This window comes from Colossoma macropomum, unplaced genomic scaffold (genome assembly GCF_904425465.1).
Source record: "Colossoma macropomum unplaced genomic scaffold, Colossoma_macropomum, whole genome shotgun sequence".
In the NCBI taxonomy this organism is placed as follows: Eukaryota; Metazoa; Chordata; class Actinopteri; order Characiformes; family Serrasalmidae; genus Colossoma; species Colossoma macropomum.
This window is the reverse complement of record NW_023494810.1, coordinates 6924004-6984951: the sequence shown is the minus strand read 5'-3', so window position 1 is coordinate 6984951 and position 60948 is coordinate 6924004. Positions and strand designations below refer to the sequence as shown.

Here is a 60948-nt window from a genome sequence, read left to right as displayed (position 1 = left end):
GTTTACTCATAAAATCTAGAACTTGGTGGCACGTGCTTACAGTGATCATGACCGTATGATCGACCATTAACCTTGAACATTAGGCAGGTCACCACTTTCCCAGATTCACCCAGTCCCTCTCCATCACCCCCACCCCTCCACCTGCTCCCCTGAGACACAGACATTGTCCCTGGTTAAAAGATCTGAGCATGTGGCAGCTCCACACTCCTCATTGTCTGCCCGAGCGCTCCCATTGGCTACAAACTGTGAGAACCTCCAACAAGCCCAAGACCCACACATTCATATGGAGATGTGGGAGTATAAATAGAGGAGACTCAGCCAGTGTAGATCAGACTCACTCTACACAGAGAGATCTACAGCACTGAGATACAGCCATGACTCCTGCAGTCACTTCAGCAATGACCATCTCAAAGGAGCACCTACCTCTCAACAACAAGGTAAACTGAGAACCTGCTAAAATAAGAAATAAATTATACTGTCTTACTTAATTATCAGCAATGCTTTTGGTTCAGTTCACTAACCATTGCTCTCTTTTTGTATCTGCAGTTGAGAAAGCCAGTGGTGGAGAAGATGCGCAGAGATCGTATCAACAGCAGCATTGAGCAGATCAAGACTCTCCTGGCTCCAGAGTTCCTCAACCAGCAGCCCGACTCCAAGCTGGAGAAAGCAGACATCCTGGAGATGACGGTCAGCTTCCTGAGACGACAGCAGAAGCAGCAACAGCCTGCATTCTCCACCGACTCAGCAGCTATCAGTCAAGGCTTCTCTAGATGTGTCCATGACGTTGTGCACTTCCTGTCCAAAGAAGAAGTGAAGACACAGTCTCAGAGAAAACTGCTGAACCACTTCCAGAACCTGCAGCCATCAACAGAAGAGAAATGGAGGGAAAGTGTTCAGCCTATGCTGAGCTCTGCAGACCAACTGACCATCAGCAAAGAGAAGAGTTCAGTTCAGAGCGCCCTCTGGAGGCCCTGGTAGAAGTCTCAAAACTAGAGAGACCATGTATGGACTTTGCTTCAACTTCTGCATGAGCAGAACCATAACTCGGTTGTTGAAACGTAATGTTTTATTATTGCCTTATGGCAATAAGCTTATACCTTTCAGTTTTGAGAAAGTTCAGGAAAAATTTAAGACTTTCTTTTTTTAAAGACTTTCTAACCATGAATAATATAAATGCTTTATTGTTTGAAAGCAATTTACATTTCTGTTTTAGGAAATTATGCCATCCTTCTCATTTCTGGGAATCCCCTTTATATGCAAAAAGTACTTGTACTTTATGCTGGAATCATTTACTCCACGAGTCAAGATTCTTTTACTTAATTTGACCTTCAGTATGAAGGTGCTTGTAATATCTTCCACTATGTGGTTCTTCTTTTTGATGCCCATTCACACTGAATAATCTGTAAAGAGGAAATATGTAATCTTCTATGAAGTTAAATACAGGAAATATACAAATGAAATCAATTGACTTCAAATGTTATAGATGACATTGCATCAGTGTCTTTATGTGTACTGCATTGTTTGCACTGCTGTTCAGTTTATATTAACTCAAATTGAGTTTTCAAGTACTAGATGACATTGTGTCAGTGTTCTGGTGTGTGTTGCATTGTCTGCACTGATGTTCTGTAAAACAATGCTTAATGTCTCACATTTGAGACACAATAAATCATTTATCTCGACTCATTTGTAAAGCCTTTTACTGGACTCTGCATTGCAAAAACACCAATTAGATAAGGCATCCAAACATAATATTAATATTATGAATAGAGAAATAGTGCCATGTTGTCATGTAGATGAGACTTTAAGATACAGCAAAACATCTCAAGGCAGATTTTAGACATAAATACAGGGAATGTTTAATACGTGAGTCAGTTGCAACAGAGCACAAATAAAGATAAATGCTTAAATTCAATGGGGTTTGCATCATACACATTATACACACCTTTACAAAAGGCAGCTACTAAAAACTTTACAATTTGCCATACATTGTGCACACTAAATAAACTAGATCAAATCCAGTACACATGCAAATGTTGCACAAAAAATACAGAGCAGCAAACCATGAAAAAGAAACCGTTAATAAGGAATTACACCAATTATGCAACATTTCTGCACAATTCAATAATTCAGTCACTGAGTAGTTAACAGTATCATTCAGAGCAGTTTGGTGTGAAATGGTTTACTGTACTTGAGAAACTTACCGACTTTCTTCAAAATGTTTGTGATAGGAACCAGGGGTGGTGATATCTACAATATAGTTATTATATTTTATTCACTATCCAAAATGATCAACTAATCTACATATCACTGGTGTCCAAAAAAAAAAAACATTGCATCTCCAAAATGGTAACTTTACAGGAGAAGGAAAAAACACACCTTACTTTTAGTACAAGTCAATGGAACCAGACTTTTTTCCAAGTAATTTTTGGCCATTTCTTTTGGTCCATTCATCATGAAATGTACATGCAATGTAAAGGACAACAGGTATTTTCAAATTATGTCAAAAACTGAAAATCGTCAAAAATGGAGATACAAGGTTTTCTTCCGACAACAGCGATATGCATTCTGAGTTTGTACGTGGAATGTTGATAATGGTAAATTAGTAAGAAATCTCAAAAAATTCTTAGGGGACTACTTTGTCTTAGAACATGTGCATGTACCTCTCCACCACAGTTGCATTAGAAAAAATACTTTCAGCCTTCTCAAAATGATCATAAAACAATGCCTCAGGCATCAGACAACGCAATCACAACGTTTTAGGAGTACTGGTTAAGGGGGGCCCTGATTATTCAAATTTTCTGCATAATTCAGTTGCTGAGATGTAAACAAGGTCATTCATTCAGAGTGGTTTGACATGAAATGTTTTACTGTAGAGAAACTACAAAAAAAAAAAATGTAGATTTCTTTCTATTGGTAGTGATAGCAACCAGGAGTCGCAACAACTGCCATTTTATCTACTATCCAGAACCAGTGAACCTACACGTCGTCTGATTTTTTTCTATGCGTCGTTAATCATAGTAAAATAGCAGTAAATATAGAAAAATACATTTTCTTTGGGGACTATGTTGCCTCACAATGCATACATGCCTACAAGTACCACTCCGCCATGAATGACTTTTAAAAAAGGAACGTTTTAGGCCAAATGTTTACGCAAAACTTTAATAAAACAACGTCTCTGACATCAGGCAACATATTCATAACCATATAATGTAGTACCTTTCTGTGAGGGAGTTTTTAGAGGCATTATACGCCTCTAAAAGTCATCTTTTTCCTATCACCACAACTGTGAATAATTCTGACTTATATAGAAACTTATAACGGAGCATTTCACACCAGATCACTCTGAATGTCTTTTACATCTTAACCACTGCATGTTTAAAATATGCACATTAAATGCATATTTAATAAAAATTAAATTAAATTTAAAAAAAAAATCATTGGATTCCCCCTTTAATCCTTCAGCCCTCTGGTTCCCATCAGCACTAATCAATTCTGACTCAGTTTTTCTAGAACGAAACCTCTTTGAATAATTTTAAGTCTTAATGATCTACTAATGCAGAAATTTGGGGGTAAACGTGGAATTCCCCTTTAAAAGACATACTTAGATAAACACGCAGAACAGTCCCAGAAGCCTCAGTTGTTCGTCCAGGGCCTCCACAGTGCAGCTGTGGACCTCGAGGCGGACGGTTTTGTTGATCTGTGGTTCAGCTGACCGTGCGGCGCTGTCAGTCTTGACCTCTGGCGGACGTAGAAACGCTGGACGGCCTCCGTGGCTTTGGGCTGAAGGCGCGCGTGCAGAGTCACGTGGCGCAGGGTTTCTTGTAAACAGTGGGAGAAGCCGCGCGCGTAGTTTGAATTTGCGCGGGAAAACGCCTTGTGCCTCAGAAAACTCACCGCTATCTCTAAAATGGCGGCTTTGTCGAGTCTGAAGTCGCTGTTTTCCTCACACGTTTGTACGGCTTGGTGGAAAAGAGCCCTCATCTGCTCGATGCTGCCGTTAATTCGGTCTCTCCGGCTTTTCTCCACGAGGACTTTGCGAAACTGAGAGGGGAAATGAAAGAAATGTCGTTATATTTAGTTAAAATATGCTAATTTGCCCGTTCCACCTTAAAGCCCCGGAGTGTAACTGCTGCACCATTTAAGGTGGAACGGGAAAATTCCAAGAAGCAGGCAAATACGTAGGAAGCCAACTTCAACCTCGTAGCTAAAATGAGCAAAGAAACTGTTGTTAATGTACTTACTTTGCTATTTTCCGTGGTTAAGCTCATGTTTTCTCCGACTGGAGCCATTTCGCTCTGTTTTTTAACATGTACGAAGGAAACTAACAGCCTTGCTACCAAAAACAACGATGTGAAGAGGTGGGCAAACTGCCGCTAGTCTATTTATACCTGAGGTAACAGCTCAAACAGACGACTCTGAGCCCTTTCCCACGCTGACTGACGGATGGGGCTAATTAAAGGGGGAACAAAAACAGCGCTCTGCACTTCAGTTTGTCTTCAAACATGGGGCTACTTCCTCTCCCACTGTGGGAAAACAGCGACACGGGCCACTAAAAGTGTGCCCAACACCTGCTCAGACGTCCTGTTGTGCTGACAAGACTGTCAAGTTTGTGGGAGGCCATAAAGTCCAGTAGCCACGCTTCAGAGACGCTCTTTGATCCTAAAGAAAGCCGTAATGCTGTGGCCGAGGCTTTGAAAACTGACCTGCGCTGTTTCCCAGACTCAAGTGTCTCCCTCAGTCTGTCGTGGATTTTACTATCACTGAAGTCCAGCGTGGCACATGCCATGTCCTAATGGTATTTGAGTATCTAACACGCTTAAAAAGGATTGTTCTTCACGGGGTCTTTAGTAAAGACAATGGTTCTATATGGAACCACGACTTCTACATATAATTTCATGCTTGTTTCTTTGGTGAAATCATGAATTCAGATACATGGAGAATATCTTGTAAATGGTACTATAGAATCTTTTTAAAATGGCTCAGTTTACCACTTTCACCATAGAACCATTCACAATACATTCTCCATCAATCCGAAGAACCGTTCACTCTTAAAAATATGGTTCTTCAAGGGTTGTTGAGTAAAGACAGTGGTTCTGTATAGAACCATGAACACTCAAAGAACTGTTTGCATGCTTAGTGTTGTATGCATCATAAAATGTTACTTCAGATTAATGAATATGGTTCTATAGCTATATTTTTAAAAGAGTTCTAAATAGCACCATAAGAGGTTCTACTGTTAATGTAAAGCTTTTAACAATGAACGAACCTTTTTCAGTGCTATATAGAAACCTAAACAAAACATTCTGGGCCAGCTGGTAAAAAATTTGCCTTTAAAAAATTCTCAAAGATGTAGTGAACAGTGTGAAAACAAGAACACTGGCCAGGCATTTGTCATTTGTTTTTTGGTGACCAAAAGAAATGTGATGCATAAAACAAGTCTCTTTCCTGCTCAACCCTATATATTAAAAGCACAACTTTAATTAAACTCAGAAAATTGATAGACGCTGACACATATGATCTAACAGATAAACTGATCGGCTTGGCGCCACAGAAATAACAGAGTATTGAATTTCTAGCAGAAAGGTGAATGGTTTGATTTGATTTGTAGAGGACGCCTCACCCCCCTGGCCCCGGAGTGTGGGAAACCTAATCCTGCCTGGGACTCATGCCTTTTGTAATGCTAATGAGCTCCTATAAATACTGGAGAGGGATCCTCACTCTAGACCACATCTGACTGACTCTCCTCAGTGAAGCACAGCCTGTCTCTCCTGAAAGAATGGCTCCTACTTGCCTACCAACTTCTGACTACTCAAATCTTACAAACAAGGAAAAACATAGAGTAAGTATCTGCTTCATATTCCGATGCTGTATATCACTGCTTTGTTTATTTGTTTTCCCATATATAAGCATTTTATTCTTGATGAATCTGAATGGATTGCTAACAGACGTTCTCTTTTCTTCATCAGCTAAGGAAACCAGTTGTGGAGAAAATGCGGCGAGATCGCATCAACAACTGCATTGAGCAGCTCAAGGTGATGCTGGAGAAGGAATTCCACCAGCAAGACCCCAACACCAAGCTGGAGAAAGCTGACATTCTGGAGATGACCGTGGTCTTCCTGAAGCAGCAGCTGCAGCCCCAGATCTCAGCACCTCCGAAAGCCCATCATGACGGCTACTCTCAGTACTGGAGCGAGACCATGAACTTCCTTTCAGCCAACTCCAAGCTGGACGTTACACCTCAGCATTTCAACCACAACCAAGAAGCACAGAGAGCGACGAAAGATCTCCACGTGTCTCCAGTTGCCTTCCAGCCCAGCCAGGTTTCAGTCAAGCAAGAAACCAGCACCAACGGAGCTGTGTGGAGGCCTTGGTAGAGACCCTGAACCCAGAGACTTTCTCATGTTTACCAGATGGTAGTTGTACCATCGCTGAGTAGGAAGCGCATTTTCCATTCCAATCGTTCTGATTTTTTCTCATGTTGAGTTTCAGAATCAGAATCAGTGTTTTAATGTGTGCCCCATGGGCAAAGTTTATCTACTAAGAGATTGAAATCTTCAGTATGAAGAGCTAAAGGTCTTGTGATCTGTTATTGAACTCTAGTAGAGTTTATGGTAAAACAGTTTAGTTTTATTTTTTTATTAAATTATCTTTAAGCTTATTTGTTACCTTTTATAAAGGATTGTACTGTGATTTCTTATAATATTAACTCCCGAATATAAATAAATACTATGAATTTAAATATACTCACTGTGCTTTGTTGATCTCATTCTGAATCTTCACTAACTTTTATTGTACTTTGACGGTTGCTCCATAGTGGTTCTCACATGAAACAAATGCAGTTAAAAGCAGTCAAGTTGTAAATTGTACATTTACACTCACATTTGTAGCAGGTTCTTTGAGGTGATTCTTGCCACATTTCAGGCAGGATTAACACATTAAATCTTTAAATTAATCCAATTATGTCACTGTTTTCATGAGAAATTTCAATGTCAGCTACACCCTTAAAAAGAGGTTCTTCATAGGTTCTGTAGTAAAGGGAACCGTTATGCATAGAATAAAAAAAAACATTCGAACATTTAAATGATTCTTTTATTAAATTGTTTTAAAGTAATACAATGATTCCACTCTTGCAACAAGTCAACCTTTTTGGTACCATATAGAAGGCTTTTTGCTAAGTGTGTATGGCCAATGACTGCTCCCACTTCTAAAGAACACTTTTAAGGCCTTAAAGAAGAGTTATTTTGGTGTGATGCCTTAGAAGAATCACTTGATTCCCTAAAGAACAGTTCAACAGATGGTTCTTTAAAGAATCATTTCTGTCAGTGACATGTATGAGACTCTGTTTAAAGTTTAACGAACCTCTACATAATGCAGGTTCTGTGTCTTTACCATGAAGTAAACATTCTATACATACATTTAAAAAATACTAGAACCATACACCCAAGCCAAGAACCATTCAGGAACCTTATTTTTAAGTGTGTGTTGAGGGGTGCATATTTTACAGGACCATGATAAAAAAGGATGCATTTATTTAATTATTTACTTATTTATCTAACAACTAATGCCATCTTGTTCCATTTTCCTTTTGGCAAGAGCTCACAGATCCCAAAATAAAAGTAGTAAATAAAAAAAATCAAATAAAAGCAGTAAAACTCCACCCCCTTGTTTCTCTCCTCCCCCCAGTCTACACAAATTCATACGTGTGCTCCTGTCTGTCACTGCACGAGACCAAAGCACACACGTGAAGGAAGCATGAGCCCGTGTGAGAAAGTGTGTGGAGGTTTTGGGGGGGTTGGAGGGGGGGTTAATGTCCCTGTTTGTACGCCAAACCCCTGATAATAGGCACTGTGTGCTGTCAGCTCTGGTTTCATCAGACAGCTGGTGAGCTGGATGGAAGCAGGGCCGTGCTGTTGGTCACATGTGTGGGTCCAGCTTCTCGCAGGATTTCCCACACTCCTCACCGAGTCTCCCCTTTCAGCGCACACACAAAGGAAGTGTGCCGCGCTAAATTATCCATTAGGCATGGTGGTGTGAATTCTGACCCTTCTCCTCCACTGCCCCCCATTCACGGCTATCCCCCGGGAGTGAGCTATATGCTTGTTAAAATCAACTTGTTGAAGAACTGTGTTAATGTGGATCGAGTAGTGTGGGGTAGTGAGTAGTGTGGTCAGGTCTGGGTCCACTGAAACTGTTTTGGCAGTGTGAGAGTAAAAGAATATTGCACAGGTTCAAGGATTCTGCATGTGTAACAAGTATATCGAAAACCTCATATCTCCAAAATGGTAACTTTACAGGAGAAGGAAAAAACCTACTTTACTTTTAATGTAAGTCAATGTAATCAGACTTTTTTCCAAGTCATTTTGGGTGATTTCTTTCTTTACATACAATGCAAAGGACAACAGGTAGTTTCAAATTATGTTTCTTCCGACAAGAGCGATATTCATAATATGTTATACTGCACTATTCTAAAAAAAAGTAGCTGTAGATGGCAGTAGAAAGCAGTAGATGGTCACAGTCCTAAGTCGTAAATCTATCTATCTATCTATCTATGTGTGTATATATATGTGTGTGTGTGTGTGTGTGTGTGTGTGTGTATATATGTGTGTGTGTGTGTGTGTGTGTGTGTGTGTGTGTGTGTGTGTATATATATATATATATATATATATATATATATATATATCACACACACACAACAATGATAAATGGAGCAATATAAATTATTCAAAATTACTTGGAAATAAATATTGTATATGTACAGTTAAGTTAAGAATTACAAGGTAGAAGGTTTTATTAGGACAGCAATGTTATACTGGACAATATAAGGTACATTAAGAACAATATTTGAGTAGGCAGAGTTTGTAGTACTTATAAATGTCTTTAATCTCCACTATCATGGCCTATATGTGTTTTATATTCATGCTTTACAGTGATCTGGTGGTGTCATATTTCAGTATCTCAGCCTGAGAGTTTATTCCTAGTGTTGCCTGTTGGTGTGATAGGTGGTAAATGGTGGGACACTGAAAGCACCGGCACACTTTTCACACTGTCACACATCTGTGGGGGTTTTACGACAATCAGTCTTTGGTCTCACAGGACGTCAGCCAGCAGGATTAGAGCGTAGACACCAACCACACAGTGAGAAGGGGTGTATTTAGTGATTCTGGGAATCTAGGCAAAAGACAGGAATAGGGCCCCATACTTTGCTGTCTACTCAGCAAAGTGAAATCATTTCAAATCCAGTCATTATATCTAATACTGAGACGAGACCAGCCTTTTATTTATTTAATTTCCAGTCAAACACAGAGTTACACAGAGGCGTCAATATCAAACATTTCAGAGATCTCTTATACCATTCATTTTAGGAGACTCAAATTTAAATTTTTTTTTAAAGAAACCTGCAGGGATGTTTTTCCACACCTCCACAGTCTTAGAAGTTGGTTGCATTTTCTACTCCTCACAATCTAAGTAATCCCAAACACATTCAGTGATGATGAAGTCTGGACTCTGGGGTGGTCAGTCCATTGTTCTGAGAACACCAGCAGCTTTTTTGTTTGCTTTTTCCTTTCTCATCAACAACCTTCAATCATTTTTTGAACTCCAGTTTTGTAGACTCCTGTTTTTATACTTACGTTCCTCATTTTTATGCTCGTGGAAAAATGAACAACTTGTACAATATGGTTATTCTTAACTATCGTTTCTACTCGTATCTCCATTTTTCAGTTTTTGGCATCGTTTGAAAATGCCTGTTGCCCTTTATGTTGTGTGTAAATTTCATGAAGAATGGACCAATAGAAATGACCCAAAATGATTTAGAAAAATGTCTGGTTCCATTGATTCAAATTAAAAGTAAAGTATGTTTTTTTTCCTTTTCCTGTAAAGTTACCATTTTGGAGATACAAGGTTTTCTTCCAACAACAGTGATATATATAGGAACAAAACAAAGGCTTGCAGCCCCATTATAAGCAACATAACTTTCCTACATACATCCTCTCTCGAGTCAAAGCACTGACACACTTTTCTCACTGTCACACATTTAGGTGTGAACACTTTTACACAACCGCATTTACAGTATACGGCATGTGCCTGTGCTGTATTTACTACTGTGGGAAGCCTTTGGTCTCACTGGGTGTCAGGCTGTCAGGTAGTTGCAGTAGGAGATGGCACACCTCTCTCTCTCTCTCCCACACACACACCCTCCCACCGACCCCCACTGGGAGACACACTCCCCTTCCTGGAATCCCCCTCCTCCTCTGCTCCAGCTCAGGTTTGCCCCCAGGCTCGATCCATTGATGTTATCAAGTGTTACAGGCAGGCCTGTGATTGGATGAGGAGTGTGGGAAAGCAGCGAGCGCCTCAGCCCCATGCTGTTAGAAGCAGACAAATGCATTGTAAACGGAGCATCGTCTGGGTGCGCAATCAGTCTTTATTGTCAAAAGATGTTTACAGGTACGGGGCTTATAGCTTAGCACTAAATAACAGTTGTCTACATTAACGCTAGACTGGAAAGGGGCAAACAGCCCACACATGCAATTTAATTACATCAAACATGAGATTAAGCATTACTGTAATTAAGTGGCCTAACTGGGGGTGGAACTTTAAAACACCAAATTAATTGAATGTCAGTGCTAAGCATGTTATGCATGATATGTTAAAAACAAATACTGACCATTTTTAATGTACGCAGTTTTGTGATCCATTCTTGTTTGTTACCGTGTGTCTAGTTTTTGGTTAAAAAAACATGTTGTATTATTGGGTATTATCCCTGAGCTACTTTAAAGGATACGCTGAATTAATCTGTAAGTGAGCACCATTTAAAAGTTATGATATTATAAGTTAATATCATACTCAGCAACTGAATGTTCTCATGCAACCCATGTTATTACATAATATAAGAGCTAATGTGTGTGTTTATGCAAGATAGTCTCTCTTTCAGAGTGTCTCAGTCATATCTGAAGATCTGAAACATGCATTCTGTAGATGGCAGTGAAAAGCATTGCTTATTATGAGATACTTGTGACAGACTTAACACAGAAGTCATTCATTCATTTTCACAATCAGTGATTTTTATTAATCAACAATGAGAGACACACAGTGTCCACTATTCATTTTGTTCCACAAACATATCAAGATGAGAACATGTCTCAAATGCCAAAATCAATGATTTCATTAACATATTCCAGCACATCAAAATGCTTAGATTCTAAGCAGAATCAGAACCGAGGTTCTATAAAGCAAACCTTACTTGACAAAGCAAGCAATGTTTGAGCTAATGTAAACTTTTATCTTCTAATTCTTCTTCAATATGAAGAATCTGCCCTTTAGGAGCTTCACAAATAGAAGCGTAGTTCTTTCACATTCCGTATCGAAAGTCTTTGGAAATAATACATTTCCTACATCATAAGAGATGGTACAACTACCATCTGGTAAACATGAGAAAGTCTCTGGGTTCAGGGTCTCTACCAAGGCCTCCACACAGCTCTATTGGTGCTGGTTTCTTGCTTGACTGAAACCTGGCTGGGCTGGAAGGCAACCGGAGACACGTGGAGCTCTTTCGTCGCTCTCTGGGCTTCTTGGCCGCGGTTGAGATGCTGAAGCGCCACGTCCAGCTTGGAGTTGGCTGAAAGGAAGTTCATGGTCTCACTCCAGCACTGAGAGTAGCCGTCATGGTGGGCTTTCAGAGGTGCTGAGATCTGAGGCTGCAGCTGCTGCTTCAGGAAGACCACAGTCATCTCCAGAATGTCAGCTTTCTCCAGCTTGGTGTTGGGGTCTTGCTGGTGGAATTCCTTCTCCAGCATCACCTTGAGCTGCTCAATGCAGTTGTTGATGCGATCCCGACGCATTTTCTCCACAACTGGTTTCCTTAGCTGATGAAGAAAAGAGAAAGTCTGTTAGAAATGCCTTCAGGTTGATCATGCAATTCGAAAGAAGCAAAGCAGTGATTAAAAAAGTGGAATATGAAGCAGAAGAGATACTTACTTTATGTTTTTCCTTGTTGGAAAGCTTGGAGTAGTCAGAAGCAGGAAGGTAAGTAGGAGCCATTCTTTCAGGAGAGAGAGGCTGTGCTTCACTGAGGAGAGTCAGTCAGATGTGGTCTAGAGTGAGGATCCCTCTCCAGTATTTATAGGAGCTCATTAGCATTACAAAAGGCATGAGTCCCAGGCAGGATTAGGTTTCCCACACTCTGGGGCCAGGGGGGTGAGGCGTCCTCCACAATAGAAGAAGCATCAATTATTTCATGGTTAACTGGCCTCATGGCCCCAGCAGAGGGAATGGTCTTCCAGCTATCAATGGCACTGGCTGAACACAGGGCAGGTTGTTAGACTTTTATTACCTGGGAACCTTGCCTCTGGCTGATAAACCGTCTGCAGATGGGGACCATGAGGGTTTGATAATTTCCCTAAAGGCCACAGACATAAAGATAAAACTGTACGCCCCTTATCTGGTACAAACACATTTTCAAATTTCACAGCTGTCTTAGTTAGGCGAGTGATAATTATCAGCTTTAAACGATAAGCGACACCTTTTTATTTTATTATGCACGAGGATAGCCAACAAATTTAAATATATTTAAAACCTGCTGTAGTGATAAGGCCTTGTCTCCAAAATCATAAATGTATGTCAATGTAGACAGATTTCCCAAGTAATTTCAGACTTGGTGAATTTATCCCAAAATGTTAACACAATATAAAGAACTGGCAGTTTCAAATATAAAAAAGCAAAAATGCATAAAATGACAACAAAAACTACTCTTCCGCTGCTAGTTTCTCATACCGTCACACACTAAGAGGAATGCGTTCACTGTGAATGTCAATTAAGCACAATTATCCCGTGCCCTCGAGGACGGCACACTTCTATTGTTCTGGGCAGCCTCCCTCCGCCAGGGAATTTTGGGTTATAAATGGACAGACAGTGTGGGAAAGCCAGGCAGGATCCTGCTCACACGTCCTCAAGTCAATAGAGCAGAGCCCCTCCTCTGTTCCCTCTACAAACACCCTTTGAACCCTCTGCTCAGATCAGAGGCACCGCTGGGCCGTGGGACGCGTGCACGTTCTCACCGGACTTCTCCCACATCACCTGCTCCCTGCCGCCAAATCTACTAACCCCCATCAACCCCCCTCCACTTATTCCACTAAGTAGACATGTGCTCCAACATCTGCAGCGCTGACGAGGTGAACATGAACTTCTTTTTGATGTCAAAGTTGCAGGTTCTCACAGTTCCCAAAGGTTCTCCATATGTTAAAGCATAACTGTTTTCATGATGATCTATTAAGCACAGTGTATCGACATATATTTGCTTTCTATATACATAATATATGCATAATATATATAATATGTATTTTTGTTTGTTTTTTGTTTTTTTTCCCTTATTGTCAAATAAGACATCTAAATGCACAACATTTGTGCTAAACAACACTGACCACTGGTCAGGAGGCTAAGTATAGCATATTTAGCGTATTGTTAGAATGCCGAAGCCCATAAACACCATATGTTCCATATGTTCTGTGTCGTTTTGGAGGGAAAACTTGGCCACTTTCTTTCGCTCTTCTCAAGCAAGACATTTCTAAGCAGTGAGTCATAAATGACAGACGACGCTGGTAAAAGAATGAGCGCATTCCACTGCAGACCTTCTCTCCATTCAGAAAAGAAAAGAAAAGCCAAGGCCTCATAATACACCAGGCATGCACAGATATATAGTGTCTCCATGGCTGTGTGCCCAGCTGCCCGAGTATCTAAGCATGGCCAAAGCGGCCCTCTCCAGCGAGGAATGTGTGAGAGTTTCGTCCTGAGTGTGTTTCCCACACTTCGGCCCCATTCAACGGCCGGCCCCACCCTGCTGCCACTGATCCAGCGGGGCCTCATTATGCCTCGGCCTCAATAGACCATCTGGACCTCTAGTTGAACACAAAAAAAAGCCTCGCTCTCTCCCACACACCTTAGGGGGGGCTACAGGTAGACTCCTGTTGACAGATCCCACCATCCAGGTGCAGGAACGCATGACCACACACACAAACACCTGGAGGCATGTATACCAGCCAGCCTTACTGCACCTGCCTATGTAAATGACCGTACAGGTAACTAAATGAGCTGCAGACCTTTAATTCACCTGCTGTTTACAACTCCATACAAAACAGTAACACATTGAAAATGTATTACAATAAGTTCTACTTATGTTTAGACATATACTGACAATATATAACAATACAGTTAATTTTCATAATAATAGAGAGAATAGCAATCTATTTAAGGTATATTAAGTCCATAATGTGATGTAGGTTCAACATATTTTTTTGATTTTTTTTTAATATTTCTGTTTATTTATATACATTTAAATATGCTGCTTCTGTAACATCACAAGTCTGTTTCACTTGTTGAAACAGCTGTAGAACCTCTCACAAGTCATATATTAAAATTACATTAATATAATACAAAATATTTTACAGTGTATTTGAGAATGTGCTGATAACATATGACAATATTCCATTTTCACAGGTAATAACAGTATATTTCACTCTAAAAGCCATGATGTGAGAACCATGATGTGATGTCGTTCAACATACCCTTCTAACAGATTTTTTTGTTTTCTTTATCTATATAAACCACACATGTTGAGCAAAAAGACTGTACAAGAAGTAATATATTGAAAATATGTATAGTTTGGAATATATATATACATCATATAAGCTAAGAATATATTTCACTTTCATACAGAATAGCAAATTGATGTAATGTAAAGTATCTTATTGATAGAGTTATCATTATGTACCTGGTTCTACGTAGATTTCTCTGTAAATCTGTAAGTCACCCTTCAAAAAATTCTACATAATTAAATGGTTGAGATGTAAACAAAGTCATTCGAGCAGTCTGGTGTAAAATGCTCTGTTGTAGAAAAACCAGATGTCCACCTCTAAAAGCTCCCTCACATAAAGTTATTACATGAAATGTTCAGATGTATGCTGCCTCATGTCTGATACATTGTTTTATGATAGTTTTATGATTAATTTTAGTTTAAAATGTATTTTAATCCAGTTATTTTAACCGATTCATGGCGGAGGGATTTGTGCAGGGCACAGTGAGACAAAATAGTCCCCAAAGAGGACTTTTTTGCCATCATCAACATTACATATAAAAATCAGTTTTTGACTTAATTTAAACATACCTGTTGGCCTTTACATTGTGTGTAAATTTCATTATGAATGGACCAAAAGAAACAGCCCAAAATGACTTGGAAAAAAGTCTGGTTCCATTGAGTTACATTAAAAGTAAAGCGTTTTTTTTTCCTTCTCCTGTAAAGTTACCATTTTGGAGATATGAGGTTTTGTTCTGACAGCAGCGATATATTTTATAAAATATACACAACACATACCAATCTTTTAAAATGTGAAAACCCATCATGCGTAGCTTGTGGATAGTCAGTGTAACAGACACTCCTCAATATATTCTTTCATTCAGACGTTTCTCTCTTTTTGTAGAACCTGTAACACACCTTTTCAGTGTCACATCAAGTTGTAAAAACAGCTTTAGAACTTTAATCTGTTGTAATGTGAAGCCCTAAGATGATGTACCTTGTAGGTAGAGTTCGCATAATGTAGATTCATCAACACATTTATTTCAACAGATTCTTTTTTCTAGGCTTTTCTTTCAGGTCTTCGGGCCTTTTTCCCTCCACTTTCTGTCAGTGGCCACCAATGTGCCGGCAAGTGCCGACACACAGGGGGCGGGTTACTAATGGGGCAGGAGGTATGCAACAATGCCACAGTTTCGTGCTCTAAGTGGCTTTTCATGGCTCGCCTGAATGCCAGGTCATGTGGTCCAGGAATGCCATTGAGTGTCCCCTCAGATTCCCCTCCAGCGGCAGGAGGTCAGGGGTTTCCCAGGTCCACCGCTGATGGAGTGTGCAGGGCCAGTTCACACTGAGCATGACGCCCAGCATCTGCCCCTCTCTCTCTCCCTCTCTCTGTGTGGGTGAGAGAGCGTGAGGCCAGTAAAAGTCTGTTTTGCAGTGAGGCAGCAGTGTATTGTGCCTTTACAAGTTACTTTTGGCGGGAGCTGGAAGTAAGTGTGGGAAAGGATTTGGGGTTAAACCCCTCCAAACCTACCCGCTCACACACACACACACACACATACACACATGCTGTGTAGTTTCATTAAATGATGCAACAAAAAAGATATGGAGTTATTTTTTTTGCTGAAGTGATTTTTTGCTCTAGTTAATAAATTCTAAATATCAGGTTCGTCAGTTGTTGCCTTCACAGTTTGAATGATGACTGGTGATGCATTCTTTTTAAATGGAACCAGAAATCATTGTTTCAATTGGCTGCTTTTAGAGAAAATGCATTAAATCTGAAGCTATTTTGCTAGGGGTCTAATAGGCTGTTCATAAGTCTAAAGATGAAGATAAATAGGTTATATTTATCTTCAACAGTCTATATAAATAAGAGAAAAACCTTTTAAAAATAACAGCCTGATAGGATATCCTATAACGCTGTAAGATATATTGTCTATTCTCATATACCACAACACTGACACAGTGTGATATTGCTCAGTTTAGATTTTACATATATGCTTATACTGCCAACATATTTGATAGATAACCAGCATTACATCTGAAATATAATGCCCATAAGACAATATAATGCCATTTTAATAGATTTTTTAATCTATATTTGTGGACTTTACTTGGTGCTTCAAGAAAATTTACATACGTTCATGCACATTCTGTGTGTTTAGCATTTACAAAACTGTGTATAGTTCCTTTTGGTGTCATTTTAAGAGAAGAAAACAGAACAATTTGATCAAAACAAGTAACAGGTTTGTATTTTTTTTATTGAGTAGTGACATTCAGCAAGTATGGGTTCATTAGCTTTGTTAATGCTGACTTCATCTTAAAATTACATTTTCTTAATTTCTTATATATACTTAAATACTCAAAGATTGTTGTATGAACTTAATTCAATAACACCACACATTTCCATTCAATCACATTGAGTAGAGTCAGTGTGTCTTTGTCACATCAACATAAAGTTCAACTGTTGATGGAATAAACAAACATTTTCAGTACAATTTATTTGGGTTTCTATTTGAATCAACACAAACAGTTTTCATTAACTGAAATGTACTATCATTGATTTTGTCCATTTTACATGATCTAAACACAACACAGTTCATTTGTTTATAGTCAACATGTTTTCAATTAGTCAAACAGCCCCGTTGGTTCATTTTTTGAGTGTATATTCTTATTACATTTCTATATTTTTAGTTTTTAATTGCAAATAAAAAGCAGACCCCATCTCCCACCCTTTGTCCTTTTTTACTGATTTGCTGACAGCAGTTTTCCCGCGCACAGGAGCCAGCTGTGCTTTTGAGCTGTGGTTCATCATCTTCAAACACAAAAACACAAAGCCTGGAGTCTGTGTTTCCCCAACTTTCCCACCGCAGCACTTCAATAGAAGGCCAATAGAAGCGTGCCGCTCTCATTACCACATTAGTGCAGTCCACTTCCCCTCAGGGTCCATTCAATAATGATTAACAGCATGATTCACCCAAAGGGCTGTACTTCCCTGCCCCTAAATCTCTCACACATCTGCTACTGTACGGATTACAAGAAGGACTCACAGTGTGACATACAGCATCATGTACAGTCTGATATAATACATTGTACTGCAAGCGCAATACAACAGTGCCGTACTAATTATCACGATATCTATTTGAGATCCGAGTTGACACCATAAATCAGTCTTACTGTGTAGACTAGATATTCCCAGTGTTCACCTAAACTATTATATAATAATTAGGCTAAATAAACATCTTTAAGTTTCGTTTCGTTTAGTTAATTATAGCGAAACACACTATAGATCCACTGTCCCGCCGTTTTCGGAAGACAAAAAGTCTTGAAATGATGTCGGGGGTCATAATGCAGTCAACTATTTCACGGATTTGTCTTCATTTGTCCAAAACAGTGGTCGCGCTCCAATATGTGCCCTTGTGTTCTAACTAGAACGCTTGGCTAGGGCGTAGAATAGGGGCCGCGGCGCACTAGCTAAGCATCCTAGTTAGGACGCAAGAATACAAATTGGAACGAAGCCAGCGACAAAGCGCTGCCCCAATCGAAGCGCTGTATTGTCACCGCGGCGTCCCTGATTGGCTGCCGGGTGTGAGAAAGTCACGCGCGAAGCAGCGGTCCCGCGAAAACGGGGTGTTTAAAAGGGAGACGTTGAGCGCGTGAGGCACAACAACAACAACAAGCAGACGAGAAACGTCAACGGTCGCAGAAATGGCATCCAGCGAGTTTCAGCAGAGGAATGAGAAAATCAAAGTGAGTATTTCGGTTGTTGAAAACGTTTCTGACTCTACGAGGCTGAAGTCAGTTTCTTGTTCGAATTAATCTGCTGTACCATTTAAGGTGGAACGGGAAAATTCGGACAAGAAGCTAATTTCAGCCGCGTTTTGTCCGTTTTAAGTATCGTTAGCTTTCAGTTTCGTCGCTGTTGTTGGCGTTTCTGACTTAAGTGTCATCTTTTGCTGTCTTTTCTTCAGTTAAGGAAACCAGCGGTGGAGAAAATGCGCAGGGACCGCATCAACAACAGCATCGAGCAGCTCAAGACGCTTCTGAAAGACGAGCTGAAGGCCAGGCAGCCAAGCTCCAAGCTCGAAAAGGCTGATGTCCTGGAGATGGCCGTGACCTACCTGAGAAGCAAGACCGCTGAACAGAGCTACGCCGACGGGTTCGCCCGGTGTTTGGAGGAGACTGCCCGTTTCCTCTCGGCTCAAAACCAGCTCACAACAGACAAACCGGCTGTAAAGAAGCATTTTGATCGAGCACAGAAGCCCAAAGCAAGAGTGAAGAGTGTCTCTGGCGGTCAGAAGTCCATCTCCAGTGTACCCAAATGCACAGGGACCACCAGCACACCGCTTTGGAGACCCTGGTGATGCTCCTCACCTTTTGGAGAGTCCTCTTTTTAAAGACTGTTCTTATTTAAAAAGAGAGAATGTACTGGCTCTTTAGCCATGGTGGTGTTCTCTTGTGCAGTAGAGCATTTATGTTCCTTTATGTAATGTATAAATGTAGACAGCAGCTGTTTTCCACAAAGACTGGACTACCCCATATCTGAACTCCAACACGCACATGATTACTGCACTTCACCTGTGTGAAGATTTTCTTTACATATTGTGAAAATGAGGCGTGTCGCCTCTTTATTTTATATTTCTATGAAACTTCTTTGTAACCTTTAGAGGAATTTGATCTATCATGTTGATAGGATGGTTGAAGTATGTCTTGTTAGACAAATAAAAGAAATGTACACTTAATTTTTACTGATGACTTTTTTTTATTATCCATCACATTGGCATAACTATATGAATATGAGGGATGTGACGACTCTTGGTCATCCAAGATATTTCATAAAATGACCATCTCAGCATGATCAATTTAATGATGCAAAAACTGCCATTTTATTAACTATCTAAAACCTCCAGTGAACCAACATATGTGGTGTTGATAACGGTATAAAGTGGTTTTCTCTCTGGGGCCAATTTTACCCCACAATGCCATACATGGACCAGCCCCCCATGAATGGCTTTTAAAAACACATTTTAGGCCAAATCTTTGCAACAAAACATTCGTAAAACAATGTCTGGCATCATTCAGCACATTCACAGTCATATAATGTAGCCACTTTCTGTTCGGGAGCTTTCAGAGGCATTGAACTCTTCAGACGTCTGGTTCCTATCACCACCACTGTAAACAGTTCTGACTAACGGAGCATTTCACACCAAACCGCTTTGAATGACTGTTTGCATTTTAAACATTAATTATGCAGAGATTTTGAAAAATCAATGGAAATTCCCTTTAAGTCTTTCCATTCTGAACAATTTCCATAACACATTCCGTTTCAAAAACAACGCTCAAATCCATGACCTCACATTTCTCACATTCCTCAGTTGCTCTTTATTATGAGAGTGAATTATTCACGCTTGGATTGTTTTCAGTTATGGCCTGTCTTGCACTAAGGCCCTATTGAGAGGTCTGTGTTCCCACAGTGACGCACTGAACAGCTGATCCAGTCCCAGGCTTTGAACCCTAAACGCGTGCGAGGGACTCTCCGACAGTGTGCTTTCCCAGGCCAGCACACAGAGCAATGCTGTCTGGATTTACAGTGTGTTAAAGAGCATCTCAAAAGCATGAGGTGTGTTACTGGCCTGCGCTGTGGCTACTTTGATCTGAGTCATTTCGAGACACTCAAAGGTGGCTGAGAGCTTATATGACCGTCTGCTTTGTACTGGCAGTGTGATGGTGTGACGTCACAACTGAAATAAGCCAGGCTGCGTAATAAAAACAGTCCTACCATGCACATTTACTGAAATTTACTGAAAACATTTTTAAAAATTGGCCTGTGCAAATGTTATGGCACGTTTTATATTCAGCTTTATTTTTTTCCAATATGTTAAACTCTGACAAAAGTAATTGTGCACTAAAATTTGCAGAAAACTATCACAATTGTGTTCTCAGCAGAGGATGTGCTCACTCATCTTCACTTAGAAAATATCCAAACTTTTGCGTACGACTGCTTGAATAATTCAAGGAGCAAAAACAATGACAGAAAACAGTGCTGTGCGGTGGGAATGTGTCGTCTCTGCTAAAGCGTAAGTTAATGATGGGCCGTAAGCTGTTAGAATGGCCGTGGCAAAGGAGACGGGGTTTAAGTTTGCTCCCAGGGCTATTTCAGACCATAAACGCTCACTCTTACAGAGTGAGAGGAAGTGTGCCTACAAACAACGGCACTAAAGTGCTGAGAAAGTGTGCTGCCACTTCTGATCTGACTCTAGCAGTGAATTGTGACGTGAGCAGGGTGGACAGCAATGACCAGCAGGTGGTGGATCACCATCTGTCTAATCTAAACTGTCACCTGTTAATTAGAAATGCTGTCTAACTGTTACTAGCCTGTCAATACTAATACTAATACTACAACTAATAATAATAATAACAATTTTTCATACATAAAAATGCAGTTCGAAGTGTTTTACAATGAAACAAAACAGCAAAATCATGTATGTAAAACAGTAAATAGCAAATAAAAACAATTGAAAAGAGTGATAATATTGGTAATATTAAACAAACAAACAAATAAATATAAATATGAGCTATTAAACTTTGAAATATAAAGAAATTAGAGATAAACTAATGAGTGATTTTTAGCTGTTTTTTTAAAGCAAGTAACAGATGAAGCTGGAGGAAGATTAGCTGGTAAAGAGTTCCACATTTTAGGCGCTTAAAAATTGACGCTGCCAGTCTTTTTGTGCTTCACCCTGTGAATATTTAATAAAGCAGCACTTTAGGAACAGAAACTAATTAACAAATTAATCTGAAGAGCTCTCTAATGAGTTGTACATGAGACTAAATAGGCCTCAATCTATCTAAGTAGGCCCATCACATGATGCATTGTTATGAGGGGCTAATATACAACAGCATAATAAAACAGCATGCTTTGAGTAGTGAATGCTGGGAAAGTGTGCCCTTATCCTAATAGACCAGCTGTCTCCTGTAGGAAAGCAGCTGCACTATATTATGTCCAAAAGTTTGTGGACACCTGCTCGTCCAACGTTTCTTCTGAAATCAAGTGTATTAATAGGGAGTTTGTCCTGCTTTGCTGCAGTAACAGTGTCTTCTGTGAAGACTTTACACTAGATGTTGAAGCTGTAAGGATTTGATTGCATTCAACCCCAAGAGCATTAGTGAGGTCAAGTACTGATGTTGGATGATAAACTCTGGATCACTCAAACTCATCCCAAAGGTACTGGGTGGAGCTCCATCCCTCCGGAGAACACAGTAGTCACTGCGCCACAGCCTAATGCTGGGGATGACCTTAGGCTCACGTGTGTCTGCTCCATAGTATCCTATTTAATTATCAATGCTTTTCTATTGATATATTTTAATACCACTTTAACTGTACACGTAAGTTTCACACTCTCATAACTATATAGCTTACACATTAGTGTCATAGTAGTAACTAGATAATATATATTAGGTACTGAATATAAATCATTACTTGTCTTTATTGGAAATCACCTCAGCCTAATGCTTGCTGTAGCTGCTGATCAGTACTGTGTAAAAAATCATGATACTGCAGCATTTAAATGACTTTGCCTGTCTAAAATATTGAATTTCTTCATTTCTTTAGCTGGTCTGTTGTTGAAATGCTCTTGTTTTATATTATTCTCATGTTGCTTGACCCAAACTCCCCTGGCATTCTACCGTAGAATTTCTTGATGTAGCTTGGATATCATTGCTCCCTCAAAGACTGGAAGCCTTTGAGGCCCTGAGGCAGTAAAGCAACCCCCAAAAGACTGTGGAGTCACTCATGTTCCTAGTTATCACCATATCTATGAACCTGAAGTGGGAGAAGAACCCAGTCTCCACAGTCAAGATAGTGCAGCGATCTACTGTCTTATTCTTCATTATATTTTTATTTTATATGTCCCTTATTTTATCTGTAACCCTACAGTCCATATAGTAGAGCCAGCTGTTTAGATATTAAACCTGTTATGCACTAGTGAGTCCACCAGGTGGCAGCATCTGACATGTAAAGTGGTACCTGAAGTGCCAGAAATGCACCAATTGTTTTGTCATGCACTGTAAAATGTGGCTCGTCAGATCTACCTACAAAAACTACTTCACGTGGTAACAAGTAGTTTTATTCAACCTAAATAAATACTTTGAATGAACAATTCTTTCAATCAGTGTAGTTTTTTTTAAGTTGAATAAACTACTTGTTACTACAAGAAGTAATTTTTTAGGTAGATCCGATGAGCAGCTTTCTTCAGTGTGTGTGATTAATGTCAGAGACAAACTACCGTTTAACCCCATCTCTTTATTCAGGCACAACAGAACTCCAAATTGCACTGTTTCTAAGGTTTTTTGCACTTACAACCTTATGATTGATACTGCATTGAGATGTATGTTTCAGGAGATGAAAGTTCATTCAGAAAATCATGAAAACAATGTAATTTCAAGTTACTTGTCATATACTTGAGACTATTATTGCCAGTCTATGCAGCAGCAAAGTTTAAAAAACACAGTCTGACAAATGTCCACACGACAGTGAATTAACCGGGTCAACCAAACCAAACAAGATGAAGTAAACAAGTTAAACATTAAAAATATCAAAAACAAGGGCTACTGTTTACTGTTTTAGACATCTGACATTATATGCATGCCATAATCGTACGTTCTGTACTATTTATTAATGAATTATTGATTTATTTATTGATATATTTAGTTAATATTTATTTATCTATCGTTGAGTGCAGTAGGTAATACAGACCTGAGGCAAAAATATAGATCATTTCATAATGTAGTAACTGCCACTATATGAGTATCACTGTAACAAATACACTGATAGATACTGTTATCTGAAGTATTGATGTAGTCAGGTAGGCAGAAAACACCTCCAGACAGAAAGCAAATTTGAAAGAATGCTTCACGTGATCCAATAAAGGACGAAATGTCAGAAATGTTCAGTGCAAATCCAATCCTCAATCTTCCTCTTGATTTAATCACCTCTGTTTTAGTCCTTCTACCTCCTGGATGGTCTAATGTCTTTTGTGTAGGCTGATCAACCACTGGAGGTAATGAAGGTCTGCTAACACATTCACATATTAAAGAGCTGTAGTCATGTAGTTGCTGTCAGTAGTTTTCCGAGGCACAGTCGCTTTACATGTTTGCCTATTCAGCCTCAGGCATCGCCACAAGGGGGCACTGTTTCACCAGCCATGGTTTTGTGAACATTCCAGGAGAAGTCTTGATAGCTTTCTTTAGAAGACCACTTAAGATAAATGTTAAATCAAGTAGGAACAAAAACGATTCTGGGTTTCAGTCTTGACTGAGGGATCAGGAGAGGGAGAGTCATTATTAGTACACAGAATAGGATTCAGGGCTGTGCTGTGGACGTAACAGAGTTTTCTCAACCCATGTAGGGATATTTCCAATCTGTGAGTGGGACATGGGTCTCCTTGACGACCTGTGGTGATGTCCATCTGAGGACGTAGTGTGGTCCTCCAGGCTTGTCATTGGTACCTGAACAGATATCAAAATACTGACACAAAGCGATGGTGCAGGCAGCAAACAAATGTAAACTTAAATCCACCAGTCAGCATCGTGCAAGTTGGAAACCACTTAAGCAAGGCTTTTCATATTACTCAGCGACTCTATGCAGTTTGGGGTAAGTCTGTGATGGTTTGAGCATGCAGTTTGCATGATGCTAATTGGAGGCCATAGGCTTCCATTACATGATAGCTGCATTACCCTTTCAGCTACACTGTTAAACAAACAAAACTACTAGCTGATCGACTACATTTGGGTCAAAATGTTGCTAAGAAAACATCAAATGTGTTGAGGACATGGTTAGAAATACTCACCTGATGCTCTGGCACCTCCAAACGGCTGCTGGGCCACAATGGAGCCTGTCGATTTGTCATTGACATAATAATTTCCTGCTGCATTTCTCAACACTTTTGCCGCCTCAGCCACGACGGCCCTGAAACAAGTCATTCTAGTGGTTGGCAACTCATACAATGATTCCCACAAACATGCATATTAGCAAAGGTAACACTGGCAGTAAAGGTTAATGTGAGGTTTTTAAACGTGGAATTTGTTTACTCACTTATCTTGAGCAAAGACAGCCCCAGTCAGAGCATATGGAGATGTGCTGTCAATCAGCTCCAGTACTTTCTTGTAGTCGTTCTCAGGATATACATAAACTGTCAGAACGGGTCCAAAGATCTCCTGAAAAAGGGACACATATCTGTGTAAGACAGAACATGCCCACTTACCTGGATTGGTTTTAACTTGCAATGTCCACAATATGGTTCATACCAAAACAATGAATGTACAATGATTACCAACTTAAAAAAAAATAAAATAAAAAACAGAACACTGAGAAAATATTCAGAAACACGTCAGCAGTATCAACGCAAAATTAATGGGAGAAGTTACCACAGAATGTCTAAAATGTAGATTTATTTTGTTGATGTTTGACTGATTCACATGGGATAAGATATCTCTGCACAAACAACAGAGACGGGACTGTCTACTCGATTTGCACATCATCATTGCACCAAAAATGTAATAGCTTTAGCTGTTCAGAAGTAAAAAATGAGTTAGTCAACATGACTTCTCTTATCCTAACCACCTACCTCACTAGCTGTCTTAGTGAATGCAATAATAATAATAATAATAATAATAGTAATAATAATAATATTAATAATAAGTTACATTTATATAGCGCCTTTCACAAACCCAAGGTCGCAATGTGTTATCGGTGCGGTCACTAACTGGGGAGTTCACAGTCCACCATCAAAATGGTCACGTTTTGGTGGGTATTTTTCTAATAATATTCTGGATTTGAAATGTTTGGCATCACACTCTTGAGGTAAAGCAATAATTATCGGCTTGAATTAATCCAAAGAAAACACAAGTAAATGCTTCTTCGGGTGCTTGAAGGTTAATTTCCACAAAATCTAATCTTTGATATGTGCACAAAATCATTCAGAGTGGTTTGATGGGAAATCTGCTGTTCCAAAGAGATTTACAAAGTCTGTAAAATTATTTACAATAGTGAATAGAAGTACATGCCACATGTAAGAGGCACATGAAGGGTGTAGTAAGAAAAAAATAGCACCCAAAAAGAACATATTTTATCTCACATTTTATCACTATTCTACCATTATCAATATCAACGCAAGCTTAGGTTCACTGACTGATTTGGACAGTAAATAAGACGTGTATATATATTTTGGTTGAAGATATCACAAACCCCGGTTCCCATCACCACCACTGTAAAGAAATTAAAGTTTCTATACAATGCATCAATTCACATCAAACCACTCTGAATGAATTAGTTTACATCACAATAATTAAATTATGTGGACACAGGTTCACCTTAATCTCTGACTAAAGTCTGTCCTGTACAGCTGACAGAGGGAAAGGAGGATGAGCAGAGATCATGGAGTTGTGAAGCCAAGTGTAAAATGCAGTTCAATGGGTGAGATTGGCTTGTACTAACAAACCAAAGTCCACCCGCGCGCTCGTCTGTTAATGTTTGTGGGTGCACTCACTGAAAATTTTTAAGACTTAATAATTCTTTAAGCCTCTGAACTCTAGACTTATTATTTAGTTGTCAATCTTAAGAGTTATTATTCATCAACTACCATAAAACTAATATGTTGAAGTAAAGGGCCCATTTGCAGTTAAAGAAGTTAAAATAAAACAAACAGTACAGTTATAGTATAGTTCAGTACAGAATAATAACCACAAAATAACTTTACCTCGTTCATTATTTTATCCTGTGGATCTTTGGTTTCAATAATCGTGGGCTCCACATAGTATCCCTTTTTATCATCACAATTTCCACCAGCGATTACAGTCAGATTGGGGGAAGTCTTGGCGTGGTGAAGCCAGCCCTTTATCCTGGCAAAAGACTTGGAGAACAGAAGAAACAACAAAATTAGCCCAACTTTTATGAAAGGGACCAGTAATCAGATCAAATATTAAAGCATTAGCAGTCGTCTTTTCTCACCTTGTCATCAATAACCGCTGAGAAGAACGTCCCAAAATCCTCAACCGGCTGTAAGATGAAACAAAAATGTTGCACTTGCTTGTACTAAATTACCACAGAACATCTGGCCCTGATCTGCTGTATTAGAAGGCAGCAGAAAACAAGAAACAAAAGTAAAGTAGCTTCACTCACGTCTCCCAGTTTAATCTGTTTGTGTATAGCCAGCAGGTCCTGTTTGATCTGAGGCCAGAGTGAGTCCGGGACGTACATCCTGGAGCAGGCCGAGCACTTCTGCCCACCGTACTCAAACGCTGAGCGGATCGTGCCCGTCACCACACTGTGAACGTCTGCAGACTTGTGCACAAAATGGAAGTTCTTGCCACCACATTCTGAAAAGGTACACAATAAAAACAAAGCAGGTTAACCTTTTAAACTGCCATGGTCTGCAGTTTAACCCCTAAAATTCCCAGGCTTAATGTAAGGTTTTTTATTAGGTATGCAGGATTGGCAACTGTCCAATTAATTACTTTCACTTTGTGCAATCTGTGTTGTAATTTTAAGATGTAAATACTGTGAAGCCGGTAAGTGAACTCATACTGTACTGAATGTTGCCCTAAAATGTCACAGCATAATTATATGCATGCTATTATATGCATATAAAATTACTTATAGCATATTCATAATGACTCTTTGTGCTAATAGCCAGTTGCTTCCTACTTTTGATGCATAACTTTATTTGATAATGTATATTAAAAAGGTAACAAATCTTTCTGTTTAATGATTTAAAATGATGATTTGGCCCAATAAAGAGCATATTATGTTATTTATGTTGTAACTTCAGATTTGGAATCAGCCATAAAAATTCAGGATTGTTGCCTCCCTACTTATTATTCAGCAATTACAAGAAAAATAACGCAAACAGGCTGAGATATTCTTAAGTTATAGTGTTGTGTAATAAAGTAGGGTTTAAAGGGTTCAAAAATGTACATTTGGGGTCAAAAACACAGTATAAAAGAACTCATTTATGATGAGCAGAAATTTAGACTGTGTATGCAGTGCTGTGAAAAAGCATTTGCCCCTTCCTAATTTCTTCTGTTTTTGCTTATTCATCACACTTGAATGTTTCAGATCATCAAACTACTTTTAATATGAGAGAAAGAAAACCCAAGTCAACAAAAAATGCTGTTTTTAAATGATGATTTCATTTATTGAAAGAAAAACGTTGTTCAGCCCTACCTGGCCTTATGTGAAAAAGTAATTGCCCCCTTAGCTATTAAATCAACCAGTTAATCAAGTTCAATTGACCGTTGGGCTCAATTTCATCAGCCACACCCAGGCATGATAACTTCCAGAACTGCTGAATCTAAATGTCACTTATACAGAACCTGTCTGGCAATGTGAAGCGGGCTAAACGGTCTCAAAAAGCAGCACATAATGCCATGTTCAAAAGAGATTCAAATACAAATGCAAAACAAAGTCGTTACATCTACTAGTCTGGAAAGGGTTACAAAGCCATTGTTAAGCCTCCGGGACTCCAGTGAACCACAGCAAGAGCCATTATCCAGAAATGGAGAAAACTTGGAACAGTGGTGAACCTTCCCAGGAGTGGTTGGCCTACCAGAATTTCACCAAGAGCGCACTAACGACTCATCCAGGAGGTTGCAAAAGAACCCAGATGAACATCTAAAGAACTGCAGGACAAAACTGCAATAGTTAAGGTCAATTTGCATGATTCCACAGTAAGAAAGACACTGAGCAAAATGACAACTATGGGAGGGCTTGAAGGCGCAAACCACTCCTGACTAATAAGAACACAAAGGCTTGTCCAGCATTTTCCCAAAAATATCTAGGTGACCCCCAAAGACTTTTGGGATCATATTCCATGGACTGATTAGTGAAAGGTGGAACTTTTTGGAAGACATGGGTCCCGTTACAACTGGCGTAAAGCTAACTCCGCTTTCCACCATAAGAACATCATACCAACAGTCAAACATGGTGGTGGTAGTGTGATGGTCTGGGGTTATTTTGCTTCTGCATGACCTGGATGACTTGTCATAACTGATGGAACCATGAGTTCCGCTGTCTATCAGAAAATCCTGAAGAAGAATGTCTGCTCATCAATTTGTGATCTAAAGCTTGAGCGCAGTTGGGTTATGCAGCAGGACAATGATCCAAAGCACACAAACAAATCCACCTATGAATGGCTCAAAAGAAACAAAATGACAGTTTTGGAGTGGCCGAGTCAAAGTCCTGACTTGAATTTCATTGTGATGCTGTGGCAAGACCTTAAAACGCTCGAAACCTTCCAACGTAGCCGAATTAAAACAATTCTGCAAAGAAGAGTCAGTCAAAATTCCTCCACAGCAATTTAAAAGACCCATCGCAAGTTATCGCAAATGTTTGATTGCAGTTGTTACTGCCAAGGGTGCCACAACCAGTTATTAGGTTTAGGGGGCAATTACTTTTTCACACAAGTGATTTAGGTTTCGAATGAATCTTTATCTTCAAAAATATATAATCATTTAAAAGGTGCATTTTATGTTTACTTGTGTTGTCTTTATCGTACATTAAAATTAGTTGGATTATCTGAAACATTTCTATGTGACAAATTAGCAAAAATAGAAGAAATCTGGTGAGGGGCAAATACACCGATAGCACTGTAGGTGGGAGTGTGCAGATGAAGTGAAATCACTGACCTCCTGCCACACGAGGGAAGTTTCTGTAGATATCAAGATTCTGTGCCACCTGTTTCCACAGACGCTTAAATGTTCTGTGGATAAGATACACAAAGCCATAATAAATTACAGCTCCAGCATCACACTTTCCTGTCTCCAACACTGTCCCCAGATACACAGAACGGACAAAATCTCAGTGTCAGCTGAAGTTAAATCTTAAATAGAAGTTAATGGTTGTTGAAATCTAAGGGCTAAACCACTATGTCAACAGAAAAACAAAGGGGTCATACGGGACACTGCCAGTGAAGTTGATTCCAGCCAAATGCTCAGAGGAGGTGATAGTGTCTCCAAAAACTGGGCCATCAGCTGGAACAAACTGGATGATGTTGGGCGGTAGGCCAGACTCACGCAGGATCTTGTAGACTGCATAGCTAGCAGACATGGCAGTGTCACTGGGTTTCCATAGCACCACGTTGCCCTGGTAACACACACGTTTATTTTACAATTAAACAGTGATTACTGACTTCATTACTGACTCATCACAATGCACTGATCTAAATATGGTGATGCACAGATGTTGGAATGTTAAAACAGATGATAATTCATCTCAGGCTATTTTAAAATCCATAAAATCCTGTTTTATTGAAATACAGGACTTAAAAAAAAATGAACAAAAAACAAACAAACAAAAAAGGCACAGCATGTGTTGAACAAGTCAGTGTGTACTGTTTTTCCATATTCCACTACTGTGTGAATAGTTCCTACAAAACAGTTAACATTTAAAAAGAATTCTAAGCTGTAACAAAATAATATAATCTCTTCAAATCCTAGTTTTCATGATGCACTAAACTCCTAAAGAATCATTACTGATAAAGATATAATCACAGCAACTCACCATTAGTGCTGGCGTGCCAGCCAGGTTTCCACCAATAGCAGTGAAGTTGAAAGGCGCGACAGCAGCTACAAAGCCCTACGACGGAATAAGAAAGATAAACATGGAGATAAAGCAGACAATACAGTTAGATGAATGCAGCTTAACATGCTATTACTACAGCAGGCCTCCATTCACACACGTGGAGCTGCTGGCTTTTCAGCTGTAACTTAAACCCCCTCAGTCAGAAGACCCCCCACCTCTCACTTATCTGTTATGAATACTCTGGAGTGCCATAGACGCTAAAATAGCACTGCACAGATTTGTGAGTCTAATGGAGCAGTTTCACTGATTTGAGACTAAAGAAATGAACCTTTCATTTGCATGTAATGCTGTGTAGCTGTTTGTATAAAAGCCACATTAAAGGAATAGACAGAAAAAACAAAAGTCTGATTTACAGTTTGACCCTTATCTTAAAAGTAGCCACTGGGCAAAGACATGCTTGATGTCCAAAGTCTGCTTCTATAATTCTGCCCTGGAGCTACAAGGCTAGCACAGCCAACAAGTAACCAAAGGTTAAAGCCCAAAAGCCAACCAATTAGCACAGTGCAACTACATTTCTTAATAACTAAATACTTGCTTCCAACTGTGCCAAGTTATATAATCTCAGATGATCTGCTTCTGTGTTTTTAGTCTCATGGGGCCGCATGTGATCTTATGACAACTTGTTAAACTTTGGTACCTCCAAATTCCTCTAGTACAATTGATAACAATGATTAGCTAAATTAACTTTTTTCCTCCTGCCATACAAAATGCTTGTTTTCTCACCATGTTACACACATCTGCAAGCTCAAAGAGAGTTTTTGGGGGAAATTTTCAGCCACGCTAACTGGCTCGTTGTCTGCTAGACAATGTTGACGAGCGTACCATCTCTCCCTACTTTGAGCTCAGTTAGCGTTGGATTAGTTTAGAAAATTTCACATTCAGTTTGTTCCCACCCAAATACGTCTACATACCCATCCATAATTAGCTCAAAATTGCTCATGGTTGTCATGAGATGAGATCATTCTGGCCTTGTAAGACTAATGTGGTCACTGTGGGACATACTGCTTTTCTATAAAATGGTCCATTTTGTAGCAAGAGTACAGTACTAGCACCCATCTTGTAGCTTAAATTTAGCCTTTTTCTAAAGAAATCAGCAAGTCTTACAGTGTCAGAAACCACATCTATTCTATTTGAGATTACTTAACAAATCAATGCGATTCAAGCCAAGGTATGATGATTTAGGTGTGCAGTCTGTACAATGCTAATTGCCTAGAAAAATCTTCCAATACTTGTTAGCTACACTAGCTGTGCATCACCAATACAAAACTAATGAAGCAAACTTTAGACACAAAACTTGTCTTGGCCAATCCACTACATTTTGTACATCTGGGTAAGTTCACTCCTGTTGCACTCTATTCCATTAATTCAACATCCTACACCCAAGAGACCATTACTGCAGGTCCCCCAGAAAGGAGCGCACCTCCAGCCCACGGTACAGCATGGTGTTGGTGCTGCCATCGCTGTCCAGCGGCTGCTGCTGCTCCAGCTCAATCGCATGCTTGGCATTGAACCTGAAGAAGTCAATGAGCTCTGCTGCAGCATCGATCTCAGCCTGCACCACAGTTTTACCCTGAGGGAGACGGCACATAAATAAACGTCACAAATGAAAACACAGGCAGCAATTTTACTCAATGCAAATCACATCAACATGTCAAAAGTTCAGGAACATCTTTCTTCTTCTTCTTCTTCTTACATTTTTATGTTTTATTTTCACTGTTTTTTAAGTGATGTAAGAGAAATACATGAGAAAATGTTTTGCTAACATAACAGCAGTCTGCTAATCCTCAACAAATTCTGCACTGAGCATTTCCCTTATCCTTCTATTTAAAGGCTTTGCTGATCACATTTATTATGGTTTAGATTACAAATTTTCTGGGTTTTAAACGAGATGAAGCCCCCGAATACTAAACAGAGAAACAAATACCAATGTAACAAATGAATGCTTGAGTATTTCAACTACTCAGGTTGGCGCTAGATTAACGACTGTGATTTTTACAGTGCAGCGTAAAGCACTACCTGGCCGATCATCGTCTTTGCCAGAACTTCTGCTCTCTTCGGTCCACTGATTGTATCAGCAGCCTTGAAGAGGATCTGGGCTCTATCTGCCACTGGCTTCAGGTCCCATTCTCTTCTCGCTGCTACAGAGGCTAGAATGGCTTTGTTTAGAAGCTCCTGTGAACAGAAGAAAGAGCAAACTGTCCAACACCTGACAGCATTATAAAACCAAAGGGACGTAGGATACAGCATACTATATATGTGATGAGATTAAAGCACATAACATCATTCCGGATATTGTAAGGTAGGGGTGGGTGATATGCCCATATTGTTATCATGATAAATTATGTCACAATAAGCTTTTGTGCTGTCGTCAAGAGATCGAGTGTGAATCACAACGACGCTCGGGGTCCAGGAAAGAACAACTGGTCCTGCTTAACTGGATGTAGCACAACACAGTACATCTAACACTGCAAAATGTATGTAGCTTTGAAACACATTTTGAAAGGTCTTTTCACACCGAGTCAAATTTTTAAAGTTGAAAAAAATGTGTGAAATAATCACATGAATTTTAATGCTGTCTTTCACATTGTGTAAAATCAGAGCTTCATTGTCATGGTTGCAGTCGAAAAACAAATGTGCATAAAGTTGGCAGCGTAGCACGTTATGAGAAGCAACACATTAACTATAAAAACGCTTTTTTTTAAAGAAAGGATGGGAATGGTGGTGAGTACCTTACTACAACATAACTGTTTAGAGCTGTTTTTTTGTTTATCTAGATGTATCATAGTTTTTAGATGAGGTTTTGGTATGAACACACTATCATAAAACATATTTATAACCATTTCATGTAATAACTTTCTGGGAGCTATTAGAGGCATTAAACTCTTGAGACGTCTGGTTCCCATCACCACCACTGTGAACGTGTGAGTAAAGTCTCTAGAATGGAGCATTTCTTCACTTCACACTTCACTCTTCACCACTCTGGACAACTTTGTTTACAAGATAACGATATAATTATACACAAATTAAAAAGGGGTGGAATTCACCAAATGTGACTCTACTGATGTGTTTTGGTCCAACTTATCATGTCTCACAAAAACAAAACGTTGTCATATGTATCGTAACATAGTTATATGTGTCATGAAAATGTGTTAAAGTATTGTGATATTTTTATGTTTGTAATTTCGTCCACTCCTACTTTAAGGTCATTCATTCAGTACCGGTCTCAATTAGTTTCCTTACCTTATCAGCATAACAGAACTTAGCCACTTTGTGCGAATGGTTGAAGGGCTGTAAATAAGAAAGGTAGAACAGTTGTGTTATCACTGTCCTGATAATGCACTGTTAGGGGCTACTGTTCTGACACTGTGGGTCATTTTCATTACACAGAGAACATAATATCTATGTTATTTCACACTAATTCAACTAATTCAGTGATTTAATAATGAAATAAGCATTGGGCAATGGTTTCATTCCTTTTTGCAGGCGGGTACTCACAGACAGCTGGTATCTGATATCTTTGGTCCACACTTGTTCGTCTCCGATCACACATGGAATCTCCTCTGTCTTTCCTTTTAGGTTTTGGAGGGCCTGGAAAACCAGTGCAAACTTTTATTAGAATGCATTACAGAGTCTTTTGCCAAAAAATAAATTGCAAATGTATTTACTTGTTTTTACAAACGGACTAAATAAGTAAACACAAATCGGATCTGTATGTGTTTTGTGTGCAGATAATGGTCACCTTCTCCAGCTCTGCTCTCTCTTGACTCCCCTCTTTGAACCCCAAGACAGGCTCATTCTTAACCTCCACAGCTGCACATGGGAAGGTTTTGAACCTGTGGAGCAGATCAGCAGTTTATTTTGCTATTGAATCCTCTCACATTTCCAGAAGTTTCTTCAAGGATGATTTAGAATGAGCAAACAAAAAAAGTACTCAAGCATGCTGTAGAGATATTTCACTGTTTTTAAAGATTACGATGGCTATGACATTTATTTATTTATTTTTTTTCATTTCACTCTTTTCACTATGAAAAGAGCTTTCTCTTAGTGTGTGGAATGTAGGCATGTCATTTCTAGGTTTATCGTAGGCCAACCTGTAGGGAAAAAGCTTTGCACAATTTCATGGACCAAAGGCCATAAGTCCAATAGCCTAAATTTCTTTTTGGGGGCGGAGCGGGGGGGTTGGCGGGGGGTAGGTGCGGTAATACCACGGTAAGATTTTTCATTCCACCCAGTCCAATTCAAGGTCACTTCTGTTTACAGATTACCCAGCTCTCCTACTATCCAGCAGACAGACACTCCAAATCAGTATACTAAATGTCAAAAAGTAAGGGTGGGCAATATGCTGAAAATATCACATCGCAATACTTTAAGACAACTTTATGATACATAATACATGTCAAAACATTTTAAACACACTGACACAATGCACTAGCAAAATCTGCCATCAAAAAACTGTACAATATTTTAATTTGAATCCAATTAAACAGAACTAATTATGTTCCCTTTATAATGAAACATCTAGCTGGTCAGTTTATTAAGCACTGACAAAATCCACAAAATACTCAAAGAATAATGGTGTTTATAACATAATCAAATTTATCACAATAACGATAAAATATTATTATATTGCCCACCTCTAATGATGATCATGAATTTATCAATCACTATCTTTATACCAGACTCCGGTTCCAATTTCTTTACAGAATAATTGGCTATTGGACAATTTTTATTAGCGTTTTTTCCCCCCTTTAGCTCTGTGAGGGCTAAAAGGACATCTGAAACACAGACGCACATTTCCAGAAATATCTTTCTGCCAAAGTCAGAACATTAATAACATTATTTGATCTTTAATGAGGACATTTTTGAACACAAAATCAGTTACCTTTTTAAATAACATCAATAAAATGAAGTGCTTGATGAAAAGTAAGAGGCTACTGACTATTTAGCACAATGAGTCATGTATAATTACGCTACGATATTATGGTGCAGGTGCAGCCACAGCTTTCAAATACACTGTGAGGGCACAGTGGCCGATACATACAGCAAAAATCTGCCGATACCAAACTTGGCCAATTCCGATCATGCATCCATTTAATATACTATATGTGGGCAGGACCTACTTACATCAACAGGCATCAGACTTCTTTAGTCTAAGGCCCCCACTGAGGATAGTAATATTACATATATGGACTGAGGAGTGCATGGTACACTTTGAAACTTGTTCACAATGTTTCCATGATAGACCTTCCTAATACTTCTTAGCTCATGCAGCATCTGTCTGCATAGGAACTGAAGTTTGCACTGTTCTTCCCAGGACGCCCCCAGTTTAAGAACCCCTGACTTACACTACTTATCACTGGTGAACTGCTTTCAAACAGACCGAAAGGAATCTACTTTTTGCTCAGTTCCATTTTAGTCATTTGGTTTTAGTTTCTAATTCGTATTTGGATTTAATTTCATTCTCTTCTGTTTGTTCAGACTGCTTTGGTGTTGCTCACACCTCTTATTCTGGAGCTTTAGCATTTGATGTGGGGACACATAATAATATCTTAACATCTCACATCTTAATCGGCAGATAATTACTTTTTAAAAATATATCAGCAGGGGACAGATATATTCAAAATGATAGTTAATGATGTTTTTATTTTACTCTGGAAGAGCAGGATATTCAGGTGTAAAAGTTGAATATCTGCATCAGCCGACAATTCCCGTTTTGATGCATCCCTAGTTTTAAGAATAGTCTGTAGCAAACAGTTTCTATGCCTACAAATTCTGCATGTCTAAGACTTTTCTCTGCAATTCTTTAAAAGGACCAATTTAATGGAAAACCAAATTTCCTCACTTTTGTGGAATGAAAGAATTTGATGTAGTTTTCAGACTGTTAAAGTTTCAAAATGTACCATTCCCTCTCCAGTCCACAGGGTCCATATACGGAAACTTAGCTGTAAACTTAGGACCCATTTTAAATCCATAGCTTTTGTGATGTCATGAAAAAGCAATGCATTTACATCCACCCACCTATTCAGTCTACTGTACTTTAACTCTGCCCACTCATGAGTTATGCATAACTCAGGGCAGCCAATCAGAACAGAGACCATTTACATATACCGGTCTTAAAGGTACAATAGCAAGAACAGCCTGTTTAATTCTAATGGATAAAGAGAGGCTGGAAAATGGTCAAAATATAAGAAACTGAGCCTTTAAGTCTGGGCCCTGGTCCGTTTTAGTCAGGCTGGGTGTTGGTTTTAACTTACCTTTACCTCTACTAGAGTCATTATCTCATTGATAATGTGAGTAACTACACTTTTACTTCACAGTGGTTTAAACTAACTTACTCTGACAGTAATATTCCACCTTTCTTCATCATTTCTAAGACATGTAACCTCATTTTTAAGACTTAAGCACGTTTCGTAGCTCTGTGACTCTAATGTGACATTAGCCAGCACTTGTAACTACGAGAACATTGAATGAATGGAAAGGAAAAGCTTGCTTGAAGAAGGCGGCAACACAGTTTCTCGTCATTTCCGCGAGCCTCTACCTGCATATCGGCTTGTGAAACGAACCAAGAGGCAAATGTCTCATATAAACAGCAAACCGCTAACACAGTTTCTGTTTCTGGAACAAGCCAGCAAACTAGCTGAAGTGTGGAAGGTCAGCGTCTTTAAATTAGCGTTATATAACTCAGCAGAGACGAGGCTTAAGCTGGCTTCCTATTCGCCAGCTTCTTGTTGCAATTTGCCCGTTCCACCTTAAACGGTGCAGCAGTTTCGTTCAAGTACTGAAGCGCCACAATGTAACCGCTGCTCCATTTAAGGTGGAACGGGGAAATTGTAACAAGAAGCTCCAGCTTCGCAGAGCAGAGCTCTTTAAACGCCTAATTATCCGCCTGTGTGGGTCTGAACTGGTCTGAACGGTTGCGAAACTGCACTGGAGATCGCTAGAAAGCGTTTTCACTTCATTTTTTGACTCAAAAAGCCGTGCATCGTCATTTCAACCGCACTCTGCACTGACAGGAGCTCCGAGGAGAGAAGTCGTGTGTGCGTCCATGTGAAACTACATTACATACCCCCTCCAAGACTGACACAGCGGCGCCCTCACTCGCAGCATGTCTCGACAGGCAGCAGAAATGTGGAAAACTAGCTAACCTAACTCAACAAACGTCTGTTAGCAAAACAAAAGACCGTTTCGAGACTAAACGACCAATTATAAACTTATACAGTGACCTCCATATAGGAAATACAGCCCCTGACAGCGACTGCCTGATACAGATACCATCCACAGCATTCAAATAGGACTGAACCATTACGGTTTGAACGGGGGTGGACCGCGTTGGTAAAGATTTTCTTCTTCATTCTTTAATGTCAAGTCACTATAGAACCGTTTATTAGGGATATTATAGTGAGAAATATGTATTATTTGTTATTAAAAAGCTTAAATTTAGCATGCAGTTGATATATTAGCTGAAATAAAATGTTGTCCCAACCTTGCCGTTGTTGAATAGATCGTTCCAGAGGGCGAGTCTCTGACTGGCCAATCAGCGTTGAAGGCGTTTTTCCTTAGCCAATCACACGGCCGTAATTTCTGACACGAAAGGTCTATTTATAAAGCGTAAAGTGATCAGTCATCATGGTCTATTTCATAAAACTGTGGACGACTGAGGTTCATTTATTTAATATTTCTTTTCCATCGCTGCTTAATAAAGTTATAAAGAACCATTTTCTTTATAAAAAACTCTGGTTGGTTCTTCAAATCGACACAAACCACCTGTGACAGACAGCCTAAAACCACCCTCAAGTGTTGTTACGTAAATGACGTAATGACCCAAGTAAAGGTAGCCTAGCAAATAAACTACTATAAAAGAAAGTATCAGGTTAACCACTCTTCAGCTAGTGAGCTGTATGTATAAATGCAAAGGAACTTTTTAGTATATACACTGTAAGTGGGTCATTTATTATGTCCCTGGCGTTTACTGATGTATTACACCTGAAAAACATGTTAGGGTTACAGTTTATTTACATTTTCAAATAAAACAATAAGTTAATTTAACAATTACACCTTCTTCAGCCTTCAATTTAGCAATACTGGTTTTTAAATCAGTTATATAGAATTCCAAGCACCAGAGAAGTGCTTGTCCCCACAGTCATGGGGTGAGTGCCATATTTTGTAAAAGTTTTTCATTTTAACTACAATAATCTATACATGACTATGAAATATATTATTTAAATGACATTAAAAAATGGCAAATAAATATTATAAAATACATAATGGAAGCTGCTGTCCCCAGGAGTTGTCACTGGTGTTACCGCGTAACAAAAGATCTCTTATTTTGAAGTAAAAATCACACTGATGACACTTGATTTCCTTTTACCTATTTTCTGAAGATCTATGAAGAAAAGCTCATGGTGAGTCTACTGTGTCTTTTCGGTTGTCAGAAATTTTCTCATTTAGCTCATGATTTCATATGAAGCTTTTAGCTGAAGTCACTGGTGTGACCGACTTTATTCTTAAGTAATTGTAAAATAAATAGAATACAAATGGATTAAATTCCATATTTTAGTGGATATTCCATGATTGACAACATGTGGTTTGATGCTCTGTAGCAGCCATTTTGTCAAATGCAGTCACTGGTGTTACTGTCTCTGGTGTTACCTTTCTTATGTGTAACACCAATGAGGACTGGTAACACCAGTGACACCTATGGATGGATAGAAATGTGGACGTTTCTGTAGAATGACCTAAGTCCACACTATTGTCCACACTATATGTAAGTATCTAGACACCCTTTCTAATTGGAGGATTCAGCTGTTTTAAGGTGCACACACTGCTGACAGGTTCAACTGCGTGAACACAGTTTGTATAATCTCCATAGATCATAGTGTTGCAAAAAGAAAGCAACACTCTGGAGCAGCTGCACATGGAGCATAAGGTCACTTTGCCCAATGCCAAGCATCACCCAAAGCAGTATAAATTCCCCAAGCACTAGACTGTGGAGCAGTGGGACTGCATTTTATGGAGTGATGGAGCTCCATCCAACATCTTTGGCATGAGCTGCAGTGATCCAGAACTAAACAGCCAACATCAGTACCTGACCTCACTAATGCTCTTGTGGCTGAATGCAATCAAATCCTCATAGCAATGTTCCAACATCTAGCGTAAAGCCTTTACAGAAGACTAGAGGCTGTTAGTTCAGCGAACCTGTTAAGACCTGTTAAGACCCTTGATTTAAGAATAGACACTGGATGAGCAGGTGTCTCCAAACCTTTGGATATATAGAGTGAGTTGGGTATCTGTCAGCATAGGAACTGAAGTTTGTCAGGAGCTGGTCATGTAGTCACAGGCTACAAGTAGAGAAGAGTGATGTGGGCAACAGCAAAGCAGTCACAAAAAGGAACTACAAACTAAATGTGAACAACTGAAATAAAACAGGAAAAGATTCCTTTCCACAAAAATATACTCCAGTATAAGTATATAATTAATACCATTTCAAAATAGTCAAAATTGAGTTTAAGTGCATGTTACTGAGCAAACAGAAGTAGTTAAAACCCACCTGAAGAACACAAATTATATTTGACCATTTAGCTAAAGGCTAAAGAACATAACAGTTACAAAATAGAGCTGGTGATTATATAGGAGAGGTGAGGACTATAAAGTCAAGTATATCATGCTGCATATCACATCTCATGATCTCTTCTACAAGCAGTGGGGAACCCGCAGAGCCACATGATTCCTTGGAACTAAAATAAATCTAATTTTGAGTTCATTTTTATACAGAATCTCCGTACTTATTGTATTTAATCTCTGAAAAAAGTATTGTAGTAGTACTTTTATTTTATTGTTTGCAGTGGTTAGAAACAAAATCTAAATCTTGAATTGGAAAATTGTCCAATCAGGATTTTTCTTTCTATGTTATCTGGGTAGATATAGCCAAGCGAGTCCCCCCATTGGTTAGGCCTTCAGGAGCTGGACAGGAGGCCTTACACTTTAGCTTAAATACCAACATAATTAGGAAGTGATGTAAAATATATACTGATTCAAGTAGAATAGCCTAGCAAATAAACTATTTAAAGAAGTATCAGATCAAACATTCTTCAAGTACTGAGTTGCATGTATAAATGCAATGGAACTTCTTAGTATATACACTATATGTCCAAACGTATCTAGACACCTCTTCTAATTAGTGAATTATTTAAAGTAATGCGGTAATACCTTTGTTTTACTGTTACATTTTTCTCAGAAACAAAATATAAATCTTGAATTGAAAAATTGTCCAATCAGGATTTTTCTTTCTTTGATATCTAGGTAGATACAGCCAAGCGAGCTCTCCCATTGGTTAGGCCTTCAGAAGCTGGACAGAAGGCCTTACACTTACCAACGTAGCTTAACTATCAACGTAATTAGGAAGTGACAGCAGAATCAACTAATCACGTTTCCAATGAGAGGAAGCAATTTTATGGAAAAAAGTCACTCTGGGCCTCCTGGAAGTCCCAGATATGTCACTGACTGTGAATATGAGTGGTAGCCTAACCAGGTTTAAGTCAGATGTTAGAAATGGAAAACAATGACAGCAGCTCTATTTCAGGGCTCTCTACTAAGTCGCTGTAAAGCTGCTACATACACTATGAAATACATGTTGTCTGTTACAAGCTTTAAATAAAACTTGTGGAATGTCTCTGTACAAGCTACAAATGTCTGTAATTAATCTAGGATGAATGAAAAAATATTAACATACACTACCATTATGCTAGGGCTAACCTTCTACTAGAAATCAAACTGGGCTGCTAGCAGAAATTAGCGTCGTCATTGAGGCAGGTATTTCTTGTTTTTGACCATGTTTTGACATGAACAGAGGCCTGAACAGTCACAGTGTGTCACTGTTTACAATCAATAAGAAATCCCCTTTAACAAGTCCACACAAGTGAGAAATAAATCATTTTTTATTTTTTTTTTAACCCCAGCACCAATCACATTCATCATTTTGAAACGTCCGTACATTCAACCCGCACGCCAAATGCAAAAGTACTTATCTGAATCATTAACAAATATTTTGACAATGGCCAGAAAAAGCACATTTTCAAATATACATGTGCATTTCAAGACATTTAAAAAAAGAAAAAATATCATTATGAGCATTTAGAACATCACTTACACTGGAAGACATTCTACCAATGAAGCTTATGGCTGTGCTGCAAATGTTGAAATTAATGTAATAAAATGTTAAACATAATATAATTCCCCCCTTTTGGAAAAGTATGCAAAACAAATCCCTGTTTGCATGAACAGTATTTCTATTATTACTCTTTAACAGGGTCTCCCAGACTAGGCCCAATCAGAGCTCTATCCAGACCGCTTGATGCTTGATGCATAACGACTTCTGACTTAGTATTTGTTCTAAACAGTCCACAAACAAAAGGTTATACACACCAAAAGACATGTTATGCAGTGCAATGCGGCAATAGTACACTGTAAAGTTTGTTCTGTAAAGCAATGATTAAAACACAGTTTAACAGAACGGAGGGAAGCTATCAAACAAAGGTCCGTTAAATGGCTGGATTACATACATAAAGCAAAGGCTCTTTGTCGGTGAGGCTCTACATGACCTAATATTCAGTGACTGAGGTATCATGATCGGGTCTAAGTTTTAAATGGTAGAGTATGTGACGCAGAGGAGCAAAAGTAAAGATCTTGTGAAGATATTACAGATGATTTGATAAGGGATGCACCAATATGGGGATTTTGGGCCGATGCTGATACCTGATGTCTTCCACGTACGTATCCGTTGATGATGCTAAAACATATATGCATTTGTAAAATGTGGTAAATGTGACTGAATCCTACATCTGCTTGGATCTGCACTGCAGAGTAATGTAAAATGTATTTGTAGAGGGCTAAAAATGCAGTAAAATGAACAAAACACAGATATTTTAGTGTAGTAATCCAATGTCGCCAGAACATTCTGCTCTTCCAGAGCACAATAGAAGCATCATCAAATATCAGTTCAAATCAAAGCATCGGTCCAATACTGATAAATACTTTCTGAACAATTATCTGAGACCGACATGATTCTGATATCATCGTGCACCCTAATCTGATCCTCTCCTGGACTTTCATGTTCTGTACAAGTAACTCTTATTAGCCATGCCTTTACATTTAATGTCCTTACATTCCAATCCCAGTTATAATACATCCATATAGATACATATAGACTCAACTAGTGAGTCCCACCCAAAAAACACATATAACTTAATCTCCACAATAAAAAGCATTCCAAACCTGTGCTCTGAGGTCCAACACTAACATATTCGTAATCTTTCCTGAATGCTTTTAAAGCATTTATGACCACCCAGTGGTCTTGCAGAGTCTAACAGGTAGTCAGACTGAACAAACTTGCTAGCGTCTCTTTTACTTCCAGCAATGATTAAATACACCCACTTTGCTGCAAACCACAGCTCACACTACGTTGTGCTGAGTCAAAATTACATGAAAAGATCTTTAATAAGTACAAAGTCTCTCTAATAGATCTTAAAACAACTCCGAAACAAAATACAGACAGTCTGATTTGTGTGGTTGGGTCTGTTTCAGATGAAACACCGTCAGTGTTTTAGGCTAAAAGGCAATTCTGTTAGTGCATGTTTCATTTTCCAGAGAAAAGCATCACAATCAAAACCTGCTTACCCTGAACATTATAAAAAAGGGAACTTTACAAAATTCTCAAGCAGGTCATCGATCTCGGATACATCCGGAAATCCCATATAGATCTTTATACAGCATTATAATCAAAGTGGATTCATTTTGAAGGGTTACAGGTTTGAAGAGTCACTGATTGTGAATGTATGTAGCTGTTTTGTGCAACTTTTTTCAAATGAATGTGATAAAACACTAGTTGATTTTACATTTTGCCTGCAACCAGTTTTGTTATTTAAAAGGAATTCCACAGATTTTTTACATTTTCACATAAATAATTCATTAAAATGTAAATAAGGTCATTCAGAGTGGTTTAATGTGACATTTTCCATTCTGGAGAAACTTACTAAATCAGAATTGTTTACAGTGGTAGGGAACCAGTGGTAGTTTACAGTGATGGGAACCAGACGTCTGAAGAGTTTAATGCCTCTAAAAGCTCCCTTAATGACAGCTTCGAGATACAGTTTTGGCCTAAAACATAAAAGCCATTTATGGTGGAGAAGAACATGCTGGGCAATTTAAGGCAAAATCACCAAATTCTTTTTTTCTGTCTTATATATAAAACTGTTCATTCTGGATAGAAAATAAAATGATTACATCTGTGTTGTAGACATTATAACCCCTGGTTTCTATCACCACTGTAAAGAAATCCAAAATGGAAAAATGATCATTTTCACATCAAACCACTCTGAATGACTGTTTACATCCCAACCATTAAATCATGCAGAAATTTTGAAAAAGGAAATTCCCTTTCAAGGCTACATGGACCCATCATCTATAACATGTTCAAAGAAATTTCAATACAAACAAAATCAAAAACAACACTTATGTGAGTAAATACAAAATAAGAAACAAATATACAGCATAACAATTCCCAAAAATACAAAGCAAGAGGAATTTCAGACAGCAAGATGAACAGAAAGGCCACTGAGGTATGACAACACAAATTATAATGGCTTTTTTCAGCCAAGTCACATAGTTGGAATAGTGAATCTTTATGGAGCAGTGACCCCTGCTGGCCAAATGAGAGCTGTGGTAAGATCATGCTGGCGTATGATGTTTTGTAGTTTTGCTGTAGATTTGCTGGTCTGATGATGAATGAAACCAAATAAATCATGATTAATATATCTGCAGTCATGTATACTGGCAATCCATAATAGTGACTGTAACCCGCTCTGGAAAAAAAAAACTGTCCACTGTCCATCAAAATTCCTACCTGAAATCATTTACAGCTGCTCAAAACAAAATAAAGGCAGCTTTGTTATTGTAGAAGTCCCCAAAAATAATAAGATAAAAAAAAAAAATCACTCACAAAACAAGTTTATCAGCGCATTCACGTAGAGTGCAGTTATCTAAAAAGCAATGCGAATACAATAAGGCCATCAAAATAAAGTCCCGTCAGAAGTTCAGGCACATAGCTCTGTGGAATTTGAAATTTTGATTTAAAATACTGGATGTGGAAACCGGAACGGTCTGAACGTGTTAGCAGAGTGCTCTTGAAAAAAGGCGGGAATCCATCGCTCCACAACTTCCTCTTTTGGGCTTGTAAACACAGCAGGCCTTGCCGTTTCCTGTCCGCAGCGGAACAGGTACGACAGTGAGAAACACCGTACGACAGAGAGAGAAAAGTCTGCCCAGCAAATGAAGGCAAATAACGACACAGACAACAAACATCAGTCCTGAAATAAGGCTACCCGATTGCATAGAACTGAGATATAGCATGAGCTGTGCTGCGTTCCACGCGCGCCACTGGGCTTCCATCAGTGATGACAGGCTGCAAAAAGGACGATAAAGCTGTCGCACAAACCCTCCGAGTGTTATTCACAGTGTGCCGTTACTGCTTATTACAGCACACAAAGGGTGGGAAAAGGGAAATTATTGGGTACTTTGATATGAAGTTATTGTGAATACAAGTAAAAATAAATACAAATAAACAATACAAAAATGTCGTAAACACAAGTGGCAAACTTTTGGTAACTTTGCAGAAACTGTACTAAGTTAGTTCTCGAGCCATTTCAGTCTTACTTGTATTTCAATTCTGGCTTGTGTTCACACTTAACCCCTTCCTGTCTTGAGATCTGAGAAAACTGTTTTGTGTAATTAACTCTATCAATTCCCATCATATAGGACCAAAACTGTCAAAAGTGGTTGGTACAGTGTAGCAGGTAACACCTCTGCTTGCTGAGACTGTGGTTCAATCACCTGCTTGGGCAAGAACCCTACACTATGTCAGTAATAGTCCTTGGACAGGACTTTTACCACAGTCTTCGTCCACCGAGGGTAAAAATTATCAAAATTGTAAGCCGCTCTGGATAGGATCGTCTTTCAAATACCATAAAGGTAAGGTGACTCCAAAATTTCCGGAATCCAATGGCCCATCATATCACCAACCAGCACATTATAACTGATATCATGGGAAAACAGTACAGTGAGTAAGCAACAGTGGTTATTATATCAATGACACTTCAGTTACTGTATCGTATCGCCAATGCCTAAACAAAATATTTTTTTCCAAGTAATTTTGAACCATTTTGGTTGGTCCGTTAATCTTAAAATTTTGAACACAATGTAAAGTAAAGGGTAACTAGACTTCTCAAATAATGCAAAAAAGTAAAAAAAAAACAACAAAAGTGGAGATACAATATTTTTGCATGACAGTAATAATATGCTGCTGTCAAGTGGTCTCCGTTTTACTGTAAGACTGGGTTTTACATTAGGAGGCACCACATGATTAAGTTTGTTATGCAGTTCGTTATGGTTATTTTTGACGCAACACAAATTGGCAGAGTTCGGATGTCAGCACCATTTTCATCATGACCAAGAAGAGATATGAACAGTCCAGCCATGGAAAGCAATCTAATAACACTGTACAAATATAATAAATGGTAATATTAATATAAACTTCAACCCACAGTTTATTTCTGTTGACTGCTAGCTAATATTAACAACATGAACGTGCAACGGAGAACAGCTTCCTCTTCAGAGAAAACTACTGCCCGATTTGTTTTTGATAGCAGCAATAATGTCAGTAAATGACATTAACTTTAAGCCTTCCTCTAGTCATAAGCAGAGCCTTGGCGATGACCCCAATGCACAATAATTAGCCTCTTCCCACCCTGGGTGTGACGTAATAAGCAAAATAACCACCATGTGAAAAAAGTGAATTGTACAAAATGCAGAAAATACAGCCTGGCATCTTTTCCTAATGAATATTCAAACACATGCTGGATATTCAGACGAATGGCTCTTTATGTGTTTTATTCCCTGTAAAATGCTGTGGTTTCTTGCTACAGATATTGATCGTCTCTCAGTGAATTTGGCTTGATATATTTTTGGCTTGTCTATGGTGACACTGCTGTGAATGATGATTGTGATTGGTTAGGTTGATTTGATTGATGGGTACCCTATAAGGTAAGCGTGGAGCCTCAGCAGACGGAGGAAAAGAGCACAGCCGTGATGCTGCATGACCCTTTCAAAAAAACACTCAAGGAGCATTCCCCCCCCAAAGAAACGGAGACTTTTTAAAGCACCTACAGTATTCTCAGAAATGGGCCCTGTCCCTCAGAGCTCCTTTGGACTGATACTGCTCAGAATCACTGGCCGAATGCTGAGCGGCCCTGGAGCTGATTGGAGCTCAGTGAGGGGAGGGGCGGGGCCAAGCTCGGCCGATATCAGCTGATTGGCCCCTCTGTGTCTCCATCCTTGTCCGACTCATCCTGAATCTCATCAGTGTTCCCTGAGTCACTGCTCGCCACTGAGCTGAAGGACGGAGAGTTCCTGTGATGAAAAAAAAAAACAGTGTGTGGTCAGTGTGAGGATGAAACAAATACAGCCACAGCAGTGTTTTAGGGAATGCTCACACACACACACACACACATACACACACAAAATACTGCACACACACTAACACACACATATATGCACGCACACACACACACACAAAATACTGCACACACACTAACACACACATATATGCACGCACACACACACACACACACTAACAGCAGGCCATGTAGGAGGAGAACAGAGTGAAGGGACACAGCACCTCCACACTTTCATTTCCTGCGGATTCACCCAACACCACATGTGAAGTCACTGCAAATGTGTTATTTTATTTGTTCTTCACAGAAAATGATCAAAGCCAAAAAATCTGAAGTTGAAATAATAATAAATCGCATCATTTCTACTGGTAAACATTGAAAATGGGTTCCACAGACCTGAACACCACATAAGGGTTAAAGGGGCAATCTCACTAAATTTGAAAACATCCGTTGTAACAAGCCCATTTGCATTCAACAGATTTGCTGCAGTAACCTCTAGAGAAAGATTTTCTGGTTGAAAAACTTGGACATTGGGAACTTGGGAATTCTGAAGGTGGGAGGAACCTTTGGAAAACTACAAGTGCTTTTGGGCTGATACTTAAGGGTGGGCTGTATTTGAAGGGTTTTGTTGCAAAAAGCATTACAGACCACTTGCAAGATTTCTTTTAATCACACATTGCTGGGAGTGGGCTTTATGCATACATGAAGCATAAATGCTCTACTATGATTTATACTACCTTTGTTAGAGAAACAGAAAATGTGTCTTTTATTATACATCAGCTGTTATTCTTGACAAAAAAGTTACTAATGGATATACAGTTTTTTGGAATAAAACTCTTCACTTTATTATCCTCTACATCAGTGTCTCGCAGTCATAATTTACTTATCGCAGTGGGGTGGTTGCCAAAGGATGTATGATGTATTTGCATCATGCACGCTGGGTATTGTAGTGAGAGATCATTAAATGGAAGCACAAAAAGGACACAAAATCATGAACTCTGTCTGAGGCTGAGGGATGCAACGCTAAAAATGTAGCATAACATGACAAAAAATAATATATATCTTAAACACTGGTTTGAGGTCAGAAAGCCCCTTTAACAAAACACAAACCCTAACGTGGTTAACGGTGAATAACAGCTCATAGGAGTCAGTTAGCATGCTAATCATTTTCATAATGCTAACTGTTTCTTTCTTTCTTTTTTAAGAAGAAAAAATCATTTTTGGCAAAAGTCTTCCATTGAAAGGAGAGTTTGGTGGCAAATCAACACAATTTTTCCTTTACTTCAAACTAAACTGGACTGCCAAGTCACGCTTGTGTCCAAAGTCTGGATTTTAAGTTTTGGATTGGAGCTACAAGGCTAATGTAGCTAACAAAAAAAGGAAGGGAAGCTTATATCCCAACAATTAGCGTTGTGCACAACTACATGCCATCATCACATACTTGTCTCAAACTGTTACCTATAAAGGTGCATAACAAAGCTAAAAACCAGAGTTATCAGCCATCCTGAAGCCAGCATTTTTTCAGTATTTGATCCATTTTGGCTACATTTGGAGTAAGGAGATTTTTTTTTCACCAAACTATTCCTTTAACAGCTATATTACTCCATGTCAACAGACTGTGCATAGAAGACATGTTCATAATGCATGCAGGAGTGGGTCAGTACCTGCCCCCCTTGATCATTCTCCTGCATGTCTCCATCTGCACATCCAGCCCTCTCTTCATACTGCACATCTCCATGTACTCATGCAGATGCCTGTTCATGTCACTCTTAGCTGTAGCCAGCTCCATCTGCAGAGAGAAGAAAGGTAGGCAGGGCATGAAAGAGCTAATAAATAGGATATCAGGGGCAGGTGCCAGCTGTTGAAAGCACAACAAACCAACTAGACACATTCATCTACCTCACAAATCAATGTTGTACACCAGGAGCACAAATTTTATTCCCTCCTCCGGGCTTATATGAAAGAAGTTTGGCAGATGTTAGCATCCGTTTCAAATAAAATTGTAATTATTTTTCCAAGGAAAGCAAGAGCTAAACCTCAAGGGATGTAGAAAAATATAAATACATTTCCAGAGTGCCTACATAAGACTTTTTACAAAGCGCTAGACAGATAAAAACTGTTTTTATCAAACAGTGTACAAGGCAGACTTATTCACCTCAATCTGGCCAATAGTTGCCTGGTACTCCTGCTCTCTGGCCTTGAAAAGAGACTCAGTCTCGTCGATAAGGCTGCCCAGACTGCCGTCCTGCGAAACCTGGAAAAATACAGATAGTGAGCCTGAGTGAATACACTGTAGTTGTGCACTAAAGTTTGTAGAAAAACTGCATATTTCAGTGTGTTTCTCTGTAGTGTATGTGTTAATTTATGTTCACGTAGAACATGGGATGTCTACTTCTGCACATGACTGAAATTAATAGCCACATGTGATGCACAGTGATATCAGAGTCATATCGGTACTGCCCTTATGGAAGAAAAACATATGCTCATATATTTGCTCATATTAAAAAGGTTAAACATATTAAACATATTAAAATATATGTGCTAAATATATCTAACTGTGCCACTTTTGAATATTCAAATACATGCATATATACAAGAAATATGTCTTTAACATTTACATATATGTCAAACATGGAAACATATTACAAGCTTGACACATGTTGAAAAATATATGGAAACATACTTCATTTGCACATGGCTGGAACATGATTGCTCAAGAAAATGAGCAGCATTGGACAGAGTTTTAGATTTGACATTATTTGATGATTTTATTGGAATCCAGAGGAGCAAAACTTTTAGGATGTTGGGCTAGGACTTTTTTTGCATTTTTTAACCCTAAATAAATAAATGTTACTTTGTCAACTGTCATTTTAGGCAGACATGGTCATAATTTCTACTTTTTTCATATATGTTTATGTATCCGCATATCAGCAGATATGTACATGAAAAATATCAGAAATAGGCTTTGACCCACAATTCCTATATCTTATAGCCACCAATAAGCATCATACAGACTGCATGCCTAAATCATTACATCCTTCACTTACTTATTTATTTAATGCTGATAACTCAATGCAATTTGGAGCAAGTGATGAATTATGCATGTTGTTTGCATAATGCTAACTGGTGGCTATAAGCTTCCATTACATGTTAGCTACATTAGCTTTGAGCTAATACTGCAGTGCAGTAACTATAGAAACAAACTCTGGAGACCAAACACTGATCGATCACAGTTAGGGAAAGAAGGAAAGCTGTGTGATGTTTTTTCTAAGATAATACTTTAAAAACAAGCATTAAGTCCTTCAGGAGTCCTGTGATGGTCTGGGATGCAAACTGACCGCTTCCTGGCTGCCTCCATTGCAGTCTGGGCCGTTGGCTGTGCTGTTGATGGAGAAGGGCACGTTGTAGTTGGTGAAGTCTTCCCATAGCAGCAGCGTCTCTTCGTTCTCTTCCCATGTCAAACTGTCACAGTCATCGTCTATGTCAAAAGTCTCCCGCCTGGCAACAAATGAGTTATCTGAGCAATGTCTGCAACGTGGGGAAGAAAAGGGAAGAGACAGGAAAAGGAGGAAAGAAGAGCAGGAAGTGAAGACACACCAAAGACTGCCACAGAGGAGAAAAGATGTGGAAGAATTCATGCAAGAGGACAATGACATGCACATGCACAGACTGCAAGATTTCATCCAGAGACACAGAGATATAGTTCTGTTGCGAGTTTTACCTTAACACAAGCAAAAAAACAGCATGTCAGCCAGCACCTGCAAGCTTCCAGGACTTAATAATTCCACTTTTCACCACTTGGTGGGGTCAGAGGACATACTATCAGCCATGCTGTAATTCTGTCCCTGAGCACAGCAGCTCACGGACACTGTGCAGTTTGTGACGCACTTTGCCACTTACAGTTGATTGAGCATCCTCTTCATCTCGTCTGTAATGTTGAGAGATCCAGGCACTTCTTCCTCTGAGGTGCTGGGATCTGCATCCATTTCGGAGCTTTCCTCGTCTGACCCAGCCTTCTTCTCCTTCCTCCTGCAGGCCACAGCCCCCTGGGAGCACACACGTGCAGAAAAGGCCAGCATCAGGCATTAGGCAAAAACAACAAGGGCACATGGAAAAAATACAATTCAGAACCAAAATTACAACACTGTTATACATCTCCAATATCATTAACACATTAAACTCCTATGACCAGGCCCAGACTCCTATTTCAGTTATGAAATAACTATAGTTTGGGAAAAGGACTATACATGAAGCTCCCCCTTCCAATGTAAGACCCTACACATTTCAATCTACACCTTCAAACTAACACTCAGGCTGGACCAAGGTCACTGAAAAATAACAGTAAAAATACATGACACCACCTTTTCATGTTAAACCAGTCCCATCACCATTCATTTCCTGCAGTACTAAACGCCATTACTGGATGCCCTAAGCACTGTATGAAAAGCCTCTGTAGGTTAGATTTATTAGTGTGTTTTAGCCTCCTGCATGCAATGTGAAAACCTTGTGTGGAAAGGGGGAATGGTGCTGTTTCAGCAGTTCTGTCCCTCCCTGTGTGTTCTCTCTATGTTATGCGTCAGATTATATTTTCATGTCAAAGCTGGGCTTTGTTCTTGTTGTGCTGCTTCTGTGTGTTCTGTACTTCTCGACTACAGTATATATCCAAAAGTACCCAGATAGTGAACTCAGCTATTTTTCACACACTGCTGACACAGGTGTTCAATTGCACACACAGCTTGTAAAATCTCCATAAAGAAGCACTGCAGGCAAGTGCTAGTATGGGACACTGGTGCAGCTGCACATGAGCCTAAGGTCACCATGTCCACTGCCAAGCGTCGACTAGATGGGTAGAAAGCACCACAGCATTGGGCTGTGGAGAGTCAGAACTGCGTTAGGATGGAGCACAACCCAAAACCTTTGGTATGAGTTGGAGTGGTGTTTGTGATCCAAAACTAATCATCCAACATCAGTACCTGACCTCACTAATGCTTTTGTGGCTCAGTGCCATCAAATCCTCACAACAATGTTCCAACATCTAGTGTAAAGTCTTCCCAGAAGAGTAGAGGGCGTTCCTGCAGCAAAGGCTGATAAACCTTCCATTAATACCTATCTATTAGTACCTTCTATTAATTTCAGGAGAAACGCTGGATGGCCAGGCGTCCGAACTTTTGGACATCTAGAGTACTTTATGTGTGTGAGTTTGTGTGTGACACGTACCGCTGGGGCCCTGGATGGACTGACGTTGAACATTTTAGACATGTCTTCTGAGTTTCTCTGCTGTGCCACGTCGCAAAGTTTTGCCGTGATGTCGATCCTCCTGCAGATGTCCATGTCTACTTTCATGGCCTTCTCCTGGATCTTGGTGTCCAGTTCAGACATTTGCTACAAAAGGAAACGAAGGTGCCTCAGTGTCAAAGAAAGGTAGTCTATCCGTACTGCCTACACTGGACAAGCAGCAGAGCAAGAAATGCAGTATTTTCAGAGAGCTACAAATAGAAGCTGTGCTTATTATATTTTATTGTAAGCACTATTTTTATACTGTATTAATACATTATTTTTACTCCATGCAAGTGAGTAAAGGTTGCAAACAGATGGTTCCAGTCCTCACTCACATGCCTGGAAGCCATCCATTAATTTTTCTTGACCAAAACAACGACATACAAGACAACGCTCAACCAAAACAACTTCTGTTAGGTTTCCACCTTTACTTCACATCACCACATTAAAATAAACAAACTAAACCGTCATTTTTTTCTCTCTCAGACATTCCGTATGGGTAGAGCTTGGGTCGCTAATACAATGTAAAATCATTGTGATTCCATGAGTTCCACACCAGGCAGGTTAGTCTGGGAAGAAAGAGCAGCCATACTGTCTCTTACTTTCAGGTCGAGGAACTTCCTCTGGTTTTCTGCGGTTTTAGAGCGAGAACCGAGACGCCAGCCACCCTTCATGATAAAAATCATTAGCGACTCAGAATAAGATGCTTCATAATCTCAGAATCCTTATGATTGCATTTAAAGGTGCAAAGTCTTATGATTACAAAATAACCTGCAGATACATGCAGAAAATATGAAAAATAATTGTTAATGTGATCATTTGTCTTATTACAAAGAACAACACAACCTCTCACTCTTCTCCTAGGCAACAAATCAGATCACAGTTATTACATAACCGCCTGATCATAATTGAGTCGATCGGAATTATCTAAGCGGAAAACAATTTTCCCCACAGTTGTTAGTTATTACAAATATACGTTTATGTTGCAACAAACACTATGTAAATTAGGGTCATCTAATTTGGGGTTAAGGCTAACAAAGCAGTATAAAGCAAAAACATGTATTGAGACATTTCATGGAGATTATAGGAACAAAACTCCTAACTTGGTGCCATAACACCTTTAGAAGGCAGCAATGAGTAATGTTTGCTCATTTGAGCTTGACTATGTCACCTGTTAAGACATGTTAGGACTGTTCAGAATCAACAACTAAGTTCTGAATATGTAATTGTTTTTTTTTTGTTTTTTTTACTGTGGGACAGCGGTTTGAAGACAACTGTCTAGAAAGTAATGTAAAGGCTTTCTATAATGCTAGGAAGGTAATTAGCTATCTAGCTAGCAATATAATGTAAAAGGGGTAAGACGCCCGGTGGCTTCATTGTTTAAAATGTTTGCCTCTTGGTGTCGTGGCTGAGGATTCAAGCCCGTCTGAGCTCTGCTGACCACAACAGATTATGGGAGGGTGTACAAGTACATGGGCCAGGGTGGGTAGCAGGTTCAAGGAGTCAACAAATCGCTCCAGCTTCACCTTGTAACTGCGAGAGCTCCAGTTTACCAACTGGCCCTTTAAACGTAAAATATGTAGGCCATGTAATGTAACAGTGATTAGCTTCATTCACTGATGAACAAGTTAAAGAAGGTTCCTGAACAACCGCAGTGCAAGACGAGTCAATGGAAATCCAGACGAAACTTGGATAAACTGTTTACTCGTTCCTTAACAACCAGATCAGTGGTGATGTATTGCAGAGGTCTTCCAGGATATGATGTTTGAGATCATGTCTATGCAATGAATAGCTAGCGCTGGCACATGACTTCTCTGTTTTATAGTGCTGGTGGCGAAAAGCACTGAAATAAAGAAAGCTCTGTACCCTCCTGGTCACAAGAGAGGATCAGGGAAAAGATCAGGCAGAATTTGACTACAAGTTAGAAATGTTTTGCTGTTGGATAAGACGGCTGGTTTTGTAAATGTTTGTAAATGTGGCTGAAATCACTTGTGCAATATTCTGGGTTCACTAGTGCATTTGATCCACAGTCCACTTCTTGGGCCAGTTAGACCTTTCAGACTTGTGCTGTAACACAAGTACAGGTAATATGAACGGAGAGAGTAATGTAGCATATGCAGATACTCACATCACTCATGAGGCTCTTGAAGACGACTAGCTCTGCCTTTAATCTCTCCACTTTGTTCTTCAGCTCTTCCTGAACAGCCTCTGACTCCTGAACAGTCTGAGAACACAAAACACAAGCTTGATAAGACACAGCGGCCTGACTGTATTCAAAAGATAGATCTGAGAAGAAGATCAGGTGTTTGCTTTTAGGCAGAGACAAAACATTTCTGCCTCTGATGTAATCGTGTCTTTAACTAATGTCTTCATGAATCTCATAGGAAAAGAACATGATCAAACAGGGGTGGGCGATTCAGCAAAGATATCACAGCATCACAATACTTCAAGACATGATAGTTTTTCTGAGGTTTGATAAGTTGGAACAGACAAAAAAGCTCTAGTATTGCCAAATTTAAAAAATGTTATCAACAATTATGAATACAATGATTTTTATTTAATATTTCACATACTGTACTGCATTGAATCCAATTAAACAGATCTAATTATGGTCTCCTTTGAATTAAGTATGCATACATATATTTTAGGCTTTTCAGATTCTCCTGATATCCAAGATGCTCAGAAAAGCACATTGTCACATAATGTATCACAGCAACAATAAATATCGCCCAGCCCTACAAACAAAACTAAAAAACATGTTGATTTGTGTCACAAATTGCTATTTTAAGCAAGCAAATGTTTGGCCTTAGTAACAATACATGGTAACATTTCTCAAATAAATATTTCCAATATAAAAAAGGAACAATTTATGTTTAAAAACACATTTGTAACACATTTGTTTAGAAACCGCCACTCTAGCCAAGAATGACAACACCTGATTAAGACACTGGATGAGTTACTTCACCCGATTTAAGATGTGAGCATCTGTAACACTAAACCACATTATGTACAGGTTATGCATGTGCAGGTTAATGGAAACTAACACAGAATACGTGTTTATTTTTATTGCGTACTATCACAACTATGGCTCATAATTACATATTTTGGATAACAGACAGCAAAGCCACGTTGCCTTTATAACACTAATAAATCTGTCAGCCCATGAACGCAGTATGTATTCCATAACAGTCAAAAGAGGAGTGGATGAAGGTTAGTGTGGCTCAGAGCAAAAGGTAAGAGGCTCTGTGGAGTTTTGGGGCTCTCCTGGGAACGGCCTCCGCTCTGCTTTTTTGCTGATCCATAATCCAGTACAAACAGAGACGCAGCTGCTTATTGATTTTCAGCCGCACCGCAGTAGACAGCAGGGACTGGCTCTTAACACCTGCAGGCTTTCTGTGAGATGATGCTGAGCATTGGCCACACACATGTACAGCGTCAAAGGTCTGCACACACTGACCGATGAAGGGGTTTCCTTTATTTTTTTTAGCGATGCATAATATACCGGTGTACAACATATTATTGGCTGATAAAAGTAAAAACCTTATTATCATTATCGACTCAATACTGTAATTCTGGGCAATAATACAACCGATTACTTGACATCCTTTTCTAGGCACTGATGCATGTGTAGAAGAACGTGCTCGCCGGCAGTGCAATGACCATTTCCCTTCTTCTAGACCCCATAGTGGCCTCTGCTGGCCACTCAGAGTTTCACTGTAATGGCCATGCAATGTGAGGTATATATATATTAGGGTTTTTATCAACATATTTCAGTTTTGGATTTGCAAAAAAAACTACAAATTTATACACCCCTTTAATGAATACTCCAAAAAAGGTCAAAAATAGCATATTCAGACATGGAGCCAGATGCTGACCTAGATAGCAGTGATGACATGAAGGTAAGTGTAATTAAGTAAATTATTTTTTTAAATCTTTGTGTAGCTATGTGTTTTTGTGGCTTATCGTAACTGTCCTCAATGCAAAGCTAACTTACAGTGGTCAAAGCTCATACAGAGTGATGGAAAGCTCAAAGCTCTTCCCTGTGACCTAAAAAGCTTGACAACCTTTGGTTTATTATCAAAACAAAAACCAAAATGGTTACTGGAAGCTCAGTCTTTTTAAACTGGTTGTTTGCTTGTTTTATTGCCTTGTGTGTATTCATGTTTTATGGCTTTAGTTTGTGTTTTGTGACTAAGCACTTTTAGTGTTGCCTTGTGATTTCTGTTGTTGCCTATGTGAGAAGTACTGTTTATTTCATTATTAACGTCATCCTGCCCAGGGACTGCAGATGAAAAGTAGCCTCTTGGCTAAATCTGGCACAATTAGATGGTGAAATAATGATAATTGATGTGTGTTGCCCCTGTTAAATAAAATATACAGTAAAAATAATGTTGATAAACTAACATAAATCTCGTTCAGGACTGCTGGCTCAGCGAGGTGTTCCAGTGTTTGTTACGAAACTAAAGAAGTGACTGAGAATGCTCTTGGCTGCACTTTGAATGTCATTCATTTCATCACTTATTGTTGTGAAGGTAAGAGTCTGTTAAATAATGTAAAACACAGCTGGACGCAAACATGAACACCCATTGTTTGTTGATTTTCTAAGTGAAAATAAGTTAACACATCCTCTACAGAGAAAACACCCTGAAATTTGGCATTTTCCTGAAAATTTTTGTGCAGTGTTGAACCTATTAGAAAAAAATTAAACATAAAATACAAAATGTGCCATAACTTTTGCACAAGCCACATTTTATGTTCTAATTTTTCCCCAATATATTTAATTCAGCAAATAAACAGTAATTTACATTGTTCAGAAGTGTGTTCTCTGTAGAGGATGTTTTTTCATGTAGAAAATCAGCAGAACAATTCATTTGACCGGAGGTGCCCAAACCTTTGCATGTAAATAAAGTAATGCAGAGAATGAAAATAATGAATTACATTAACATAATTGATGTAAGTTATCCGCTTATGATGTCGTTATCAGCTACAATAAGGTTTTAATTATTGGTATCTGCACAGAAATTCCATATCGGTGCATCTCTATTATTTTTACGTTTTTTTTTACATTTTTCAACATTTTTAACATTTTTTACAGTGAACACATCAAAACTGTGAAATAACATATATGGAATTTTGCAGTGACCAAAAAAAAAAAGAGTTAAACAAATTCAGATCTTGAAGCTAGCACCCGTCTGCTTTAATGCGACTTTGCTCACTCTTGGCATTCTCTCAAGCAGCTTCATGAGGAGCCACAAGGGATGTTCTTCTTACAGGCTTGAAGAAGATAAACATATGCTGAGAACTTGTTGGCTGCTGATAACTACTTGTTGGGGGCGTTACAAAAAATTCCATATAAAAGCTTTGTTTTGAAAATAAATTCACACATACGCACCAAATTTATCGCTTAAATTTGTCTTGGAAAACATTTTCAATTTATGAGTTATGCTGTGTATTTAGACCTGATATCTATTTATACCTCAACAATAATAAACAACTCTGGCGGTGTTAGTGCGATGGCCAGTTAGTTTATATGATGGGTCAAGCATAGAAAGAACAAATGCTGCAGCTGGGGCACTGATGTTCATACTCTATTTGAGTAATCCAGGTCAGCGATATGTTGGCCACAGTTGGATAGGAAGCTATTTCAGAATATTTGGGATACTTTTTTGGGCAATAGCTTGCAAGAAGAGTGACCTGTGATGGATAAAGTGCTTTTCATCTACTTAAAGTGATAGTTTGGCCAAAAATCCAATAGCTCTATCCCAAATGCAGCCAATCAGTCAAAATGTATTGGTGCTTGTTTGCTTGTTTGTCTCTGCAAGGGTGCTACAAGGCTAATGTAATTAAGAAGCAATAGAAGTTGATAGGACCAGTTAGCAAAGGTATGTTGCATAGCTAAAAACAGTATTAGCAAGCAGCCATCTAAGTCTGTACTTTTTCCTGCTTTTATAAATAAAAGTATGTCTTTGTCTAAAAGCAAGTCTACTGGAGAAATTAACCACAACCAGCTATAAGCTTCTATTACTTGTTGGCTAAATTAGCCTCGTAGCTCCAGTGTAAACCTAAAGCAAACTTTAGACATCAACATGTCTTAAGCATAAAGGGAAAATTGCATAAATTGAATACTGTAACTGTAGAATTATGAGACATTTCTGTGGAGACTATTGTTAAAGCACATGCATATTTGCTTTTTTGATTATAACTGGTTTAATTCAATCCATTATGATCAAGGCAACACACAGTCCTGTTCAGAACAACTTTGCATGCATTTCATTTCCAATCAAAACAGCCATTAAAAACAAGTTTTCAGTGTCAGAGAAAAAAGCAGGAAACATAATTTAACAGAAAATTACACAAAGGCCTCCAAAAATAAGTATATCCAATCTGTCCATTTTTAATTTTTCCACTCTTTACTTTTGTGCACCTACTGCCACTTTAACATTTCCATCCTGCCCATCCTAAAACTAACCTGTTACAGCTGCTCCCTCCCAACGAAAGTTGCTCCCAAAAGAGTCACCGACTTTATGTTCCCCTTCACAGAGACACTAACATTCACACTAACAACCACTCAAATACATCTTAGCTGCCTCACACATTTCTTTCTCATTTGCATCTAAAATAGCTTCAGGAGAGATTTCTGAGGAGAGTAGATATAAGATAATTCACTTGCACAAGGAAGGACAAGGTCAAAGAAAAACAGGAGAATTATTGAAACATACAGAAGAAATGGGACAGATAACACCTGTGCAAGGCCAGGTAGACACCAACACTGTCCCCATCAGATTATCAGCACTTAAAGCTTTCATCTTTGAGAGAGAAGAGAAAATCAAGCTGCTTCAGATCTGAAACAATCCTCAGGTGTTTCTGTCCATCCTTCCACTGTGAGAAGACAACTCAACACTATGGGTCTGAAAGGACGTGTATCTGTCAAGAAGCTCTTACTAAGAAAAGGACAGGGACAAGAAAGAAAATTTGCACTAGAACACTGAAGGATATCTGAGATGTGGAGTAAGGTTTTATGGACTGACGAGTCCAAATGTGTAATTGGGATTATGTGGCTTGTAAAAAGCAGAAAATGCAACCAACTTCCAAGACTGAACTTTGGAGGTGTAAAAAAAATATATATATCCCTGCAGATTTCTTTGAAATAATAAAAGCAAGTCTCCTGAAAATAAAAGAAAGCTGTAATAACATATAATATTATATTTAGTTGTTGAGGCATTGGTTTAATTTACTGTTTCTCTGCTTTACTGATGCTGAAAAATAACTCGTTCTTAATTGTCATTTTGACTGGAAATTAAACAAATGAAGAGTGATATCTGAATTTTGCATAGTACTATATGTGTAATAAAGTTGAGCAGTACAAATTCAGGTATCATGAAATATCACAGAGAAGGCTTTTTTAAAGTTTTCTTTTACTTTGTAATGACATTAGTGTGAAGCAGAATATAATCAACACAATCTATCCCGCTTGAACTCCTTTAAGACAGAGTGCTGCATTTAATGGGTTTCAATTTATGTCACAGCAGGAGGGCCAGACAGCTCAGTGTGTGTGTCTGTGTGTGTGAAGGTGAGATCACCTCCTGTAGCGTCTCCACCATCGACTCCATCTGCTCTCGTCTGGACAGCTCCTCTTCCCATCTGCAACACAGGGGACACACCTCAGATGAGTGTGCGCACAGATTACACAGAACAGGTGTGCATGTGTGTGTGTGTTTGTGTTTGCATGAAAACTAGTCCAGAAATGTTCTTAATCTAGTAGAGAAGTATGTGTGAGTTACTAATAATGCAGTCATCATTAACACACCCGTCAGGAGGATTTTTCCACTCGGTTTTAATTCCCAACATTGACCTGCCTTTACAATCTAACATGAAATATCTTCAGAGTCTTTATCTTCGTTCCTTTTAATTGATTAAAATCTGCCCCAGAGCAGCCACTGTGCATGCATGTTCGCGCTGGCCACATTAAAATGGATCAGGATTCTGTGTGCTACTGTACTGTCTATCACTGTATAAAAAAAGCTGTATGCTGCCTTTATTTTTGGATGCACTGCAATAGTTTCAGGGCTTATGTGCACATATTCAGAACGCAAATCACGTTGTTATGGAAACCTTTGTCTTTCATCATCTCTGTTTCATCAGAGTAACAATGAAAGACAGGAACGGTACAATAAAAGGCAAAAATTCTTGGTCAGAATGGCTGTTTGTCACAAAAACAAAGTATCTATGAATATTTTGAGCTTTATTAGATTTTGTGCCTTACAAGTCAAAATACACACGACAACGGCATTGAGAAATCATGGTATCAAAGGAGAAGAGTAGATTTAAGGGGAATTTGGATTTTGTTACAATGGTAGTGATCGGAACCCAGGGTCATGATGTCTACAACGCAATTATAACATTATATATGGTGCTTTTCACCTATTTACTATTCAAAATGACCAGTGAGTCCACCTATGTCTTCTGTGTTTACGTTTTTATGTTTGTGTTTTATGTTGATAATGGTAACAAAAAAATGACAATAATAATAAAATTCCCCTTTGAAATGTAGAAATGGCTGCTGAATGAGTTCAAATCTTCCAGGTATAAATGGCTCTGGCCGTGATACACAGGCGTCTGCAGTCTGTGCATCAGCCCACAGGGTGTCTGGGGCAGGACAGCAGTGTAACCTAATCCAGACGCAGCAGGGCAGTGCCGGGTCAGGAGGTTTATACATGCATGGAGCCGCATGGAGGATTCAGCGCCAATATGAATGGAAAGCTGTTACAGTGGTGAGAGAAACAGAATCCGTCCATTCAGAATCTGCTGGATCAATGAAGTATTCTCTCTCCAGAACCAAGATGGCCCATTTTAGTTATTTAGTTATTTAATAAAAGATTCAATCTCAGCATTCATCCACTCATATAAAACCAGGCCAGTGCATTTTTAATTAGTTCTTTCCAGGCTACAATGACATAATGCTGAAAAAA

At 39.0% G+C, this 60948-nt stretch overlaps 5 protein-coding genes and 1 pseudogene across 8 annotated transcripts in view; 3 read left to right on the top strand and 3 right to left on the bottom strand.

Moving 5' to 3' along the window:
• Positions 1–303: 303 nt before the first annotated feature.
• Positions 304–1673, top strand: LOC118799617 (transcription factor HES-5-like). The gene is made up of 2 exons (XM_036559584.1): positions 304–437; positions 547–1673. The coding sequence occupies exons 1-2, from the start codon at positions 375–377 to the stop codon at positions 976–978; spliced, it is 495 nt and encodes a 164-aa protein (XP_036415477.1). The 5' UTR covers positions 304–374; the 3' UTR covers positions 979–1673.
• A 3992-nt stretch (positions 1674–5665) lies between these two features.
• Positions 5666–6542, top strand: LOC118799757 (annotated as a pseudogene).
• Positions 6543–11041: 4499 nt separating this feature from the next.
• her15.1 (hairy and enhancer of split-related 15, tandem duplicate 1) lies at positions 11042–12102 on the bottom strand. The gene is made up of 2 exons (XM_036559634.1): positions 11977–12102; positions 11042–11864 (listed from the first exon to the last, which is right to left on the bottom strand). The coding sequence occupies exons 1-2, from the start codon at positions 12037–12039 to the stop codon at positions 11457–11459; spliced, it is 471 nt and encodes a 156-aa protein (XP_036415527.1). The 5' UTR covers positions 12040–12102; the 3' UTR covers positions 11042–11456.
• Positions 12103–18197: 6095 nt separating this feature from the next.
• On the top strand, positions 18198–18945 carry her2 (hairy-related 2). Its single transcript, XM_036559762.1, has 2 exons — positions 18198–18313; positions 18535–18945. Exons 1-2 carry the CDS (start codon positions 18272–18274, stop codon positions 18925–18927), a joined length of 435 nt encoding a protein of 144 aa, XP_036415655.1. The 5' UTR covers positions 18198–18271; the 3' UTR covers positions 18928–18945.
• Positions 18946–22845: 3900 nt separating this feature from the next.
• On the bottom strand, positions 22846–37475 carry aldh4a1 (aldehyde dehydrogenase 4 family, member A1). Its single transcript, XM_036559156.1, has 15 exons — positions 37267–37475; positions 33940–34033; positions 33696–33788; positions 33441–33488; positions 32217–32372; positions 31621–31770; positions 30120–30194; positions 29515–29702; positions 29246–29319; positions 26742–26938; positions 26571–26618; positions 26320–26472; positions 24657–24778; positions 24412–24530; positions 22846–24070 (listed from the first exon to the last, which is right to left on the bottom strand). Exons 1-15 carry the CDS (start codon positions 37305–37307, stop codon positions 23958–23960), a joined length of 1671 nt encoding a protein of 556 aa, XP_036415049.1. The 5' UTR covers positions 37308–37475; the 3' UTR covers positions 22846–23957.
• An 8031-nt stretch (positions 37476–45506) lies between these two features.
• The window catches only part of iffo2b (intermediate filament family orphan 2b), a 56035-nt gene continuing 40593 nt past the window's right edge, over positions 45507–60948 (bottom strand). Inside the window, exons 2-10 of one of the 4 annotated variants that reach the window (XM_036559678.1) lie at positions 59560–59620; positions 54108–54203; positions 52582–52647; positions 51920–52084; positions 50603–50748; positions 50041–50230; positions 48858–48956; positions 48367–48491; positions 45507–46658 (exon numbers count right to left, since the gene is read on the bottom strand). In XM_036559678.1, coding sequence (XP_036415571.1) covers positions 46553–46658; positions 48367–48491; positions 48858–48956; positions 50041–50230; positions 50603–50748; positions 51920–52084; positions 52582–52647; positions 54108–54203; positions 59560–59620 — 1054 coding nt within the window. In that variant the 3' untranslated portion in view covers positions 45507–46552. The remainder of the gene's footprint in view (positions 46659–48366; positions 48492–48857; positions 48957–50040; positions 50231–50602; positions 50749–51919; positions 52085–52581; positions 52648–54107; positions 54204–59559; positions 59621–60948) is intronic. The other 3 variants (XM_036559679.1, XM_036559680.1, XM_036559681.1) reach the window with 3 other exon arrangements.

What these genes read in the sequence shown, in the direction of transcription:
- LOC118799617 (XM_036559584.1), top strand. Translation starts at nt 375, where the DNA reads ATGACTCCTGCAGTCACTTCAGCAATGACCATCTCAAAGGAGCACCTA. An exon ending in ACCTACCTCTCAACAACAAG is followed by an intron (nt 438 to 546) that starts GTAAACTGAGAA and finishes TTGTATCTGCAG; the next exon opens with TTGAGAAAGCCAGTGGTGGA.
- her15.1 (XM_036559634.1), bottom strand. Translation starts at nt 12,039, where the DNA reads ATGGCTCCTACTTACCTTCCTGCTTCTGACTACTCCAAGCTTTCCAAC. An exon ending in CCAACAAGGAAAAACATAAA is followed by an intron (nt 11,865 to 11,976) that starts GTAAGTATCTCT and finishes TTTCTTCATCAG; the next exon opens with CTAAGGAAACCAGTTGTGGA.
- her2 (XM_036559762.1), top strand. Translation starts at nt 18,272, where the DNA reads ATGGCATCCAGCGAGTTTCAGCAGAGGAATGAGAAAATCAAA. An exon ending in AGAGGAATGAGAAAATCAAA is followed by an intron (nt 18,314 to 18,534) that starts GTGAGTATTTCG and finishes TCTTTTCTTCAG; the next exon opens with TTAAGGAAACCAGCGGTGGA.
- aldh4a1 (XM_036559156.1), bottom strand. Translation starts at nt 37,307, where the DNA reads ATGCTGCGAGTGAGGGCGCCGCTGTGTCAGTCTTGGAGGGG. An exon ending in CTGTGTCAGTCTTGGAGGGG is followed by an intron (nt 34,034 to 37,266) that starts GTATGTAATGTA and finishes TCTGCTCCACAG; the next exon opens with GTTCAAAACCTTCCCATGTG. An exon ending in AACAGATTAAACTGGGAGAC is followed by an intron (nt 26,619 to 26,741) that starts GTGAGTGAAGCT and finishes TTCATCTTACAG; the next exon opens with CCGGTTGAGGATTTTGGGAC.